This window comes from Rana temporaria, chromosome 9 (genome assembly GCF_905171775.1).
Source record: "Rana temporaria chromosome 9, aRanTem1.1, whole genome shotgun sequence".
Taxonomy (NCBI): domain Eukaryota; kingdom Metazoa; phylum Chordata; class Amphibia; order Anura; family Ranidae; genus Rana; species Rana temporaria.
Window position 1 is genome coordinate 122,416,892 of NC_053497.1, and position 72,089 is coordinate 122,488,980.

Genomic DNA, 72,089 nt, shown 5'->3' on the forward strand with positions numbered 1-72,089 from the left:
CTGGAGATACAGACAGCTCCAACACTTCATAGAATTCCTTCACTCGGCTAGTAGGTTAAATCCATGGGAAAGATTGGTTGACCAAGGGGGGGACAAACAAACAGGGGATCTCTAGAATATACAGGAATGTTAACAGTCCCCGATTTATATGGGAATTATGGGGAACGGAGGGTGTACTTAGGGGCTTGTCCCCTGATTAAAAAGACAGAGGCCTTATTTTTTTTACACCAAACATATTTTATTTAAAACTATATATATTATACATCCTTATATTCAAATGCAATTAAGATTTGTATGTTCCCTCACCCAACAGTTTCTCAAGCATCACTTTAATTTAACTGTTTTGTCCCCGACAAAGATTCTCACCTGAGAAGACAGTGCAGCAGGTAAAGGCTGATGGCATACAACATCTTTGAAAGATCCATATTCTAGCTGTTGAAGAACTGTGAATCTTAGTATGGGTAAACCAAGACTTTTCGTTTTAGACAGCTACAGGTACACAGGTTTCTGTTCCTGCTCTAAAGTTTCCACGATCAGTTGTAAAGAAAATTCTCCAATTCATTGAAAAAAATAAGTTGCTGGAGATTTAAAACAACATCAGGCACGTCTTCAGCTAGGCAATAAATATCTTCAAGACCGATGATGGTTTTTGTGTTCAAGATCTTAAAATCAGTTACAAGAGTAAAATTGATTCTTAAGTCAGATTACCACTTCTGTTTTGATACAGAATAAAAATTAATGGGGCTGTATCATTCTCAACTATTAAAAACATTTTTTTTTACCATATCAGGTTGCAGTTGCTCCTTTTTCTTCAATTGCTGGAAGGCACATGTGTCCCCTGATGTCATGCAAAGCGCCACGTTTAACCTCCCAACATAATTTGGAATGCGCAGTTTCCACACATACCACAGTATCACTAGAGACTAGGAGTTGTAATTTAAATGGCCAAAAACTTGCATTCACATGATGAGAGATTAAAAAAGCGCCTCAGTGTTATCACATCTTCGTGACAAACGGATAAAACAGCTCAGTTTTTTCCCTACATTCAGCTACAGAGGATCTCGTGCAAGGAATTGAATGAACTGGAAGACTGGGAAGAGGTCTTCAGGCTGACCGTGCCTGAGTAGGGGGAGGAGGCAAATCAACTTCATAACAGTGGTTTTAATTTGCAGGGGCATAGAAAGGACAGAGTTGAACATTCAACAGGGAGTGTAAAGTTGCATCAAGAAGAGAAACCACATGAGCCCAAATGTTGAACGTTGGAATACAGAGGCCAGATTCATAGACGACAATCCGGAAATAGAAAGGTGATAAACTGTGTACAGAGTGCTCTCCCGTCAGTGTGGAAGAAGGCGGAAAGTGTTAATCAGAAAGGGATTGAGGTCCTCAGAGTTCACAGCCCGATGCAGAGATGGTTCAGATGCGCTGCGCTCAATCTTGGGGAGCGCACGCTGGAGCAGCTCAATAGAGGAAAGGATCTGAAAAGCAAATAACAATACAAAAATCAGTCTATAATACAAAAAGGCATAGGCTGTTCCAATGCCGCCACCAGAAAATGTTTTAAATAACATTGTAAATATCTTATTCATAAAAGCTGAACTTCAATGCAGATTTTTCTTTAGCTTTGGATAGACTGGGAAAAGGCTAACACTTCTGTCAGGGTTTTGCTTCTGCCCATGACACTATTGGGGAGATTATTCCTCACTTTCTGAAGTAATAAAAAATTGTCAGCCATCCTAACTCTATAGCTTTCTACAAAAAATTTTCCCCCCCCCCCCCCCCCCCCAGACTTCCTGTCCTGAAAGGAAGTGGCAATTTCCCCCAAAACGGAACACAGGTGCTAGATTTTCCAAAATGCTACTTGGCTGGCTATTATGCTGACCCTTTGACCTCCGTACGCATAGTCACTTAACCAGAACAAGTCCATCAGAAGTTATAACTTGTTCTACGTCAACATGGCAGCTATAAACCCCACCAGCATTCTCAAAAGAAGAATTCAGCAAGGGCAGCTGTACGTTTCTCCCAATGACAGACTTCCTTTATACAGGTTGATGCAAGTGACCCAGAGTGAAGAAAAGAAGGCACAGGCTACCTTCAAAGAGTCAACCAGCAGAACCAGAGAGAAATCTCATGGAGGCGTGCTAATAAAAGTATGCTCCTGAACATGGAACGAGACGCAGACAAATTATGTAATGAAGGAAAAATGTAAAAAGGAATGATGTCAAGATTTGACCCAGACAGTACAAGGTCAGTGAAGACTGGTACAAGATGGATGTAGGATCAACCAAAAGGGTTGAGAAAATGGTTCAGAATTAGGCTCAGGAGCCTTGTAGAAAAATAAGAGGTTCACAATGTAAATAAGGGTCTAATAAAACACATTTAAATAAACAATATAATAATGTTACCTATATGGCTGAATAAAACCTGACAATAACTAGGGGAAAAAAATAAAGATTACAGATTATCCAATATGTCTTCAAAACCGCTTGTTTAGTTAGCATTCAGGCATGTCGTGTAGGATAAAAGGATATAATGGAGTGTGTACAACAGATCCAAGTAATGATCTAACAAGACACATACAGCCAAGACACGACATTTAAAAAAAAGGTACATAAAAAAAACTTTGTCCACGTTGCTGGTCCCATTCAGGGTCCAGGTTATGCCCGTCATAGTTGGCATACCCCGAAAGGTATCTTCAGGGCTCCATAGGAATGGCCCAACCCCAGGGCCACAGACCAACGCCATTCTGACGGAACACAGGCATGCCCGTGTGTCCTCTCTCGATCCCTCCGCCTGGAGGAGATGCAGATTGGAATGGAAAGCTCCCCCCGCTCCCTGCCCTGCTGACAGAATGACCTCGTCGGCTGGGTGGGAGAGCCAGGAGAGGCCACACGGACTAATCATAGCCCCTGCCCAAGGTAGGAGGCCTAAGCAGAGATTAGAATGGGGAGAAAAGAAAGGGGGGGGGGTAGACTGCAGAGGCACTGTGATGGAGGTTGTGATTGCTATGGCCACTGTAATATAAAGGGGACTGCACTGTAATCATTACAGTGCCCCTTCACAGTGCAGTCCCCTTTATATGATAGCCCCCCCTTACATTACCCCCCATTACAGAGTAGTCCCTTTTACATCACAGTGCCTCTTTTACAGAGCAGTCCTCAGTACATTAATGGGGCACTGTAGTGTAAATTGGACACAGCCAATCACATGGTAAAGAGCCTACATCAGAGGTTCTTTACCGAGATTGGTGATGCGCTATGTCAGAATGACACACCACATCAACGTTTGCCGCAATCATGGCTTATCCTGCTGGACGTCAGGGACATTGGCCCTTTAAACAGCTAGAGAAGGTGTGTGCTCCCGCTGCATGGCAGGGGGGCTGATGCACGTGGCAGGCGGTCGCGATGACCACAGGCACGAGAGACAGAACCCGGGATTTGTGCGTGTAAACACACAAATCCCGGTTCTGTCAGGAGAGGAGAGACAGATCGTCTATTCCTACTAGCTAGGAACAGCGATCTGGCTTCTCCTCTAGCAAGTCACATCGCCCACAGTAAGAAACACACCGAGGGAACATATTTAACCCCTTGACTAGTGTTAACCCCTTCCCTACCAGTGACATTTACATGTGCAGACTTCCGCGTATGGAAAACATATTGTACAGGCATGTTCAGGTAAATGCCAGTGTACAGAAGCATCCGTGTTCACTGCCATGCACTTGTATGGTAGGCTGTTTGTGGCACCCCAGGTATGGAAAAAAAGTCAAAAATTTTACACTGATCATATTTGCTACCTCTCACCATCTGTGTGCATAAGACCTCAGGCCTCATGCACACAGGATGCCTTGTTTAGCCCCTCTGAATGCCAGAACTCCTGACAAGAGAAAAGCTGCTTAAAACACACTTGCAGCCATAGATTGCACATGCGTATAGATGCATTTAGGTGTATCAAGCGTTTGAGCATTATTGGATTTCATTGGCCAGAATATTATTTTATTCTGGCCATTGGATTGCATTAACGCACAAACACACCTAAATGCATCTAGCGTTTAGGCACGTTCAGAGTTTCTTCAGTTCCTCTCCTGGGAGTTTTTTTTTTTTTTTACCCTGTAAAACATCCTTTTTTAATAAGCCTGTAAGTGTCAGTGTGTGCGCACGGACAGATAGGCTTATATATAGAGGTGCTTTTACAGGCTGAAAAAATGCCAAGTGCCTTTAAAAGCAGGATTTTCTTAAGACCAATGCCTAAGAATTCAGTGCAATCTTCTCCAAGCATTGTATCGTAAATCCATCTCAAATATGTTTTTACACAAATGGCTTCTGTGCTACAAGTGAACACTGCTGTCCACTACTGTGCTTGTCAGTCGAGGTGTTGAAGGAAAATAGCAGCTCACCTGTGGGAACAGAGGCCTCTCCTCTCTCTTGAATTTAATGCAATCTGATAGAAGTCGTCTCATGGCTTTGGGAAAGTTGTTGGGCACGTCGCTGAGGTCAGGACTGAGGTAACCACGACCGACCATGAAAATGATCTGCAAAAAAAAAAAAGAATGATGCAAGTTCACTTCATTATAATTTCACTCAAAAAGCCATTCCTACATCACCCCAGAGTTATGAACACCACTATCCACCCTTCATTTAAGGATGAACTTGGACAAGGATTGTGTATTAATTTCAGCTTCCACCTAAAAAGGTGATTTTGTACACAAATACAAATATAGGCATAACAAGGCTCCTAACCAGCAAATCAAAATAACAGCATTCAGGGAAGATTGACAGAGAAAAAAGCGAAACGTACGTTTTTATCGGCTGCTGTACTTAAAATTAGTTCTAGGTGGAAGGGGGACTTTTACACCATAAGTAAGGTTTTCTGTGAAGTTCAACTTCTTGTTGGGGGTGCCATATATCATGTGCCAGGCTTCCTGCAGTTTATTCTTGGGCTGTGTGGGGACTTCTGTTACAGACGGAGAGACAACTAAAAAGGGGTCCAGTGGTGTAGGGTGGAGTGTAATGTAAAAGGGTCCAGAGGTGTAGGGTGAAGTGTAATGTAAAGGGGTCCAGAGGCGCAAGGTGCGGTGCAGGGTGCTGTGTAATGTAAAGGGGTCCAGTGGTGTAGGGTGCAGTGTAATGTAAAGGGGTCCAGAGGTGTAGGGTGCAGTGTAATGTAAAGGGGTGTAGGGTGTAATGTAAAGGGGTCCAGAGGTGTAGGGTGTAATGTAAAGGGGTCCAGAGGTGTAGGGTGCAGTGTAATGTAAAGGGGTCCAGAGGTGTAGGGTGCAGTGTAATGTAAAGAAGTCCTTAGGTGCAAGGGGCTAGGTAATGTAAAGGGGTCCAGAGGTGCAGCTGTGGCGAAAGGTACACAGTAGTGACAAACAGATATTGAAGGATGCAGAGGTATGCAGAGGGCACAGTGAGGTGTTTTTACATTTTAAGGTGTGGGGGTGCCAGATATAGGATCCGCCCCGGGTACTAAATGCTCTAGGTATGCCCCTGGCACCCGCTGTCACAATTTAAAAACTGCGTGGCCTTGTGGTGCTTTGTCATTTATTCCCAGTTTCCTATGAAGGAACTACAAATACCATCAGCCATCGTGACTGAAAGCTTGTAGTTCTGAATGAACTGTGAGGGTACTGATAAGTAGTCCCGTAGTTCATTCACAAACCATGCAGCTTTCAATAGACAGTCCGTATGAAGGTATGGGCAGAAAGCTGCAGGGTTTGTTTGCAGAAGTCTGACATTGCATCCTGTTCCACTGATCACGGATCTTTGAAGGCTCCAGCAGAAAAAAAATGCACATTTTTTTTTCTGCCAAAAATATGTGCATTTATTATTTTTTCTGGAATGGTGCTCTTATTTAACATTTAAGGGAGTTACAGAACACCAAAGCTTTTTGCACATTAACATGGAAATGTCTGTTAAAAAAAATCTCTAGTCAGATGAAAATGAAGCTTTGTAATACATACAGGGAGCAAAGCTAACCTGCCCAGTATTTTTCATACAGGCACTGTTTTAGTGCATTTTTCCACCACAATATTTCTGATTGGTAATCTGGGAACCCCAGTTTGTGGTGCAGGGCAGCAGTTTCTAACACTGCAGACTCCTTGCATTCACTAAAATACAAGAAGTGTCAGTGTTAAAAAGCTCTTCTTCCAATCTACCAATCATACTGAAACCTGCTCAGAGGTTAGAGCGCAACTGGTAGTCAGGAATGAGCTTTGCATGTTTGGATCCTAGTTTAAACCCACGCAAGCAAGCCAGCCTGAAACAATCATCTGGGGCCGGGGCATTCTCCACCATGCAGTTGGATATACAAGGGCTGTGTATATGTGTCGCAGGGAATGCCTCGACTGCAGATGATTGGCAGCGTGCAGTTGACCGCTTCTGGGTAAATTGGCTTCAGTGGGTTCAGACTAGGTTTCAAACACCTAGTCTGATGGGGCGGTGGACACGTTTATGTTTCACCTGTGGTGCTTGTATTGGTCCAGCAGCACACCAACACCTTTGCAGCCATTGTGCTACATGCTGGGTGTTTGGTGTGCTCCTGCACCTTTAAGGAGGGGTAGCTCCCCTTCAGTCCACCTGCCCCTATCTATCCATTAGAATGCATGTGCCTCCATTGTGGGGACACTCATTATTTAGTGTTAGGACCACAGATTACAGGGTGCCTTGGCGCGGCTCTGTGGCTCACGCATGCGTTTGCAAATGCATGAGGACAAAACCCCTATTTTTAACGCATACTGTTAGACAGGTTAATTGGTTGTTCTGCGAGCTGGCCGGTAAGTAGGCTTGGTTTTTCCCTGGGCATTCCCCAGGTTTTGTTGTTATAGGTTTTAAACACACCTGAGCTCATCCCTCCTTGGTGATGCATCAGCAGACTTCAAGAAGCAGACCCACCAATTCCACTTTATTACACAGAACACCAACTATGGCAGACTAAACAGACTTGTTCCCTACACAGAATTAAAAGTGCTTCAACCTGACATGATTGGTTCAGTGGATTACTCTTAAAATAATAATACAAAAAAAACATTGGCTTGGGAGACAAGTCTAAATGCAATTTGTTTTTAAGAAAAAAAAAATGTTTCCTACGATAATGGTTGTTTATTAATTACATTTGTTACATGAAAGGATTACATAACGCATCGAGCTAACGTTTTGGAACTTTTAAATTTTCCCTAGCTTTGTGCCTACTACATCATATCAACTCTACAAGGTTGCAATGACAGAGATGAAAGCTAAGAGTTACAGGTCCCGTCTTACCTGATCTCTATTATTTATATTCGAGTACGGTAACAAACCAGCCATCAGTTCATACAGGACAACTCCATATGCATACACATCAGACTGAAAGGTGTACGGACTCGTCTCCTGCATCCTTATCACCTCCGGTGCCTGGTAAAAACACCATATACAAAATGTGAGCAAACGAATACTTCAGGAACAAAGCATGCAGGTAGAAAGGTCAGAAGTTGTAAAGACTTACCATCCATAGGATGGAACCACTGGGCTGCTCCACCGGTTGAGATCCGCTCCACCGAGTCTTCACTGTGGCCAGCCCAAAGTCACCAATCTTTACAGTAAGTCCCTCGTGGAGGAAGATGTCTTTTCCAGAGGGTTAAGGTAAAAATGATAGCTCTGGAAGGAACTTGCCAGTTATGATGCATGCTACATAGCAGTCTGCTCTTAAAGCAGAATCTTTCATACCGTCATCTTAACGTGGTATTAAAGGCAGGTTTATAAAAAAAAAAAATCATGTCATACTTACCTGCTCTGTGCAGTGGTTTTTGCCCTCCTGCCAAATGCCCCCAAAGCAAACAGCTTGCTGTGGGGGCACCCAAGAGCAGGCCCGCTCCGAAGCCGCTGCTCTGCGTATCCATTCAGACCGAGCCACGTCTCGGCCCTACCCCCCCCCCCCTCTTTTCGTTGGCTCACTGGCTGTGATTGACAGCAGTGGGAGCCAATGCCTCCCACTGCTGTTTCAGTCAATGAGGGAGGGAGAGTCCTAAGAGAGCAGAGGCTCTCATGCACATCGCTGGAGCTGCGCACAGAAGTTTTTTTTTTACCCTTATGCATAGAATACATGAAGATTAAAAAAAAAACTTGAGCCTTTTAAGTCACTTTAAAGTTTTCCAGCTTGACCATAGACTTTTCTCAATTACTACTACTTTCCTCTTCAAACCTCTCTAGCCGTCCCATTTACTCCTTCCCTCCAAAGATAAATATTTTTTTAGTTTAACCCAGCAGGAGTAGATCCTGTACTAATTTTTGAGAATAGAAAGGCCTATTTCCCATGAGAAAATTCTTTATTTGTTCACAGATGTACTGTATCTACCTCTAGTGGCAACACATAGAATTACAAATGTTACCCAAAGTATACTAAACATTGGTCATGCAGTCACTTCTTTATCAGATTACAGGATACTGTTGGATTTCAGGTCTCGATGAATGATGTTTTTAGCATGAAGATAACTAGGAAGAAAAGAAAATCATAATAAGAAAAGGAGGAGACCAGGTCATACTAATATCCAACACACACAACACTTTGGGGCCCAAAGAAACTACCTGCTCTGCTAGGATCACTTTTTTCATTATTTTACAAACATTTCCCCCTTCCCGATGCAAATGTCGTTTACAATATTGTGATTATGTGTAAATAATCTTATTTATGATGCTTGTATTTCCTACCAATGACACCGATGATGGGAAGACAACATTTTTGGAACAGACAAAGATCAGCAGGGACAACTTTCAGGTGAATTAGAAAAGTGTTTTAACATGGCAGATCTCACAGTTGGAGTATCCAAGAAAAAAGGCCCCTTTCACAGGGGCCGGATCGGTTTTTCTCAGCAGACACAGACAAAGTTCTCTTAACAACCGATTTGTTTACATCGGACTGCCCTCTGATACGATATAGCCAGATAGAGGGGAACAGATCCCCTTTCGTTTTTTGCTGGATTGGATCAGATAACAGGTAGGTGGGTGTAAAAACGCACACAAGCTTGTATATGTCCACCATTCCATAGGAGGAGAATTGAGGGTTCTATCGGACCGCTCGTGTGAAAGGGGAGTTAAAATCTAGAGATTGACCAACTACACCCAATATATAACCGTCTGGTGTGCGATTCTAATTTCCTCATCAGTCTGGTTGTAATAGTTTGATGAAAAACATCCAAAAACAAAAAATAATCTTGTTTCGCCCTGCACATACTGGAGGATGTATAGGTGAAACTTGAAAAATTTGAATATCGTGCAAAAGTTCATTTATTTCACTAATGCAACTTAAAAGGTGAAACTAATATATGAGATAGTTCAAGCCATGATTTGTCATAATTGTGATGATTATGGCTTATAGCTCATGAAAACCCCAAATCCACAATCTCAGAAAATTAGAATATTACATGCAATCAAAACAAGGATTGTACATAGAATATCGGACCTCTGAAAAGTATAAGCATGCATATGTACTCAGCACTTGGTTTTGGCCCCTTTTGCAGCAATTACTGCCTCAATGCGGCGTGGCATGGACGCTATCAGTCTGTGGCACTGCTGAGGTGATATGGAAGACCAGGATACTTCAATAGTGGCCTTCTGCATTGCTCGGTCTCATGTCTCATCTCTCTCTGGCAATGCCCCATAGATTTTTTATGGGGTTCAGATGAGGCGAGTTTGCTGGCCAATCAAGCACAGTAATCCCACAGTCACTGAAGCAGGTTTTGGTGCTTTTGGCAGTGTGGGGGAGGTTGCCAAGTCCTGCTGGAAAATGAAGTCAGAATCCCCATAGAGCACGTCTGCAGAAGGAAGTGCTGCAAAATCTCCTGGTAGACGGTTGCATTGACCCTGGACTTAATGAAGCACAGTAGACCAACACCAGCAGATGACATGGCTCCCCAAATCAACACAGACTGTGGAAACTTCACACTGGACTTCAAGCAACTTGCAGTGTGTGCCTCTCCATTCTTCCTCCATACTCTGGCTCCTTGGTTTCCAAATGAGATGCAAAATTTACTCTCATCAGAAAAGAGGACTTTGGACCACTGAGCACCAGACCAGGTCTGTTTTCCTTTAGCCCAGATAAGACGCTTCTGACGTTGTTTAGGAGTGGCTTGACAAGAAGAATACGACATTTGAAGCCCATGTCCAGGATCCGTCTGTGTGTGGTGGCTCTTGATGCACCGACTCCAGCCTCAGTCCACTCCTTGTGAAAGTCCCCAACACTTTTGAATGGCCTTTTCCTGACAATCCTCTCCAGGCTGCGGTCATCCCTGCTGCTTGTGCACCTTTTTCTTCCACACTTTTCCCTTCCACATAACTTTCTATTAATGTGCTTTGATACAGCACTTTGGGAAACATCCAACTTCTTTTGCAATTACCCTTTGAGTCTTTCCCTCCTTATGGAGGGTGTCAATGATGGTTTTCTGAACAACTGTAAGGTCAGCAGTCTTTCCCATGATTGCGATTCCTACTGAACCAGACTGAGAGACCATTTAAAGGTTCAGGAACCCTTTGCAGGTGTTATGGCTTAATTAGATAATTAGAGTGGGACACGGAGTCTAGAATATTGCACCTTTTCACAATATTCAAATTTTCTGAGATTGTAGATTTGGGGTTTTCATGAGCTGTAAGCCATAATTATCACAATTATGACAAATCATGGGGTGAACTATTTTGCTTTGCATGTAATGAGTCTAGCTCATATATTAATTTCACCTTTTAAGTTGCATTAGTGAAATAAATGAACTTTTGCACGATATTGTAATTTTTCGCGTTTCACCTGTATAGCACAAAAGCTATACAGGTGAAACGCGAAAAATTACAATATCGTGCAAAACTTATGAAAGATGAACCATGTACAGGACACAGACTAAACATTTTGTGCATATGAGAAACAAATTAGAAACCGGAACATATGAAGGGCAGAGAACACATTTCTGTTTTCCATGTGACGGACTATTAACTACACTTACTCCATCCCTTGTGCTGTTTGCCTAGCGATGTCGATAAGCTGAAATATGTCAAATCTAGTCTCAAGTACATGCAGATGGCGGTACAGACTGCTCCCGTCACACCACTGGGTGATTATTGCAAAGTTAGGCTTTGTCATAAAGCCCATGAAAAGCAGAATGTTGACATGACGGGTCTTCCTGTGCAGGAAAATAAGGGAAAGGAGGTTAGCCAAGGCGAAAAAAAAAAAAAGTTATCTTTAGTACAATTTTTTTTCTGATCCTTTCAAGTCACTGCCACCTCTGCTCACCCACCTCAGAACCTGCATCTCATTCTTAAAGGCCTGGATCTGCTCGGATGTTGGATTTGTTACTTTGAGAATCTTGATAGCCACGTCGCCATGCCACTTGCCACGAAAAACTGTGCCAAAGGAGCCTGCTCCAATGCGTTTCAGCGTCACCACCTCACTGGAGTTCACTTCCCAGTAGTAGCTGGAATCTCGGTATCCCAGGGATTTCTATAGAGGGCCAAAAACAAGGTTTGGTAACACTACTGATATCAATCACTCCTCATTCACCCATTGTATTACTAGAGCTCCAAGTCCCGATAGGCCAGATCACTCACCACTTTCTTCTTTTCATCTGATGCAGAAGTCTTTCTCTCTCTTGGAGTCTCAACAGGTGACTTTGCTGGAGGAGATTTACTCCCAAGAGGAACTCCAGTCTTCGGGGTCCCATCCCGAGCTACAACAATACAGGACACAAGGATATAAAAAGAGATGCCAACTATGTTTATTCTTCTTTTGTTGCGATCATGCAAAAGTGGCTGGAATATGTAGCAGCACTGAAATATGCTAAATATACACACATGAGTACATGATAAAAATGACATGCTACACAGAAGAGGAGATGGGGAGAATCAGCGATGGGTCAAAAAGCACACAAAGCTTGGAAACAGTATAAATGGGAGAGCATAAGGAAGATGCGTTGCAAGGTTTTCACTTGAATGAAGAACCGATTTGAAAATGTTCTGCACAGGAGGATTTCCAAAGAGCACAAAGAGACAGGTTTCAGGAGGGACTCAGAAATAGGGTGCGAAGGATCACGTTTGAAAAAAAAAAAGCATGCAGACATATAGAAGCTGCAGATGGATACATATACATGTTCAGGGGAAGTAGGCGCCAATGAATATGTGTTTTATTTATATTAGATACTCACGAGTGACTGCGACGCTCCTCAATGCCTCCTGAACAAATGCGACAGAAAACAAACATGTGTAAGGGAAATCAGCAAATATTTATCTCCTTCCTCTGTGTTACAAAAGGTCTTTGGTACTTGTTTAAAGCCCTACCTACACAGAGTGAATCTACAAGTGTACTGAACACAAACAATCTTGTCTTCTTATAGGTAAAACGAATGCTTGAACAGACAGAGGCTAGCATTTGTAATTAAATCCACACATCAGGCCTATTCTTTGAAACTATACCAGGTCTCAAAATCATCTGAATGGAATCTGCACTCTCATAACAAGAACACTCAAGCTGTACAATTTTACAGTTCCAGGTTTGGCAAGTTAGCGCAGCAGTGGAAGAAGAAGAGTCTGGCTGGTGACTTACAGCAAGGACTTCCCCTTTAAAAAAGTTTCAAAAAAATGAATAAAATACACCATAAGGGGCCCAAGTATGTTCAAAAGCGCTATTGTGTGCTTAGTCACACCTTCATAGCTGCATGAAGCCTGGGCGAGAAGCTCCTACCGGTAACTGTGCCCTGTACTCTTTCCAGTGGTTGTAAACCTCAGACATGAAATATGAACAAAGCATATCATATCCCTCTATAGCAGGGGTCTCAAACTCAAATTACCTGAGGGCCACAAGACAAGTTTTCATATGCCATGGGGGGCCGCATGCAAACTTTCAAACTACAAAAACAACAGTACTGGTGTCAGCGAACACATTATTACCACCAGCACTGGTGTAAGTCAGGGTTTGACAAATTTGCTTGGAATCTAGGAGCCAGCTAAAAAAGTTAGGAGCCAGAAAACGCACCCCGTCCCGACGAGCTTGCGCGCAGAAGCGAACACATACGTGAGCAGCGCCCGCATATGTAAACGGTGTTCAAACCACACATGTGAGGTATCGCCGCGATTGGTAGAGTGAGAGCAATAATTCTAGCTCCTCTGTAACTTAAAACATGCAACCTGTAGATTTTTTTAAACGTCGCCTATGAAGATTTTAAAGGGTAAAAAAGTTTGTCGGCATTCCACGAGCGGACACAATTTTGAAGCGTGACATGTTGGGTATGAATTTACTCGGCGTAACATTATCTTTCATAATATTAAAAAAAAAATGGGAATAACTTTACTGTTGTCTTATTTTTTAATAAAAAAAAAAAAAAAGTGTAATTTTTTCCCAAAAAAGTGCGCTTGTAAGACCGCTGCGCAAATACGGCGTGACAGAAAGTATTGCAACGATCGCCATTTTATTCTCTAGGGTGTTAGGATAAAAAAATATATATAATGTTTGGGGGTTCTAATTAGAGGGAAGAATATGGCAGTGAAAATAGTGTAAAATGACATTAGAATTGCTGTTTAACTTGTAATGCTTAACTTGTAATACCAACGGCCACCACCAGATGGCGCCAGCTTACACATCTGGTGGTAATAACTTGTAATACCAACGGCTCACCACCAGATGGCGCCAGCTCACAAAAAAAAAATGTTTTATTTTTTTTTGCTCCCCCCACTTCCACCCTGCCTGCGGGCCATTTATAACTGGTCCGCGGGCCGCAAATGGCCCGCGGGCCGGTACTTTGAGACCACTGCTCTATAGTGTGTACTTGTCTCACTCCAGAGCACGAAGTGTTGTTTCAATCTGCTGCCTTCTTCCTCTGCTATCATTATAAATTACTTCTGACAAGTTCTCCCGACACCAAAGAGAAAAATGGTGATGGGGTGGGACCTCCAGCCGATTGTTCCTGTGCTCCATGTGGAGGGTGTGTTTCTTCCGTCCAATCAGCTCTCAAAGTTCTCCTCACTGAGCTCGGAAGTGTGTAATTTTAGCTCTCCGCCTCATTTTTCTGACAGCTCAGGCACGCTTTATAAATTCAGCACTATGAACGGATGTAGAAAATGTTGCAGATAAACAGATACAACTTATGTAGAAGGATTTGTTTCATCTTTATGTATCACCCGAGGTCAGTCACTTCACTGTGTATATGTAAGGGTTTACAACGGGACACTTTATCCCAGCATCACAGGAGAGAGCGTTTTCTTTTTGTTTTAACTCTCTCTTGCACGCTTTCCATCTCTGACAGCACTGTTGCCGTGAGAGAGAATGTGAACACACTGCGCATGCACAGGGGTTTAAACAAGGAGAATGCTTTCTCCTGTGCTGGTGGGTAGGAGTATCCATTTAGAGCATTCTAATTAAAAAAAAAAGACAGCAGAGGGCACAGCTACCTAACAGTTTTTCGGACAGATTTTGGTGGGTGCAAATGGCCTACAATATTTCAAAGCTTCATATGAGTTTTCTTTAACCACTTGACCACTGGGCACGAAAACCCCCTTAATCACCAGACCAATTTTCAGCTTTCGGTGCTCTCACAATTTGAATGACAATTACTCAGTCATACAACATTGTACCCATCTGAAATTTTTGTCCTTTTTTTCCCACAAATAGAGCTTTCTTTTGGTGGTATTTGATCACCTCTGCGGTTTTTATTTTTTGCGCTATAAAAGAAAAAAGACTGAAAATTCTGTAAAAAAAAAAAAAAAAATCTAGTTTCTGTCATATTAGCAGGTTATTTCTCACACACAGCATATGCATACTACAAATTACACCCCAAAACACATTCTGCTATTCCTCCCGAGTATAGCGATACCACATGTGTGCGACTTTTACACAGCGTGGCCACATAGAGAGGCCCAACATGCAGGGAGCACCATCAGGCGTTCTGGAGCACCCAGGCCAATTCTGACATTCCTCTCCTACATGTAAAAATCATCATTTATTTGCTAAAAAAATTACATAGAAACCCAAAACATTATATATGCTTTTTTTTCAAAGACCCTAGAGAATACAATGGCGGTTGTTGCAACTTTTTATCTTGCACGGTATTTTCGCAGCAATTTTTTGAACGCGCGTTTTTAAAAAAAAAACAGTTTTGTGCTTAAAAAAAAAAAAAAACAGTAAAGTTAGCCCAATGTTTTTGCATAATATGAAAGATGAAGTTACGCCGAGTAAATAGATACCCAACATGTCACCCTTCAAAATTGCACACGCTCGTGAAATTGCGCCAAACGTTGCTACTTAAAAATCCCCATAGGCGACGTATTGCAAGGTATTGGAGTATTGAGGGTATTGCGGAGTATTGGGGGGGTATTGCAGAGTATGGGGGGGTATTGCAGAGTATGGGGGGGGGTATTGCAGAGTATGGGGGGGGGTATTGCAGAGTATGGGGGGGGGTATTGCAGAGTATGGGGGGGGTATTGCAGAGTATGGGGGGGTATTGCAGAGTATGGGGGGGGTATTGCAGAGTATGGGGGGGGGGTATTGCAGAGTATGGGGGGGGGTATTGCAGAGTATGGGGGGGGTATTGCAGAGTATGGGGGGGGTATTGCAGAGTATGGGGGGGGTATTGCAGAGTATGGGGGGGGGTATTGCAGAGTATGGGTGGGTATTGCAGAGTATGGGGGGGTGGGTATTGCAGAGTATGGGGGGGTGGGTATTGCAGAGTAAAATAAAAAAAATGATGAGTGCAATACTCTGCAATACCCCACCCCATACTCTGCAATACCCCACCCCATACTCTGCAATACCCCACCCCATACTCTGCAATACCCACCCCCCCCAGGGTGGGTATTGCAGAGTATGGGGTGGGGTATTGCAGAGTATGGGGTGGGGTATTGCAGAGTATTGCACTCATCATTATTTTTATTTTGCAGAGTATTGCGCAGGGATGGCTGGATCTGTGACTGCAATTGTCACAGATCCAGCCCACAGTGCGGCGGCTGCTGCTGCCGCCCGATCCCCCCCCCCCTCCCTCTCCTCTCACACTGTACCGAACGGTACAGAGAGGAGAGGGAGGAACCGGCGTCATTACATGACGCCGGTTTGTTTACAAGTGATCGCGCCGTCATTGGACGGCGCGATCACGTGGTAAGGAGCCGCTTCCATTGGCTCCTTACCGCGAGTGCTGTTGCTGCGGGTCCCGTAGACCCGGCGAGCACCGGCGATCGCGTGTGCGCGCCCGCTCGGGCGCGCACAACGCAGTCTCTGGGAGGACGTACATTGACGCCCTCCTAGAGTACAGGAACCGCTCTGTAGCCGTATTTTGGCTATAGGGCGGTTACCAACTGGTTAAGACTGATCTGGCTAGCTAACCATTTAAGAATCTTAGATAATCTGCCTGTTTAGGTGATGCTGCCAAGCCACTGGGATTGACGGAACTGGATCTGGACTCCAGTTGTTGAAAAAGTAGACTGTAAACATATAGTGTCCTTTATGTACAAAACAACACTTCAATATCCAGACTATACCTGTTGTGCTTTATGCACAGAAACCGAAAAAGCCTGCAAGCTTTCAGAAAATACAATGAAGCATGATAAAGGAACGAACAATGGGAGTTTGAAGATGGCAGAACGTATCTGTTATATTTTACAACAGAAATGTAACCTACGTCTGAGCAATGCTCATCAACCAAACTAAAAAGCTTTATGCTACGCTCTCAATGGACTTGGCTAATACTCCATATTATCAAACTGGCAGTAACAATTCTTGTCAGTGTCACACCAGCCTCACTGAGCACAGTCTTCCCCCTTCTAGTGTCACACCAGCCTCACTGAGCACAGTCTTCCCCCTTCTAGTGTCACACCAGCCTCACTAAGCTCAGTCTCCCCCTTCTAGTGTCACACCAGCCTCACTAAGCACAATCTCCCCCTTCTAGTGTCACACCAGCCTCACTAAGCTCAGTCTCCCCCTTCTAGTGTCACACCAGCCTCACTAAGCACAATCTCCCCCTTCTAGTGTCACACCAGCCTCACTAAGCACAATCTCCCCCTTCTAGTGTCACACCAGCCTCACTAAGCACAATCTCCCCCTTCTAGTGTCACACCAGCCTCACTAAGCTCAGTCTCCCCCTTCTAGTGTCACACCAGTTTCACTAATGTCAGTCCTCCTGATGTCACACGAGCCTCACTAACCACAGTCTCCCCCTTCTAGTGTCACACCAGCCTCACTAAGCACAATCTCCCCCTTCTAGTGTCACACCAGCCTCACTAAGCTCAGTCTCCCCCTTCTAGTGTCACACCAGCCTCACTAAGCACAATCTCCCCCTTCTAGTGTCACACCAGCCTCACTAAGCACAATCTCCCCCTTCTAGTGTCACACCAGCCTCACTAAGCTCAGTCTCCCCCTTCTAGTGTCACACCAGTTTCACCAATGTCAGTCCTCCTGATGTCACACGAGCCTCACTAACCACAGTCTCCCCCTTCTAGTGTCACACCAGCCTCACTAAGCACAATCTCCCCCTTCTAGTGTCACACCAGCCTCACTAAGCTCAGTCTCCCCCTTCTAGTGTCACACCAGCCTCACTAAGCACAATCTCCCCCTTCTAGTGTCACACCAGCCTCACTAAGCACAATCTCCCCCTTCTAGTGTCACACCAGCCTCACTAAGCACAATCTCCCCCTTCTAGTGTCACACCAGCCTCACTAAGCACAATCTCCCCCTTCTAGTGTCACACCAGCCTCACTAAGCTCAGTCTCCCCCTTCTAGTGTCACACCAGTTTCACTAATGTCAGTCCTCCTGATCTCACACGAGCCTCACTAACCACAGTCTCCCCCTTCTAGTGTCACACCAGCCTCACCAAGTACAGTCCTCCCTTCATTAGTCTTGTCATGCCAATGGCCACCACAAGTTGGCGCCAGATCACAGAAGGAAGCATAGCCGCGGCCTCAATTACCGGCCAGCGTGGACGCACGGAGACACAGGATTGGTTATCCTGTGTCTCTGTGCTCCCCCACCTCGCCATCGATTCGGACCGCGCCGACCGTTAATTGAGGCTGCGACTTTCCGGCCTTCTGCAGGCTTATGCTTATCCTTCCCCAGGTGCCAGGTTGCTAATTCTGGTCGCAATTGCGACCTGGCGCCCGAATTTCGTCGAGCCCTGCTTTAAGCTAGTGCATTGTTGGTTCACTTACTTTTTCTTTCGATTTCTATTCTAAATGTTTGTTTTCTTTGTCTGAATTTGTCACTTCCTGTTCCTCCTCAGTAAGCTGTTCAGTTAGCTGTTCTGGCTGACTAAACACCGCTTGGATGATGGTGTGAAGTTTACTGAGGAGAAACAGGAAGTGAGAAATTCAGACAAAGAAAATAAACATTTAGAAGGGAAATCGAAGGAAAAGGTAAGTGAACCAACAGTGCACTAGCGCAAAGGAACCTATTTAGAAAATAAAATATTAACGTTTACAACCCCTTTAAATGTTTAGACTTCTGGGACAGTAACTCAAAATAATAATAGTACCTGTGGTAATTTGAAGATAGTAGTGGGCACTAGTGACTTTGCACTTACAATGTTTCGGCTTTGATCCTCACTTGTCTATCCAACTAGTCACTGACCTGAACCTAGTATGCATGATATGAGTTCAGACTTTACTGGCCAAATGCTTGTTCTAAGGTAGTGACTCACTAGGAAATATGGAAAAAGAAGGGCGACAACCTCGAAGCAAGCACCACTGAGGAAGACTTGCCATTTGCACAACTTAAAAATCATTCTTCAAATCCTCCCAGGACTAAGCGCATAAAGCATCTTGGTCCCTTTCTGATCTAAAGCCTCCTTGTGCATAACAAACACATTTTTATTTCTGTTTGTGGTGCAGCTCCACCCTAGGCTGAAGCACAATTTATTGGTGTTGCTAAGGGGGGGGTACAGCACAGCATATGTCCCCTGAAAACATATTGTGCATTGGGGGGTGGGAAATACATCCCTGTATGCGAGAACCAAACAATGTACAGCTGCTGTACATCATTGATTTTGCCATGCAACTGGCAGTGGACTTTACACTGCACCTGTGCCTCAGGGTGCCCGAAAGCTTTGGTTTTGTACACTGTGTGGGCCAAACCACCTGTCTGCAAAAGGCAATACACTACAACAAGAGATAGATCACTGGCACTGACTATCTCCAGCATGCACCTGCTGCCAGAGACCAGCACTGTTAATCAGCCCTTACTAAGTAATTATCTCCTTACTAGGAGCACGGTCAGAGAGTGGGGAAGGTGAGGCCAGCCGACTATGTTGCTGTGCAACCACAGGACAGATCTGAACCAAGTGCTAACTGCACTTGGTCCACAATGCCGGGTCTGCCTCCTTTGACCCCACATGGGATGCCTTTAAGGCGTCAGGTGCGGGGTTCGTACATTTCCAACATTGCCCAGCATCGAAAGTCCTCTCAGGCTGCACTTCTGGTCTTGGAGTCCTCCCTGGAGAATGCCTGGGCCCAATATTCTGCGCTTCCCACCCCGGACTCCCATGGGGTCCTGGTGGGGACGCATAGGGCTCTGGACCTCCATAGGGTGGAAGTGACGTGAAAACAGCAATTGTATTTAATCGGCCAGCTTACATGAACACAGTGGCAAGAATGGTAAGATATTGGCCTCTCTCTCTCGCCCGGACTCTCGATGTGGATAGGACTATACCACATATTCGGTTTCTGGACGGCTCTGTCACATCTGACCCCCTGCTTATAAACCAGATGCTCAAGTTCTTTTATGAGAACCTTTACACCACCCTGTTTCCCCCGGCCGAGCTTGAGATGCTGGGATTCTTTGAATCTCTCCAATCCCCTGTCCTGAAGCCATTTGCTCATTCCTCCTAATAAAGCCCCTGGTTTGGATGGTTTGCCCACTGAATAGTAAAAAAACTATGTTGAGGAACTGTCACAGAAACTACACTTTGTTTGGGCGAGCACTGCAGGAGGGTGAGCTCCCCTCCTCCATGTGTGAAGCCCTGATAGTGGTGCTCCCTAAACCCGACAAATAAAAACTGTTGTGTGGGTCTTACCGTCCAATCTCACTACTGAATAGTGATGTTAAGGTGCTTGCAAAAATTCTAGCCTTAAGATTACAAAAAGTAATTCTCCATCTTATTCACAGGGACCAGGCGGGGGTTTATGCCTGGAAGGAGTGCGTATGAAAACATCCACCGCCTTTCTCTGCACATTCATAGGGCTGCCACTGCCAAAAAAAAGTGGCCTGGTACTATCTTTGGATGTGCTCAAGGCCTTCGATACTGTTAATTGGTCCTTCCTTTGGGAAACCATGCATCGTGTATGGGCTTAAGCTCTCAATTCATTCAGTAGGACCGTTTACTCTATATCAACCCTAGGGCTAGGGTAAGCACTAATAAGCATGTATCTGATGTTTTTACTTTGCAGAGGGTAACCAGACAGGGCTGTCCGCTCTCACCGATTCTGTTCGCTCTGGCCATTGAGGCTCTGGCGGTGCGGCAGACGGCGACAGTGGGTGGCATCTGTTATGGTTCCCTCTCTGAAAAGATTTCTCTTTATGCAGATGATGCCCCAATTTACCTGGATGGTTCTGAGCAGTATTTTGTCTCCCTAATGGGTGTGGTGGAAGAGTTTGGGAAGGTCTCTGGGTTACGGGTAGGTTGGGACAAATCCGTGGCATTCCCTATAGACTCTACACTTGACTATACCTATCTCTCTACATCTAAATTGTCCGTCCAACATACATTTAAGTACTTGGGGATACACATTAATGCGGACCCGTCTTCCTTTGAATCTCTCAAGGTTACCCCAATTATAATACATATGGAGACCAGGCTGCGTACTTGGGCCTCTTCACCACTTAATTTTTTTTTTACCATATAAATCCAAGTTTATTAAGATGTAGATAAAGGCATACAAACATATATAACAAATGTAACAAACAGTTACATTTATCCATAGCGACTACATTCCCTTCAGTAGGTGCACACCCAGGCACAAGTAAATAGGCACATCCCCGACCATGGACAACATAAAAAAATATATATATATTAGTCGACAGCTCTACTTATAAGGAACCAAGTGACTCTCGCCCGTCCAATCCCCCTCTAACTCACACCGAGCCTCAGTGCAGCTAGACTCAGACTGTGCACGTTTCACCATCTCCCAGCCATCTGTCCCATACACTGGAACATTTTTGTGGTCTCCCTCTATGTGTATAGATCATTTTCCTGTATGGGAGAATAGCATTTACCTCCCTCTTCCAATCCCTCAGTGTCGGGGCCTCAGGCTGCATCCATACTTTTGCCACCGCCTTCCTAGCCAGGAATAACATTTCATACATAAAGATTGCTTGATACTTTTCTGTATCTACATCAGGTAGCAGTCCCAAAAGACACAGCTTTGGGTCCATGCCCACCGGGGTTCCCATGTTATCATGAAGAAATTGTGTCACCTGCAGCCAGTATGCCTGCACATCCGAGCAATGCCATAACATGTGATAAAACAAGCCCTCCTCTGCTGCACACATCGGACACAAAGGGCTCCTTGTGGTTTAAAACTTCGCCAACCTCTGAGGTGTAATATATGCTTGGTGTAAAATGTACAATTGGGTCAACCTGTCTGACAGCTTAGGGGACGCAGCTTTAACCCCCTCCAGTATCTCATCCCACTCTGTGTCCTCTATGGGGCCCAAATCTCTCTCCCATTTTAGCTTCACCACTTAATTTGATTGGTCGTGTGAATATTTTTAAGATGATATACTTACCCAAATTTTTATATGTTTTTCGGGCATCCCCTATTTTTTTATTTAAAAAAAATTAACAAAATTAACTCGCTCCTCTCCACCTTTCTCTGGCAGGGGTCGAACCCACAAATTACTAGGGCCTCTCTTCAGGCTGCTAAACTGGACAGAGGGCCTGCCTGTCCTAATCTGAGACATTATTTTATAGCATCTCAGCTTGCGCATGTCTATGACTGGTTCCTGGAGGCCTCCTCGTCCTGTTCCACCGCTATCTTGACTGCTCTGTTAGGCTCTAGGGTATCACTGGTTGATGACCTACACAGGTCTGTACCCAGCCAGGCGTTGCTCCCGTAGCTCCCCGATAGAAATCAGTTGGTTAGCCTGGCATGAAGACAACGGTGTGCTCACTAATTCAGACGGGATATCTCCCAGAACCCCCCTATGGCAAAACCCCAACTTCTCTGAGCTCCTGGGTCACCTGGATTCTCTGTGGTGGACCCGATTGGTGGTCACACACGTTTCCCACATCTTTGTCAACGATACGTTTATTTTGATCCACAGTGATTACCATGTCTCACTTCTTGTTATGGATTTCCTCCGTTGAGGAACCAGGGTAATTATTCTCAAGATAAAGTTAAGATACTATTGAATCTGCACTACTCTATGCACGAGATGTAACCGTTTATGTGCCTCTTTGATAGTTGTATCTGCCGTAAACAAAGTTTTAAAAAAAATGCACTTGGTCCCCTAGGGGTTTAATAAAGATTTTAAAACAGGTCAGTGATAGAACCTCCAACATTTTTATGCTGATGGATTCCCTTTAAAAATGGAAAGGGACTAACATTTTTAGTATTGGCCTTTATCATTATAATATCATAATAGGCATCCTTTAAAGAGAGTTAGCTAAAATAATCGTTAGCCCCATTTGCATACTATACATTATCTCAAAAATCATTTAAACACACATCCTGTGTTTAAAGGGGTTTTCCTCACAGCTGTAGCAGAAGGCAGATTGGCAAAAACTATTCCATGACAATTTTATCAGAACTCTTTCTATGGACTCTCAAAAGCTGAAAAGTAACTAGCAGTTCCTACATAAACAGTGAGCAAGGAGAGTTGTGTTAACCACTTAAGGACCCCTTCACGCCGATATACGTCGGCAGAATGGCACGGCTGGGCACATCCACTTACCTGTACGTGGCCCTTTAAGCCCAGCCGTGGGGTCGCGCTATAGATTTTGCGCAAACCAATCGATAAACGCTTATTGCGATTTTTTTTACCAAAAATAGGTAGAAGAATACGTATCGGCCTAAACTGAGGAAAAAAAAAAAGAAGTTTTTTTATATATTTTTGGGGGATATTTATTATAGCTCTATTTTTGTTTATAGTGCAAAAAATAAAAACCACAGAGATGATCAAATACCACCAAAAGAAAACTCTATTTGTGGGAAAAAAAGGACGTAAATTTTGTTTGGGAGCCACGTTGCACGACTGCGCAATTGTCAGTTAAAGCGACGCAGTGCAAAATCGCAAAAACTGGCCGGGTCCTTTACCTGCATTTTGGTCCGGGTCTTAAGTGGTTAAAACAATCATTGGGGGCATTTACCACCTGTTTTCAAGAGATCAGTTGAAGCTAGAGGATGAAAAGACTTACATTTTACAGGAAAAAAAGATATACTAGTATTTCCCTTTCACTATAATAGTTAGAAGAATCCAGTCTCTCCCTGGCAGGGTACCTCAATAATGCTGTTATCCACAGGGCCAGTGGTGCTGTCAATATGAACGTTGGGGGTGGAGGTGGAGCGATGCCGTTGCAGGGGTTGACCCTCGCTGGGGAATGAAAAGGAAGCAGCTCCAGGGTGCTGTGTCCGGGGGCTGCGGGAAGGGAGAGATGGAATGGGATGGGCACTAGGGCCATCAAACAGAAATGGCACAGAAATGAAGAGGAGAAAAAGTTGTGGCAGGATAGAAGAGAAAGTGGTAGGTATTGTTACCTGGTGGATGGCTGCGGGGTGTAGAGTTCATGGATAATGCCAGGGGATTGATCAGTGTACAACTGGAAATCCGTATAACTGCCTGCTGGCCTGGAACGGTACACACAATGAATGTTATGAACTTGTAGCCTATCATCTCTCAGATGTCCAAATATGTTTAGTAACAGTTATAGGAAATTGGAGGATAAGCCTGATCCCTGCTTACTTGGGCAGTTTGGCCATGTCCACGCAGGCAGTGGGCACTTTACTGCTGCAGTGCTGGTGAAATTTGTAGCCACATGTCTGACAGCGGAAACCGTTGAAAAGGAATTTCAGGCAGAAGTCACAGAATGCCAGGTTGAAATGTGTTTTCCTCACCTGGGAAACAGGGAACAAGCATAGGTCATCAGAACAACAGGGTTAAGCATATAGAGATAAAGACAGTTAAAAGCACATAATGACCACTCACAAAATTGTGCATAGATAGAGGGACATCGGCGAGAACCTCCACCATCAACTCCTCTCCTACCAGTGGGGTGATATCCGTCTCCCAGTCTGTTAAAGTTTTTCGCCTGCATTATAAAAAATTAGAAGCCATTTAATAAAAAACGCACTAGTAGTAGGGTTCAAATGTCTTCTATTTGTGGTCATACAAAATGGCAAAGTTGGAACATGGTTGACTGAAAGTTTTGTAATGCAGAAATGTACCCAATAAAATCAAAGTAATTGTCACACATTAGAAACCCAGGTCAGGAGTAAACAAAGGTCAGAATAGGACTTGTTTCCTGATGTCACATGTGGCCTGTATGCTTTCACATCGTCATTGTCAAATGTGGCTCAGGGTACGACACATGCTAACAACAGTATCATCCTGTTTTAATAAATGGGGGGGGGGGGATTTGCTGCCCAGAAATCAATGCACTGGTGGCAAATAGAGAAAAAAATGTTAACCGATGACTAAACGGGATGTGGGTGACGGTTGTCCTTGAGAACGGTTCATAATAGATGCCTGAAAGATCCTGGATCTAGGGGAAAATATCTTGGTACTGTACTTCTTGTTCTCTAGTTCTACTAGCAAACTTAATCAGGCTGCTTGGGAAGCAGACCTGAGGGAGGAGGAGTGGGTGCGATGGTCGACCATGGTGCACAGCACCACATTGGTTGAAGCAAAATATAACATTTATCCCCTTGGTTTTTAGTCCCAGCGAGGTTAGCAAAAACTCATCCTCATTGTTTACGAGGGAGGAGGGAAGCATGTCGTTTACGTCTGGTGATCCTGTCCGAAGGTTCAGAGACTTTGGATCAGGATATTCAACCTTCATTACTCGGTAACCAAAAATAATACATCCAGAAATGCCAGGGCGGCACCGTTTACAGATCTTTCAGATCCCAGACATCTTTGAACACTCGCTTATTTCATTTTGTTGGCTGCTAAAATCACCATAGCGCAGGCATGGAAACCCCAGTTGTTTCCTTCCTGTTGGTCAAACATAAAATATCTTGGATCATGCTTCATGAGCAGCTGGTGAGTATTTTCAGGGATAAACCAGTTTTGTAGGGGTTTGAAATCCCTGCATAAGGCACCTTCAATCCTCGGTTTGAATTATATACAGTGTATCCTGCAAGTATTCACAGCGCTTCACTTTTTCCAAATTTTTGTTACGTTACAACCTTATTCCTAAATCGATTAAATTGTATTATTTTACTTCTATAAACAGTGCCTCATAATGACAACATGAAAGAAGTTTGTTTGAAAACTTTTTCAAAATTATACAAAAAATAAAAATAAAATCACATGTAACTAAATTATTCACAGCCTTTGCCACAACACTAAAACTTGAGCATAGGTACATCCTCTTTCCACTGATCATCCTTGAGAGGTTTCTACAACTTGGAGTCCATCTGTGGTAAATTAAGTTGATTGAGCACGATTTGGAAAGGCACACACTTGTCTATATAAAAGGTCCCACAGTTAACAGTGCATGTCAGAGCACAAACCAAGCCATGAAGTCCAAAGAAATGTCTGTAGACCTCTGAGACAGGATTGTATCGAGGCACAGATCTGGGGAAGGGTACAAAAAAAATGTCTGCAGCATTGAAGGTCCCAATGAGCACAGTGGCATCCATCATCTGAAAATGGAAGTTTGGAATCACCAGGAATCTTCCCAGAGCAGGCCGCCCAACAAATAGAGGTTGGGGGAGAAGGGCCTTAGTCAGGGAGGTGACCAAGAACCCAATGGTCACTCTGACAGAGCTCCAGCGTTTCTATGTAGAGAGAGGAGAACCTTCCAGAAGAAAACCATCTCTGCAGCACTCCACCAATCAGGCCTGTATGGTAGAGTGTCCAGACGGAAGCCACTCCTTAGTAAAAGGCACAGGACAGTCCACCTGGACTTTGCCAAAAAGGCACCTGAAGGGTTTAGACCAGAAGAAACAACATTTTCTGGTCTGATGAAACAAAGATTGAAATCTTTGGCCTGAATGGCAAGAGTCATGTCTGGAGGACACCAGGCACCGCTCATCACCTGGCCAATACCATCCCTACAGTGAAGCATGGTGGTGGCAGCATCATGCTGTGGGGATGTTTTTCAGCGACAGGAACTGGGAGACTAGTCAGGAATTAGGGAAATATGAATGTAGCAATGTACAGAGACATCCTTGATGAAAACCTGCTCCAGAGTGCTCTGGACATCAGACTGGGGCAAAGGTTAATTTTCCAACAGGACAATGATCCTAAGCACAGAGCCAAGATAACAAGGGAGTGGCTAGGGGACAACTCTGAATGTCCTTGAGTGGCCCAGCCAGAGCCCAGATGTGAACCCGATTGAACATCTCTGGAGAGATCTAAAAATGGCTGTGCACCGAAGCTCCCCATCCAACCTGATGGAGCTTGAGAGTTCCTGCAAAAAAGAATAGGAGAAACTACCTAAAAATAGGTGTGCCAAGCTTGTAACATCATACGCAAAAAGACTTGAGGCTGTAATTGGTGCCATAGGTGCTTTAACAAAGTATTGAGCAAAGGCTGTAAATACTTATGTACATGGGATCTTTTTGTTTTTTATTTTGAATAAATTTGCAAAGATTTCCAACAAACTTCTTTCACGTTGTCATTATGGGGTATTGTTTGTAGAATTTTCAGAAAAATGAAGCGATGTGAATACTTTCCGGATGCATTGTGTCTGGGTGTTGGGATGGCAGGGTTGGGGAGATCCACCTTTTTTTTTTCTTTTCACGCTTACTTGCATTTCACCTAGCTTTGAATTGGGCGTTTTCAAGCCTTTTTATATTTGGGCTGCTTTGCACCATATACGTAGTTTTGGTACCCTATTTTGAAGGCAACTAAAACCATGTTCTAAAATCTAAACTAATTTGTTTCAACCTTCCCCTCCCTTTGGCATGGAAGACCCATTGCGGATATATCGTTTGATATCATGACTATATGACAATGCTCCCATGTCATACACTTGGGAAATTTTAGCCCTGTCTTTTAAATTCCGAATATAAAAGTTGTATTTTTCTTTAGTTTGGCCTTGTTGTGTTGCAATTCTATCACACATATTGTCGATTGCTTTGTTTGATTTGGATGCACCATGTTACTGGAACTGTCCATGACTGTATCGCTGCAGTATTAAATCAGGCATATACAGTATGTTTGTACTTAACTAAAACAGAAAAAAAAAAAAAATGTTGCAGTGATCGACATGGCTAAACCATGACAGGATACGATGTCAGAGAAAAATTTCAAAGCTGAGGCTTGTCTGAGATTCACAGCCATGAAAGGGTTAATTTAGTAAGCGCAAGTTACTACAAAACACAGTAACTGTACAGTACAGTAACTTTGGCTATCAATCGAATAATGTTTCAGCAGCAGAGAGAAAAAGAGCCAAAGTAGCTCATTTGTGATTGGTTTCTTGGCACAGGAGGGTGTCAATTGCATGTAAACAGCATTACATACTATAAATTATACAAAACAAGGAGACATTTTATTTGCTGATGGAACAGTATGTTTATCAGTTCACAAAATGGTAGCTGCTGCTGTAATAGGTAGCAGGTGCTCTTTAACATCATTTAGAGTTCCTTCAGACCTCAGTGGAAAATAAAAAGCAAAATCTGTTTCAGCCTGGCGTTGCATAACCAGCTCCTAACTATATCCATTTCTAAGTGATGTATAATGGGGTTGTAAAGCCAAGCTTTGCAATATTAAGGGAAACAGGATTTCAGCTGACATATGCCCAAGCTCTGTGCTATACTCACATGCAAAAAAAAAATAAAAAATTTGAAAGATTGTTTATAAGCCAAATGATAAATAAATGTGAGAGCAAAGGAGACTGTACCAGCTGCCCATAGCAACCAGACTCATCCTTCCAAATCATGTGAGAAAATAAAAGCCAACATCTCATTCCCTGATAAAAGGTGCAGTTCTATGCAGTCTTTGCTCCAGAAAATAGCATGTTTGTACTCCAATGCCGCGTACACACGACCGTTGTTAATGCCATGGAAAAAAAATGACGTTTTTCGGCGTGATTCTTGTCAAGCCTGCCTTGCACACACACAATCGTGAAAAAAAAAATGCTTGAGCAAAGCGTGGTGACGTACAACGGCACTATAAAGGGGAAGTTCCATTCGCATGGCGCCACCCTTTTGGCTGATTAAGCTAAATTCCCCATTTCATAACTTGCTTCTGAGCATGCGCGTTTTTTTCCCCGTCAATAAAGCGTACACGCGACCGTTTTTCACCTCGAGAACAACAAGAAAAAAATAGAGCAGGTTCTAAATTTTTAATGGCCATTTTTCCTCGAAGAGAAAAATGCTCTGGAGCCTACACACGACCGTTTTTAACTACCAATTAAAAAAAAATTGAATTTTTCTTGTCATGAAAAAACGGTCATGTGTACGTGGCTTTAGTCTTTTGAAAGGTCCCTGGAAATCTTAAAGCGGTGGTTCACCCTCGATAACAACATTTTATCATAAAATTAGGCATAGTAGCGCGAGCTACAGTATGCCTGTATTTATTTTTTAGCCCGGTACTCACTGTGCAATCGTATATTGAAGATTCCGACTCCCCGCGGGGAATGGGCGTTCCTATCAAGAGGGAGGATGATTGACGGCCGGCTCTGGCACGTCACGCTCCCCGAAGACAGCCGGAGTAGGTCTCGGCTCTTCACGGCGCTATACGGCGCCTGCGCAGTGAAGAGCCAAGTCCTATTTCGGCTATTTCCGGAGAAGCGTGACGTGCCGTCAATCACCTTCCCTCTGGATAGGAACGCCCATTCCCCGCGGGGAGTCGGAATCTTCAATATACGATTGCTCAGTGAGTACCGGGCTAAAAAATAAATACAGGCATACTGTAGCTCGCGCTACTATGCCTAATTTTATGCTAGAGGAAAACATTTTTTTTTTTTTTTTTTTTATAGGGTGAACCCCCGCTTTAAAGTGGTTGTAAACCTCAGACATGAAATATGAACAAAGCACATCCACCATTCTCCTGCAATCACCTCTCTGATCTCTGCAGTGTGTAGTTTCAGGTCTCCCTTCACTTTACTGTTTACAACCACTTCAAACCTTTGGTTTACATTGGCACCTACAGGAAAAATGAACAAAAAAAAACTACTGTAGGCCAACCCAGGATAACCCCCTTCTACTACAAGCAGGTCTATACTACCATAATGCATAAACATAGATCGTTATGACATTCATCCCCCAAGGAAAGAATTTTAAGGGGGGTATAAGAATTTCACTTTTTCATCCATAGAGGGAAGTAGTTAGTACTAAATCTTCAGGACGTTCAAAAACAGTGTGAGAGGTGGGCAACACAGCAAACAACCAACAGGCTCAAGAAAACAGGACTGGAAAATGCCTGCAGCTCAGAAAGGGAGTAGCTTATCCTCAAAACTGGCATTGAATAAGACAAGAACGTCCATCTGGTGGAACTTAGAGAATGTGTGACCAGGTGGCAGCATTTTTCTTTGCATTATTTGGAGATATTTACCTTATATTTCCCTCCACAGGTTTTTATATCATCCATTGTGGGACTTCATCTATGTACTGTGTATCATACTTATCCTGTTGTACACCATTGGTGCGTCATATATTTAGTTGTGCGTAAATTTTAGTGTAAACGCACACACAATATATATATATATATATATATATATATATATATATATATATATATATATATATATATATATATATATATATATATATATATATATATATATATATTAGTTATTTAGTGTATATTTAGTGTAAACACACACACACACACACACTATATAAATCGTATCCGTTTATTTTTTATTGTTTTTTATTTTTTGTTTTAACACTATGGATAGGGTTCATCGCCTTCAGGCCATTTTTAGCACTATTGGAAATAACACCCATTCTATATCCTCAGAGCCCAGCAAAATAAATAGTTTGAATTCTCTGCCACATACAGAGGCTTTTGAGATTCTAATGCAGAAAGCTTTTTTTCAGCTGCAAGACCCTAAAGAATATGAACAGACCCAATGGTGGGACTTGGCATTTCTGAAAAAATATCTAGAGTTGGGTATTACCCCACGAGGCCTCCGCATCAAAAAGCAATGTAGTTTTTTTAGACGAGGATCTTTCCAAAGAGTGGAGATCGGTGGCAGAGTTTTGCACGATCAAATTGATTAAAATCCTGGTTGTCCAAAGGGAAAAAAAAAAAAATAGGTATAGCACAGCAGCAGGCCCTAGAGAAAGAAACTCTAGTTAAGGAGTTTAGTACACCTCGTTTCAAAGGGGGCTAGAAGTCTTTAACATAAATGTAAAAAAAGATGAGGACAGTCTAATTCAGAAAGAAAAAAAAACGGTAAACTGGAACGAGACTTGTTTGATTATGGCAATGGGCAGGTGTTTGATTGGAAACGACCGGTGCATTCCAACACTGGCCCTGTGTCATTGATATCACCCACCCATCTGGCGAACAAGTCCAAAAATAAAAATATTAAGTCTAGGAGAAATAAATCTAAACAACCTAACCTACCACCGCATAGGGTCACCGGTTTGCGAGGATCTACATCAGTTCCCTTCCCAGACAGTTTCCTCACAGGCGGCCGCCCACCATGAGGAAACCATTATACAGTGAGGAAAATAAGTATTTGAACACCCTGCTATTTTGCAAGTTCTCCCACTTTGAAATCATGGAGGGGTCTGAAATTGTCATCGTAGGTGCATGTCCACTGTGAGAGACATAATCAAAAAAAAAAAAAATTCCAGAAATCACAATTTATGATTTTTAACTATTTATTTGTATGATACAGCTGCAAATAAGTATTTGAACACCTGTCTATCAGCTAGAATTCTGACCCTCAAAGACCTGTTAGTCTGCCTTTAAAATGTCCACCTCCATTCCATTTATTATCCTAAATTAGATGCACCTGTTTGAGGTCATTAGCTGCATAAAGACACCTGTCCACCCCATACAATCAGTAAGAATCCAACTACTAACATGGCCAAGACCAAAGAGCTGTCCAAAGACACTAGAGACAAAATTGTACACCTCCACAAGGCTGGAAAGGGCTACGGGGAAATTGCCAAGCAGCTTGGTGAAAAAAGGTCCACTGTTGGAGCAATCATTAGAAAATGGAAGAAGCTAAACATGACTGTCAATCTCCCTCGGACTGGGGCTCCATGCAAAATCTCACCTCGTGGGGTCTCAATGATCCTAAGAAAGGTGAGAAATCAGCCCAGGACTACACGGGAGGAGCTGGTCAATGACCTGAAAAGAGCTGGGACCACCGTTTCCAAGGTTACTGTTGGTAATACACTAAGACGTCATGGTTTGAAATCATGCATCGCACGGAAGGTTCCCCTGCTTAAACCAGCACATGTCAAGACCCGTCTTAAGTTTGCCAATGACCATTTGGATGATCCAGAGGAGTCATGGGAGAAAGTCATGTGGTCAGATGAGACCAAAATATAACTTTTTGGTCATAATTCCACTAACCGTGTTTGGAGGAAGAAGAATGATGAGTACCATCCCAAGAACACCATCCCTACTGTGAAGCATGGGGGTGGTAGCATCATGCTTTGGGGGTGTTTTTCTGCACATGGGACAGGGCGACTGCACTGTATTAAGGAGAGGATGACCGGGGCCATGTATTGCGAGATTTTGGGCAACAACCTCCTTCCCTCAGTTAGAGCTTTGAAGATGGGTCGAGGCTGGGTCTTCCAACATGACAATGACCCGAAGCACACAGCCAGGATAACCAAGGAGTGGCTCTGTAAGAAGCATATCAAGGTTCTGGCGTGGCCTAGCCAGTCTCCAGACCTAAACCCAATAGAGAATCTTTGGAGGGAGCTCAAACTCCGTGTTTCTCAGCGACAGCCCAGAAACCTGACTGATCTAGAGAAGATCTGTGTGGAGGAGTGGGCCAAAATCCCTCCTCCAGTGTGTGCAAGCCTGGTGAAAAACTACAAGAAACGTTTGACCTCTGTAATTGCAAACAAAGGCTACTGTACCAAATATTAACATTGATTTTCTCAGGTGTTCAAATACTTATTTGCAGCTGTATCATACAAATAAATAGTTAAAAAAAATCATACATTGTGATTTCGGGATTTTTTTTTTTTTTGATTATGTCTCTCACAGTGGACATGCACCTACGATAACAATTTCAGACCCCTCCATGATTTCCAAGTGGGAGAACTTGCAAAATAGCAGGGTGTTCAAATACTTATTTTCCTCACTGTAGATTCTACTCCATCATTACTTTCCTCCCCCATTGGAACCACTCATCCCCATCATTTCCATGAGTGTGACAGATTCCATACCTTCTCTGCTTACTTCCATTTCACTCCCTACATTTAATATTCCCATCCATAATAGTTTCAGTCCGTTAGCTCGTGACTTAGACAGTTATATTCAATTAGGAGCTAGACCCAAAATGTTAGAGAATCAGGATGGTCCATCTTTACCGCTAGCTTCTGATAGTTCAGGCACACCTTCCGATAGTCAGGTTTTTCAGATATTACCTCCAAAGGGAGCACATGTTACAAAAAGAAAAGACGAGGACGAAGAGGAGGAACTTCTAGGAAGGAATCACAAAAAAAAAAAAGGGACTGAGCGCTAGTGGAACAGCTAGCACAATAAAAATGTATAATCTGTCCTCTCAGACCCTTACACCTGCAGATATTTTACTGCTTCAGAAAGGCCCGAGTTCTCCCCTTCGGTAGGACCAAATAAGTTTGGTTTGTTTGAGGATCTCCATCGGTTTATCCGATCTTTAACTCTTAAACGCCACCATGCTCTGAATCCCCTTACCCATTTCCTGAATCATATTGGAAATAACACCCCACCAATGCCAACTGCAGATCCTCCATCCCCCACAGCACCTGATGAGGAAGCATTACAAATACTGGAAGAGCTGTGGCTAGAGGGAAATGCAGAAGGGTATGTCCCTATGTCTCAGCTAGAGCCACCGGTCTCACACACTCCCTTTAGGCCCAAGTCAATATTTTTTCAGACAAATTCAAAAGGGCCGTATATAGAAACCTCTTATCAGGCAGTTTATAAAGATCTTATTACACTTCGTGATAAATCTCAGAGATATAAACATCATAACTTGACCAAAGCAGAGAATTAGTCCCTAAAGAGTTTATGGCCAACACTAACATCATCATTAGACAAGCAGATAAGGGGGGTAGTATAGTAGTGCAAAATAAGGTAGAGTATATGAAGGAGGCAGGTCGACTGTAAGCCGATACAGATAGATATCCGAAATTACGTACTGACCCCCTTCCTATATACCACCAGGAACTAAAGTCATTAGTTGATGAGGCTTGGGAAAATGAGGTCCTTGCTAAAAAAGAACGGCAATTTATGTTACCACCACTGTGCAGTACCCCACATTTCTACCATCTTCCCAAAGTTCACAAGTCTTTAACTGATCCAACGGGAAGACCCATTGTGGCTAATACCAACAGTTTCACCATTGGGTTGTCGATGTATATCGAGTTTTGTCTCCAACCCCTTGTGAATCGGTTACCCTCCTATATTAGGGACTCCAGTGAATTAATGTTTTGCAACAATATACGTGGGAGGAGAGCTATATGTGGGCATCTCTAGATGTTGCTTTCCTCTACACGTCCATACCCCACAATATGTGCCTTAAAGGGTCACTAAAGGAAAAAAAATTTTTTGCTGAAATGACTGTTTACAGGGTAGAGACATAAAAGTTAACTGATTCCTTTGAAAAATGATTACAAATAGATAAAAAATCAATCATATAATGTGCCTGTAGGTTAGTTTCACTTTTAAACTGTTTTCATGTTCCTGTGAACTAGAGAGACACACAGAACAAAAACAAACAAATCCAGGGCAGTGTTTTGTTTTTAAAATGAATCTGATTGGTTCTGTTAAGTTTTAGACACACAGTAATGACAGCTTAGACCTACAGTGAAAAGCTCCCAGTATGATGGTTATAAGGAAAAAGACAACCAGGAAGTGTGGAGATCACAGCAGAATTACAGCAACATCAAAGCAAAAACGAACAATGAGGACATGAAACCAGTACTGCAGTAAGGTAAAGGAAGCTATTTAGCTGAAAAAAAAAATTCCTTTAGTGATCCTTTAAAGCCATTCAGCACTTTTTAACTAAAAGTGGCGATTTTCACTCATTCCAATCACAGTTTCTTGAGCAATCTGTTGAATTTTGTTTGAAGCACAATTATTTTACTTTCTGTGAACAGTTTTATTTACAGTGTAGAGGTAGGGTGATGGGGGCCAACTTTGCCCCTGTGTATGCCAATCTCACTATGGGACACTGGGAGGAGGATAATATCTGGGCCAACAACCCATTTGCCGAGCGCAAACAACCCTAGTTTAATGCCGTTTATTGACTGATAGATAAAAACCAACATCCAATGCACTCACATTTAGCACGATGGTACAGGCACATATGCATAATCCATGAATCCTCCTTGAAGTGGTCCTCCTGTTGAGTGCCCCCACAGCAAGCAGCTTGCTATGGGGGCACCTGAGCCAAGCGACAGCTCCCTGTGTCCACTCAGACACAAAGCCGTGGCCTGGCCTTGCCCCCTCTCTCCTTATTGGTTCACTGAATTTGATTGACAGCAGCGGGAGCCAATGAGGAAAGAGAAAGAGTTACCGCTCCAGGTGGACTGTGTTAGGATGATCAGTATGGTCTCAGAAAATCGAGGGTGCTGGCAATGCACAAGGCAACAAGCGGAAAGAGGAAATATAGACAGCCGCACTCCAGGAAACCTTGATGGTTGTCTTTATTTAAAAAGAGGAAAAATGCACTACAAATCACAGCACACGAGACAGGGGTAAAACAGCAGACGCAATTAGCACTATTAACGAGTGCTTATGATTAAGCACTAGTTAATAGTGCGAAACCCGTCGGCTGTTTTACCTGTGTGCTGTGATTTGTAGTGCATTTTTCCTCTTTTTAAATAAAGACAACCATCAAGGTTTCCTGGAGTGTGGGAGCCAATGAGGAGAGAGAGTCTCGGGCAGCTGAGACTCGATAAGCTCAGGTAAGTATTGAAGTATTGGTATTGGCGGGGGGGGGGGGGGGGGGGGGTGCAGCAGAAGGCATTAAGATAAAAAAAAACTTCTAACTTTACAACCACTTTAATACATTTCAATGGGCAGAATAAATCTGTTTTGGCCAATTAAATTAACACCCAAGAGCTTGACGCCTGTAAAAACTCCTAAAAGCTTGTGAAAGCTTTGGACACTTACAAGCGTCAGGCATTGTTTCAGCAAAAACGCTGCTGGCTTTTAGGAGAGATAACCACTTAAGGACCGCCGTACAACGATATACGTCAACAGAATGGCATGGCTGGACCATAAGGGCGTACAGGTACGTCCCCTTTAAGATGCGAGTCGGCGGCGCGCTTGCGACCCGGAGCTCCGTGAACGCGCCCGTGGGACCCGATCGCCGCTGGTGTCTCGCGATCGGGTCACAGAGCTGAAGAACAAGGAGAGGCAAGTGTAAACAAACATCTCCCTGTTCTTCCTAGTGACACTGTCAATGATCGTCTGTTCCCTATCATCGGGAACAGCGATCAGTGACATGTCACGCCAAGCCACACCCCCTAACAGTTAAAAGCACTCCCTAGGTCACACTTAACCCCTTCACTGCCAGTGTCAATTTTACCGTAATCAGTGCACTGTAAAAATGACAATGGTCATAAAATGGTGTCAAAAATATCTAATGTGTCCACCATAATGTCGCAGTCACTACAGCAGCGGTTCTCAACCTGTGTGTTGCGAGGGGAGGGGTCGAATGCCGATTTACCAGGGGTCGCCAAATCCCAGGCTGTTCCTGGAGACAGTACCACCCAGCTGGGCTGTCCCTGCAGCTTGTGGAAGCTCGGCTGTGCTGTTCCAGGAGCCTGCGGCTGCCCATTCAGTTCGCAGCATGGCTAGGGGGTGGAGACAAGAGGTCAGTTGACTGGTGAGGAACGTGAAGTGGGAGGGGATGGAAGAGACCCTATCTCCTGATTTAGGCTTAGGTGTCACTGCTGCGAGACACCACAGAGTCGGAGACACAGTGAGCAACACTGCCTGTGATTATAGTTACCATTAAAAGTCCCCAGCAGATGACCTTGATCAAGAGTATTTAAGTTAGCTGATCAGAACTCCCCCCACAGCACTGCAACTCATCCCATTCCCACCAGCATGGCCACTCCTCCCATTCTCAAAAAAGAGAATACATGGAAGAGAGAGGAAAAGAGGGGGAGGAACAAAGGAAAAGGAGAGAAAAAAAATTTGAGCAAGACAGACAGACAGAGGAAAACAAAAAAACAAAAACAAGGATAAAGAGTCCAAAAATTTACCATAGGGCAGTGGTCATCAACCCTGTCCTACAGGGCCCACTAACAGGCCAGGTTTGCAAGATAACTGAAATACATCACAGGTGATATCATTTGCTGCTCAGTGATTGCAGTATTCTAGACTGCATCTCCCCATGGTAATACATAAAACCTGGCCTGTTAGTGGGCCCTGTAGGGCAGGGTTGATGACCACTGCCATAGGGGGTTTTAATACTGTATGAGTGGAAGGGACCCGGGGAGCACTATATGTTCACAGGTTAGGGGCACAAATGACTTGTCTTGCCTGACAACAGACGCTACGAAAATAATTGTACTGTAAGACCCCTTTCACACTGAGGGGCTTTGCAGGCACTATAGCTCTAAAAATAGCGCCTGCAAAGCGCCCTGAAAGAATGGCTCCATTCACTCCAGTGTGAAAGCCCGAAAACGTTCACACTGAAGCGGTGCGCTGGCAGGGCATTAGAAAAAGTCCTGCCAGCAGCTTCTTTGCATCGCAAAAGGAGCGGTGAAGTCACTGCTCCTAAAGTGCCCCTGCCCATTGAAATCAATGGGCAGCGCAGCCGAACTGCTGTAGCGTCGCTTTGCGGGCACATTTAACCCTTTTTTGGCCGCTAGCAGGCGAAAAGCGCAGCAAAAACGACGGTAAAGCGCTGCCAAATACAGTAGCTGCTGACCTTTAATATAAGGACACTTACCTGTCCAGGGATCCAGCGAGGTCCTCACCCAGGCTAGTTATTCACTAGCCTTTGGGTTCCCGGCGCCAGCATACTACCTGTGGACAGCCGACTATGGGCATTCAGGTTCATAGCTTCTTAATTGTATATTTTACGTATTTTTACAAGTAAATGTATGCAAACAAATCCTCTATAAAGTCTGTGGCTTCCATTTTCAGCCCTCTCCTCCATTCCAAAAAAATAAAAAACACAACCACGCACGTACCCATGTAAAAGGCGGTAGACAGCACAGCACTGCTGGTTCAAACCGCGCACTTTCAGAGCCTTATCCAGGGAATCGTAGACAGTCATTCCAGGCCTGACGTTAACCTAAAAGAAGACAAGACAAAATCAAAGACAGGAAAATAACAGAAGGAATATATAGTGGTGCTAGAGGTATGTAGCATAAAAGGACATGCAGTACTGGTCATCAAAGCAACACAGCATAAACAAAGTCCACTGAGCGGCACTAGTGGCAGCACCCTTGGAGTGAAGCAGGCAACTCTGTAGGTACACAAGACACCTGGATCACTCAGGAGAGCCAAGACTGACCAGAATTAATTAATAAATATATATATATATATAACATACACACATACACCATATATAATTTTGATCTACTAAGATGCGAGTCGCCCTTTGCCTCACTTTTAGTAAGTTGGAATATATTAATGCTGCACTTAATCTGGTGCCCCTTTTTGCTTTTCTTGTGAACCCAATTTCTGCTATAAAACATACCCAATAATTATTTTTAAATCTAATTAATTTAGGTCAATGTTTTCCGCTACATATTTTTTGGGGGGGGGATCCCAATAAGTGTATATTAATTGGTTTCCGCAAAAGTTTTAGCATCGACAAACTGTTTTTTTTTTGCTTTACTAGTAATGGCGGCAATCAGCGACTTATAGCGTAACTGCGATATTGCGGTGGACAAATCGGACACACAAGTGATCTGTGCTAAAAAATTTGCAGTCCGATACTGTACTGACACTGGCAAGGAAGGGGTTAACATCAGGGGTGATCAGAGGGTTAACTGTGTGCCTAGGTTGTGCTTACTCATTGTGGGGGAGGTGCTTCGACTAGGGGAAGGCAAAGATCAGTGTTCCTGCTTAGCAGAAACACAGGATCACTGCATTTCCTTCTGACAGAATGACAATTTGCCTTGTTTACAGATGCAGATAGTCATTCTGTCTGTGCCCTGTGCTATCGGTGGGCTCTGTTCCTGTGTGCTGTCCCTTCACTCCAATCAGCTTTCAGAGCTCTTCTCACTGATGCAACTTCAGCTCTCTGTCCCCATGCTTTTCAGAGCTAAGAGATCCTGTGTAAATTCTGTACTTTGAATGGAAGTAGGGTGAAAGATTGCTGTAGATAAACAGGTGCAACTTCTGCAAGAGGATTTATTTTAGCTCTGTGTATTATCTAAGGCCAGTCACTTCACTGGGTATATGTAAGCGTTTACAACCACTTTAAACCTTTGGATTACATTGGCACCTACAGGATGATTAGACACTAAACTCCTCCTACTACGAGCAGGTCTATACTACCACAATGGTACCACTGAGTATATGTAAGGGTTTACACCCTCTTTAAGACCAGAAAACACCAAGATTTTTCTCCTGGCAACATACAGATGTGATTCGTACACACACACACACACACACACACACACACACACACACACACACACACACGTATTCCCTTTTGTTTGGAGAAAAAAAAAGGATTGACGACTTCTCAGTCATTATCTCTGTTTAAAAAGAAAATCTCAACCATACATGGATGAAGCATCTCTTACATGTTTTTTTTTTTTTTTTTAGGTCTCAACAAAACCAGATCTTTACTGAACCGATGCCTAGCAACCTATATATAATAAATCTTACTGCCAAGAGAACGACTTGGGAGGGTGCTATACAATGGCAAAGACTGAAATGGTTCATTTTAAAGTCGGTTGCTTATCACAGACCCCATCTGATAACTAATCAGCAAGGCTGCCTGCCTTCCAGATGGCACTGTTGCCACCCAAGGCAAAGATTTCCATATAAGTGAACCATGGTAATAAAGCTGAGGCTGAATTAATGCAAATTGGGCTTCTTTTGCAGAGACCTCCTATGTCATTCAAGGGTCAAACCATCTTGCTGGTTGGTCAACGTGCAGCAGAATTCCTATCGGACTTCATAGTAACCATGGGTGAACTTGCCCCCTAGACATCAAGATTAAGTTATAGTCTGTTGGAGCAAAATTAACATTTATTTACAGATTTTCATTCCCATATTATAATAATTTAGTGGTAGATGTACTAATCAAGTAGAGCACTTTAACGAGCCAACTAACATATAATGCCATTTACAACAGAGAGGGCTTTGAAATGTTAGGCTGCAGCTGTAATTATGAAGGCCTGGTGGTATTCATCAAGCCCTGCAAAAATGAATAATGTCTAAATAAAGAATTTCCTAAAATAGACAAATGTTAACAAAGAAACCCAATAAAATAGACTCACCACTGTCCTTTGCTGGTTTGGAAGATAGACTTTGACGGTGCCGCCAGTTTTGCTCTCCGACACTGGGGCTTCACTCTGAGATCCAAACCTGTGGCCATCCTGCTGCCTGTGCCCCCGCACCCCAGGGCCGGGTAGCTCCAGGACCGCTGCCGACAACATCACCGCGCTACCTTTGCCAAGCTCCTGGGACAGAAAGCGCAGGGCACCATTTGTCAGGTTCGCTGGGGGTGTATGAGACCGCTTCATTGGAACGCTGCAAACAAGTGAGTGAGAATTAGAAATACAATGACAAGATGGTTTTGCGTTTTCCTTTGAAAAAACACCTTCCTTCGGTTTTCTTCTCTCTGCTCTCCTGCTGTCTTTTTCTTGCAATCAAGCTGCATGTTCCAGAGAAAGAAAGCCCGAGCAAGTGTTACTGTGCCATTTGGTGGAACAATACTGCAGCAGATGGGGAAGAGAGAGACCCACAGAACAGGAAAAGTGGGAGGGAACAAAATCAGGGAAAAACATAGCAACAAGATCAAAGAAGAGAATAAGCTTAAAGGGAACGCGTCATAGGGGGAAATTAAACATATAAAGCAAGGTGTCTACATTTAAATGTAATCAGTTCATCCTCTGTGTAACCCTAACTTGGAGATCTGGCATGTCAACCTTCCAAAATCCCTTGGAAAAACAGAGAGCCACTGAACCAGCAGAATCTACAGTGCAACTGGGCATCTCATGGAAGCTTTACACAGGCTACCCGTTGTGGTCAGTGGGCGTGCCAGAGCTTCAGGGTGTCATCGGAGTAAATGCATTAGACAATTGGCTGATGTCACCATAGGGCCTCGTCCCTGTATGTTAATGGCCAAGAGCAGCCACTTACCAAAGGGGACAGCAAACTTCCTTTTGCAGGAGTGCAGAAACAAAGTCACATTCACAGCAGCCCTGAAAAATGGCAGATAGAAGCGTGAATCTGACTGGCTGAGGGACACTACAGACCATTACTGTTATAGATGCCATGACACAGCATCTTGCTCTAGCTGCCATGACGCAGCATCTTGCTCTAGCTGCCATGACGCAGCATCTTGATCTAGCTGCCATGACGCAGCATCTTGCTCTAGCTGCCATGACGCAGCATCTTGCTCTAGCTGCCATGACGCAGCATCTTGCTCTAGCTGCCATGACGCAGCAGCTTGCTCTAGCTGCCATGACGCAGCAGCTTGATCTAGCTGCCATGACGCAGCAGCTTGATCTAGCTGCCATGACGCAGCAGCTTGATCTAGCTGCCATGACGCAGCATCTTGATCTAGCTGCCATGACGCAGCATCTTGATCTAGCTGCCATGACGCAGCATCTTGATCTAGCTGCCATGACGCAGCATCTTGCTCTAGCTGCCATGACGCAGCATCTTGCTCTAGCTGCCATGACGCAGCATCTTGCTCTAGCTGCCATGACGCAGCATCTTGCTCTAGCTGCCATGACGCAGCATCTTGCTCTAGCTGCCATGACGCAGCATCTTGCTCTAGCTGCCATGACGCAGCATCTTGATCTAGCTGCCATGACGCAGCATCTTGCTCTAGCTGCCATGACGCAGCATCTTGCTCTAGCTGCCATGACGCAGCATCTAGCTCTAGCTGCCATGACGCAGCATCTAGCTCTAGCTGCCATGACGCAGCATCTAGCTCTAGCTGCCATGACGCAGCATCTAGCTCTAGCTGCCATGACGCAGCATCTAGCTCTAGCTGCCATGACGCAGCATCTTGCTCTAGCTGCCATGACGCAGCATCTTGCTCTAGCTGCCATGACGCAGCATCTTGCTCTAGCTGCCATGACGCAGCAGCTTGCTCTAGCTGCCATGACGCAGCAGCTTGCTCTAGCTGCCATGACGCAGCAGCTTGCTCTAGCTGCCATGACGCAGCAGCTTGATCTAGCTGCCATGACGCAGCAGCTTGATCTAGCTGCCATGACGCAGCAGCTTGATCTAGCTGCCATGACGCAGCAGCTTGATCTAGCTGCCATGACGCAGCAGCTTGATCTAGCTGCCATGACGCAGCATCTTGATCTAGCTGCCATGACGCAGCATCTTGATCTAGCTGCCATGACGCAGCATCTTGATCTAGCTGCCATGACGCAGCATCTTGATCTAGCTGCCATGACGCAGCATCTTGCTCTAGCTGCCATGACGCAGCATCTTGCTCTAGCTGCCATGACGCAGCATCTTGCTCTAGCTGCCATGACGCAGCATCTTGCTCTAGCTGCCATGACGCAGCATCTTGCTCTAGCTGCCATGACGCAGCATCTTGCTCTAGCTGCCATGACGCAGCATCTTGCTCTAGCTGCCATGACGCAGCATCTTGCTCTAGCTGCCATGACGCAGCATCTTGCTCTAGCTGCCATGACGCAGCATCTTGCTCTAGCTGCCATGACGCAGCATCTTGCTCTAGCTGCCATGACGCAGCATCTTGCTCTAGCTGCCATGACGCAGCATCTTGCTCTAGCTGCCATGACGCAGCATCTTGCTCTAGCTGCCATGACGCAGCATCTTGCTCTAGCTGCCATGACGCAGCATCTTGCTCTAGCTGCCATGACGCAGCATCTTGCTCTAGCTGCCATGACGCAGCATCTTGCTCTAGCTGCCATGACGCAGCATCTTGCTCTAGCTGCCATGACGCAGCATCTTGCTCTAGCTGCCATGACGCAGCATCTTGCTCTAGCTGCCATGACGCAGCATCTTGCTCTAGCTGCCATGACGCAGCATCTTGCTCTAGCTGCCATGACGCAGCATCTTGCTCTAGCTGCCATGACGCAGCATCTTGCTCTAGCTGCCATGACGCAGCATCTTGCTCTAGCTGCCATGACGCAGCATCTTGCTCTAGCTGCCATGACGCAGCAGCTTGATCTAGCTGCCATGACGCAGCATCTTGATCTAGCTGCCATGACGCAGCATCTTGATCTAGCTGCCATGACGCAGCATCTTGATCTAGCTGCCATGACGCGCATCTTGATCTAGCTGCCATGACGCAGCATCTTGATCTAGCTGCCATGACGCAGCATCTTGCTCTAGCTGCCATGACGCAGCATCTTGCTCTAGCTGCCATGACGCAGCATCTTGCTCTAGCTGCCATGACGCAGCATCTTGCTCTAGCTGCCATGACGCAGCATCTTGCTCTAGCTGCCATGACGCAGCATCTTGCTCTAGCTGCCATGACGCAGCATCTTGATCTAGCTGCCATGACGCAGCATCTTGATCTAGCTGCCATGACGCAGCATCTTGCTCTAGCTGTCATGACGCAGCATCTTGCTCTAGCTGCCATGACGCAGCATCTTGCTCTAGCTGCCATGACGCAGCATCTTGCTCTAGCTGCCATGACGCAGCATCTTGCTCTAGCTGCCATGACGCAGCATCTTGCTCTAGCTGCCATGACGCAGCATCTTGCTCTAGCTGCCAATAGCAAACACCAAGAGTTGGTGACCACTAGAGTTAGAATACGAGAGCACCTCACTTTTTATTTTTAGGAGTCCAGGGCACCTTGCAAGGAAATGGATATGCAGCCATGTGAATCTGATTGTCCCTCAATATAAGATTTGAATGAATTCAAAATAGTCACCAGTTCACTTGAAAGGCATAGTCCACCAAAAACTTCCTATGCAGAAAGGGATGTCTCTAGAAAAAACAAGCTGAACATTTGGCCAAAGTTGAATCATGCCCTTGCTATAGGTGTAGGCTATTTAAATACCTCATGAAGCCTGACTGGGAAATTTCTAGGACACTGCTTAGCTAGACCTAATGTTACTGCTCACCTTCACCACAGAAGTGAGCTCTTTCTCCGATTTAAACGCTATCAATCTATCTAATCAGGACTCGGCTGCAGCTGGTGTCCTCATCCCCATCCCTGAAAAACCGGGTTCAGGCAAGTAAAAGGGGGGCTTCTAGGGGGCTGCTGCAGCACAGGAGGTTTTTTACTTTAATGCATAGAATGCAGAAACCATTTAAGACCCGGACCATTATGCATGTAAGGACCTTGCCGCTTTTTGCGATTCGGCACTGCGTCGCTTTAACCGACAATTGCGCGGTTGTGTGATGTGCCTCCCAAACAAAATTGGCGTCTTTTTTTTCACAAATAGAGCTTTCTTTTGGTGGTATTTGATCACCTCTGCGGTTTTTATTTTTTTGCGCTATAAACAAAAATAGAGCGTAAATTTTGAAAAAAAAATGCAATATTTTTTACTTTTTGCTATAATAAATATCCCCAAAAAATATATATTAAAAAAAAACATTTTTTCCCTCAGTTTAGGCCTACATATTTTTGGTAAAAAAAAAAAAAAAAAAAAATATTATATATATATATATATATATATATATATATATATATATATATATATATATATATAAGCGTTTATTGATTGGTTTGCGCAAAAGTTATAGGGCCAGATTCAGGTACAATTACGTTGCACCCCCGCGGCGTAACATATCTGATTTACGTTACACCGCCGCAGGTTTACAGCGCAAGTGCCTGATTCACAAAGCTCTTACCTGTAAACTTGCGGCGGTGTAACGTAAATCCGCTCGGCGCAAGCCCGCTTAATTCAAATGGGACAGGCACCATTTAAATTAGGCGCGTTCCCGCGCCGAACGTTCTGTGCATGCTCCGTGTTCAAATTTCCCGACGTGCTTTGCGCAAAATTACCCCGACGTTTTTTTTTAACTGCGACGTGCGTTACGGCGTTTCGTATTCCTGGACGTCTTACGCAAAAAAAATAAAAAAATCGAAATTCGACGCGGGAACGACGGCCATACTTTAACATGGCTGATCTAAAGATAAGCCATGTTAAAGCAGGTGCAACTTTGCGACGGGTAAAAACGACTAGCGACGACGTACGAGATTGCGACAAACGCGTGGATCTTCGTGGATCGCCGTAACTAGTCATTTGCATATTCTACGCCGACCGCAATGGAATCGCCACCTAGCGGCCGGCCTAGAATTGCATCCTAAGATCCGACGGTGTAATTCAATTACACCTGTCGGATCTTCGGGCTAGCTATGCGTAACTGATTCTATGAATCAGTCGCATAGTTAGGACGGCCGGATCACAGAGATACGACGGCGTATAAGGAGATACGCCGTCGTATCTCTTCTGTGAATCTGGCCCATAGCGTTTACAAAATCGGGGATAGTTTTATGGCATTTTTATTAATATTTATTTTTTTACTAGTAATGGCGGCGATCAGCGATTTTTTTCGTGACTGCGACATTATGGTGGACACATCGGACACTTGACACCATTGTCATTTTCACAGCGAAAATCGCTATAAAAATTCACTGATTACTGTGAAAATGACACTGGCAGTGGAGGGGTTAACCACTAGGGGGCGCTACGGGGTTAAGTGTCCCCCAAGGGATTGATTCTTGCTGTAGGTGTGACATCACTGATAGTTGTTCCCTATAACAGGGAACAGACGATCAGTGACACTGCCACACAGAAGAACAGGGAAGGTGTGTTTACACTCACCTATCCCCGTTCTTCAGCTCCTGTGACCAATCGCGGGACACCGGCGGCGATCAGGTCCGCGGGTCCCGCGGTCACGGAGTTTCTGACCGGGTCACGTGCGAGACCCGTGGCTGGACACTTAAAGGGCAACGTACCTGTACGTGCCTGTGCCCAGCCGTGCCATTCTGCCGACGTATAACGGCGTTAGGCGGTCTTTAAGTGGTTAAGGTGAAAAATTACAAGGGTTTACAACACCTTTAATTCTCTTATAGAAGTTAAGCTTAAACACATTCAAGTGACAGCAGTTTCTGAAGTTGATGGTGAGTACAGGTCTATTTTAAGTAAATATTTGGAATGCTACAATTCCGATTGCCCTCTTAAAGATTTCAAACAAGCAGGTGCAGCATGGCTTCTGGTAGAACCTAAAAAAACGTAAACATTAAAAATGTATATGACCAGAATCTTTGCATAAATGATTTTCAGGAGGCCAAAATGACGATTCTAGTAGGGCCAAACCAACTAATCGATTAATCGACAACTAATCGATTATGAAAATAGTTGACAACTATTTTCATAATCTATTAATAGGCCAGTAAATTAGTTTGCCTGCATACAGAATGCATTATTTGTTTACATATCAGGAAATACAGTGCAGCACACATACAGCTCAGTACACCGTCCATACATATCAGTAAGTGTCTGAGAACATGTGAATGCGTGAGGAGCAATGTCTCATGGGACATGTAGTCCTGGGCAGGGAGTGGTTCTAAAGTCAGAATTTTTTTTACTTTGCTATAGGGAACGCCATACTATAACTTTGCAGCTTGCTATGGGGGCACTTTGAATGCAGGGGGAGCCAGAAGAGGAAAATCAGTGCTGCCCGATGCAAAATTATTACACAGAGCTGGTAAGAATAACATGTTTGTTGTTTAAAAAAAGATATAAAAATGACTTTAAAGCGGTAGTTCACCCACAATCCCATGATTTTACCATCGAGACAGGCATTGTAGCGCGAGCTACAGTATGCCTGTCCCGATTTTTTTAACCCCGTACTCACCTTGTAGTCGTCCATCGTAGATTCCGGCTCCCGCGGGGAATGGGCGTGCCTATGGAGAGGGAGGATGATTGACGGCCGGCCCTGGCACGTCACTCTCCCCGAAGACAGCCGGAGTAGGTCTCGGCTCTTCACGGCGCCTGCGCACAGGCTATGCGCACGCGTCGTGAAGACCAAGCCTATTTTGGCTATTTCCGGAGAAGCGTGAAGCGCCAGAGCCGGTAGTCAATCATCCTCCGTCTCCAGAGGCACGCCCATTCCCCGGTATCTTCGATGGACGACTACAAGGTGAGTATGGGGCTAAAAAATTCGGGACAGGCATACTGTAGCTCGCGCTACAATGCCTGATTTTAAGGTAAAATAATTTTTTTTTTTTTTTTCCCGTCGATAGGGTGAACCCCCGCTTTAAAGACTGCAGGGAAGAGATATACGGCATTACAATTACATTTAAAGTAAAACGTTTACCAGTATTGTGCATTATATGTAAAATGATCATATCCATAAAAAAAAAAAAAAAATCAGCTTTTAATACCAATTTAAAAAGATTCCTATCTCCCTTCTACCCTTCATATAGATCCATGTCGGACGCCTAGTTATAATGCCCATATATCCTACTTCTGGGTGTATTTATCATTATATATATGATAAAAGTAATATATATTACTTTCACTGTTTCACAGTATAAATGAACCCCTTATAGTACCGATTACCTGCTCTTTTAGAACTAAAAAGGGCAAAAATATTATATATATATATATATATATATATATATATATATATATATATATATATATATATATATATATATATATATATATATATATATATATATATATATATATATATATATATATATATATATATATATATATATATATATATATATATATATATATATATATATATATATATATATATATATATATATATATATATATATATATATATATATATATAACCCCATGATACAAAACAGGTAATAAAAAAGGGAACATGCTGCTTTGTATTAGGCCTGGTTCACACCTACGCGTTTTTTGGCGCTTTTTGCAGAAATACACTACAGTTCATTTAACATGGTTTTCTATGGGACACGTTCACATCTTTGCTTCTTTCAGCCGCTGCATATTTGGAATGGGTCAATTACTTTTTTTCAACGCAAAACAGTGCTTATTTGTTTTGGTTTAATAGACTTCAATGGAGAAGCTGGAGATAAGGATGTAGAGCGTTTTTGCAGCAATTTGCGTTTTTTTATCTGCCAACAACAAATTGGCCAAAAAAAAAATGCAAATCGCAGCATACTCACGTGTGCAAAAATCTAAACCGCACAGCAAGAAGCAGTGTTGAAACGGATCAAAAGCAAACTACACAGGTGCGAACCGAGCCTTATGCTGGCCATACACTTATCGATTTTCAGACTAGAATAATCATACGAAAAATCTTTGTACATTCGCTGAACGAAATAACGTCATTTGAAAATTTCACTTGCTTTTAACATTCAGTTTTAAAATGAATGTAATTTCTGAACAAAAACCACATACACTGTCTGAAAATTCATTTGACCAAGAAGTTTTCCATTTTGTTCCTTCGATTTTTCCATCAATGTGGTCAAAAACGAACGTCGATTTGCCCCACTGACGATTAAAAAAATCAAACGAACATTCTTAAAAAAAAAATTTTTTGTATGGCCAGCATATAATATATCTAAAAATCGGCAAAACAGTCTTTCATTTTTTTTTAATAAAAAAAAATTTGATCAGAGTCTGAAATTTACCAGATTCAACCTCTAATAATATATACAGTATATCTCTTCTGTCTGTTATTCTCAGAGTGGATTAGAGATTTTGCTCCCTAACCATATAGTTGGTTATTTATATTTACCATTGCATAGCGATATTTAAGAATAAATTGTCTTTTTTTTATACTTTACATATCAACTAAATTATACACCACACTTTTAAAGAGGTGTTCCAGCCTTTTTTTAAAGGAACACTAAAGGTTTGTTTTATATTAGATCAATTGATTGCTGTAGGCTAGAGAATTTAAATATCACCTACCTCGTTTTTACTTTTGACCTCCAAAATACAGTAATCCAGGTTTGAGAATGCCATTTCCTGTCTCTCCTCTTCTTGCTTTCCACCAGCATCTGAGCCGTTTTGCATGGTGGAAAGCAGAATGTGCTCACCCCCTCCCTATGACTACAGCCCTGCGTGATGATGCTCTCTTATCCCTCACAGGCATGGAGGCTAAGCCTAATGGGAACTGTAGTTCCCATTAGGCCGTGATGTAGCAAGAATGAATGCGCACCGCAAACCAGGAAGTCAGTGAGTATAACGATTCAGGAGTGACGGAGGTGAATAAAACAGCTCGATTTCAACAGGTATCAAACTAGTTATAATGCAAAACATTACTTTTTACTTTATCAGCTACTGTTAGACTTTAATTTAAGAGGAAAATATTTTTGTCTTTACAACCCCTTTAAGTTTATTAAAAGTCAGCAGCTACAAAAAGTGTAGCTACTGGCTTTTAATAAACAGCCACTTACCTGCTCCACGGTTCCAGCGTCTTCATTCCTAGTGTGGGCACCCGGCAGTGACAGCTTTCGGCTTCACGACCGGGCACCCACTGCGCATGCGCAAATGGCACTACGCATGCGGGAGCGGCGCAGCGCCGTCTGATTGGACAGGCGCTCGCCTACAGGGAGGGGCTGCAATAAGGCGATTAAGCTATTCGCCTTACCAGGCCCTCGGCGGAAGGAGGAAGTGGGACAGGATGTCCCACTTCTCCTGAAGCCCCCACTCCCCCCCCCAAAAAAATGACATGCCAAATGTGGCATGTAAGGGGGCAAGGAGTGGGTTAAGCGGAAGTTACATTTTTAGGTGGAACTCCGCTTTAAGGTTATTATCCGATTAATCGAAACAATGATTGGCTGGCTAGCTAACTGATTATAAAAATAATCGTTAGTTGCAGCGCTAGATTCCATAAAATAGACCTTAATGCTAAGGCATTTTTAACTACAGAAACATGGATGACATGAGTTCTTACCTTGGCACCCTGGCTATTCGGACACCTATCCTCAGGTCCCACGCTCTTGGCTATCTAGAGAAAAAACACAAACATCACGTTAAGTTGGGCAGGTCACACAAATAGTCAGTAGACTTTGTACGCATTCTGCAAAGGCAAATTATAATATCTATTAATAACAGGTAAATGTTGTACCTGTCGCCTACACAAAGTACATGAAGAAATTTAGCAGCGATCCAAAAATCTGAAAACAGCTTGTCAGCTGGCTGAGAATAAGTGATGTGACTGAGACACTACTTATCACAAGTTTAAACTAGGTAAAGATAAATTAAAAAGTGTATGTTTAACCACTTCAGCCCCAAAGGGATTTACCCCCTTCCTGACCAGAGCATTTTTTAAGATTCTGTACTGCGTTGCTTTAATTGACAATAGTGCAGTCGTGCAACGTTGTACCCAAACAAAAAAATTTTTTTTTTACTTTTTGCTATAATAAATATCCCCCCCCCCCCCAAAAAAAAAATATATAAAAAATGTTCTCCTCAGTTTAGACCACTATGTATTCTTCTACATACGTTTGGACATGTCAAATTGCAGTCTACAAACGGCAACAGCACTGTCCCAAATCGGTGCGACACCGCCATTTGTGGTGCCACACCGATTTCCAAAAGAAGTTCTTGCGCTACTTTTGACAACTTCAGGGGGGATTTGAAAGATATCTGTGCATGAATATGAATTTGCACGATTTCAAATCCACGTTTAGTGTGAACGAGGGCTAAAACACGTTTTTTCAATGAAACCCAGCTTCAAAGTCTTTGCTGTGATCTTTGAAAATCTCTGAGACTTAGAAGGATAAGTTCCTGCAGACGGTCAGTGTAAGCGGCCTGCCTGTATATCGACAGGAAAAAACTACAAGCTGACAGCCGCGAAGGAGGTCTGTACTTGTAGTTCATTCATTCACAGAACACTATGAATGAATAAGGTTTTGATCCGTTGCACCCCTAGTCTTAAGGCCTTGTGTACACTGCTGCTGCTAAAGGAGCAGTTGGGCATTTTCTTCAACTGCTCCTGAACTCTCCTCTATGTTATCTTATCAGTACATGTACACAGGGTCGTTTATAGTCGTTTCTATTCAGTTGAGTTTAGAGGCTTTTTTTGGAACGCAAAAAAATGGGTTCAGAGGCTGAGAACCAAATGCTTCTAAACGTGGCTAAACGCGGTAACTCGCGTTTAGCCGCATTTTGTTTACAGGCGTTTTCTACTAGCTATTTATTTTTGAACGTGGCATGTAACCCGGCATAACGGACGTTTTAAACGTGGGTTACTATCTGTCAAGTTAAATCGTTCAGGAGAGGTTGTAAAAAACGTCCTGTGTACATGAAGCCTAAAGGATAAGTTCGCCTTTCGGGGTGTAACACATAACATGTTATACATGTACTGGCCCCTGCACCTCCTCCTTCCCCCCGCTGTGCCAGCTAGCGGGGGATCTTCTCCACTCCCCCTTTATTTTTTTTAAATTACTGTGCGGGGCTCCGCCCACCTGCCTGCGTCACGCATTCACTGCGCTCTGTGAACGGAAAACTACAAGGTCCCACACCATTTGCGGCTGTCGGCTTGCAATTTTTAATGAACTAACATGATGCTGTAAGCGCTGTGTTAGTTAATTCATTCTTCCTGTCAGCATGTACCGGCTTCCTCATACGAGCTACAAGCAAGCCGATACACTGATAGATCTGCAGGAGACCTGCATTGCACCAGTGATCTGCTGATCGCTGGTGCAACGCTTTACAGGCTCCTGCAACAAAAAAATTCTCAATGCACATTTTATTTTTTACCTGCAAAAGGATGTGCATTTATTTTTATTAATAACAAACATAATACTTACCTCCACTGTGCAGCTCGTTTTGCACAGATTGGCCCCGAACCCTGTCTTCTGGGGTCCCTCGGCGGCTGTCTCGGCTCCCCCTCGCAAGAACTCATCACCTTCATGTGAGCGAGCTCGCATGGTGATGAGTTCTTGCGGACACGCCCCTGTGATACAGCCGGCGGCCATAGCCGCTCACTGTATCACTCAGCCCCGCCCGCCAGCGCGCCGCGTCATTGGATGTGATTGACGGCAGCGCCTGCTAATCAGCAGATGTTTTTTCACCTTAATACATTAAGGTGGAAAAACTTTTACCTTTACAACCCCTTTAAGGTGTGCTTTTGAAAAACTGCACCAAAGATGCAGGACTTTTCAATATGCAGCGCACTGGTGGAGCAGTGATACGTTTCATAGGATTTAAAGTGGAAGCATTTTCATGCATTTTAGCGAGGCAAAAGCACACCCATGTGAAAGGGTGTCTAAAATCCAGCTTTCTGCATCTTTGGCGCTCTGTTAAAAAAAAAACGCACCTTCCATTGATTATAATGGAAAGGCAGCAGAAAACACACGGTTTCTTTTTTAGTAAGGTTTTTGAAACACGTCAATTTTTCCCCAAGCCACCAGGGATTAACTCATGTAAAACGCAATCGCATTGCGCTAAATTTTAACATAATACGCTTACACCAGCGTGCACGGGCCCTAAAGGCGGCTTCAGTGGACTGTCAGTCGCTGTACATACGCGTTCACATCGGCCTGAGTGTGTGTACTTTACAGCGCGCTCCCTGATCATCGACGGCGTTGGATTGGAAGCCCTTGGCTCCTGATCATGTGACCACTGATAGCCAATCACAGCGATCGAATTACAGAAAAGCCATGCTGCCTCCAGGACATTAAAAGGTTAGTCTGTAATGACACCAGCCATTCCATTTCAGGTTGATATATATATATATATATATATATATATATTTATATTACTATAATGTCCTCTATGTGGAGACCCCAGCAGGGGACATTAAAGTCTATGGGCATTCCTTTCCGTCTTTTCTTTTAGTATGTTCCCCCCCAGCAGTTCTGTATACCTTACACCCCCTGAGGGCAATGTACACAGTCCCCTCCCCCAGTGTTATGAGAAGTTAGTGGAGCAGTAACAGCTAAATGCACCACTGACAGAACACATACATACACCCGGTACACCGTGCCTCTCCCCCACCTCAGCCCCGGGGAATAACAGTGACGTCACTCAGGGCCCGAGCTCTCACTCACCCGGTACTATCAGCAGCCGCCGCCATGTCACAAGCAGAAGGTCCCCGCCCCCTCCTGCGCCCAGCTCCCCGGGACAGGCGGCTCCTTTGCCACGCCATTGGCCGCCAGAGGCATCAATCAGCGCTCGAGGAGCCCCGCCCTTTTCTCCGTGGAGAAGGGAGAGGGCGGCAATGACGTAAGGCGAGGGTGGAGCGAGGCGGGCGATGACGTCAGCCGAGAGAACCTGAAGGAGCTGGAATGTCCCCGCCCAGCAGTGCCAGGGGGGAGGAGTTCCTTCTTCCGCCCTGTTGTGTAGTGCAATGTGCGCACAGAGATAGGCTGGCACGGGGAAGGTCGTGGTGTGCTGTGTTATGTGTGAGAGGAAGTGTAACCCGGAAATAAAGGGAACTATGGAGGCAGAATGTGTTCATGTGTAGCAAACCTTCCTTCTGGGTGTAGTCTGTACTGATGTGTGTACATGGAGCTGGCCTTTTACATCTGAACACTGTGAGCCTCCTACCAACCAGTCCACCACACACAGGCTGTTAGGCTCGATGTACATCTATCCATGTTGCTTTTGAGTGTTTTTGCTGTGCTTTCTTCATTTTTTTTTTTTTTTTTTTTCCAAAAGCTTTTATTTGAAACTTAACAGATACATACATGTCAAATAAATCCAGTATGTAGCAATACAAATGGACGCAGCCGTAAAGAGATGTACATATCCATAACATGTAACAAAGGTATAGGGAATACAATATAAACCATCAACCATCGCCACTGAAATTTGCGGACGCAGCCGCTATAGAGAACAGAACATTGAACATATAGTTTGCCTCGTCCGAGGAAAGCATCAGTGACTGACAGGGTTGTGGGTTAAGCAAGTCACATAGCTGTAAATAAAAGTAAACAGCAGAATGACTAAGAAACGTGAGAAAACAGCAGCAACCTAAATGTCGAACTCTGCTTGGGTTGACATCCTTAGATGCCTACAACATCTTTAGGGAGGAACATATATAACCACCAATGTGTTTCGTGCACACGTAACTTCGAAAGAACGAAAAAGAGGTAAAAAAAGAAAAGGGGAGGGAAGATTCTGGGTATGGTAGGGGATCCCATCACAGCTCTAGTAAGTCCGACCACTGGGAGGTTTTACACAGTATCATTAGACCAAAAGGGATTTGTATTCGTCAGTCGTAGTGAAATATATCCAGCAGGCCCAAGTCTCAAAGAATTTAGAGGGTGTGTCCCTCGCCTGGTGAATCAGTTCCTCCATCTCCATCGTTTTATGGATACGTTGGAACCAATCTAGAACAGACAGAGGATTGGGAGAAAGCCATTTGAGTGGTATACACATTCGAGCCGCATTCACCATGTGCATTGCTAGAGACCGGTTATAACCCTGCGGGATCGACTGTGCATAATGAAGGAGAAACTGAGCGGGCGTGAAATCCAATGTGATTGTAGTGACTCGGGATATAAAGTTGTAAACTTCCTTCCAGTATGATTGAAGCTTGGGACATGTCCACCACATGTGGAGAAAAGAACCCGTTTCTCTTTTACATCTCCAGCAAGTACTCGAAAGTACGGGGTTAATGCGGTGCAGCTTGAGAGGGGTTTTGTACCACCTGGAGATAACCTTGTACGCATTCTCCTGTGTCTGTACATTGACCGAGCCTTTGTGTGCCAATCTGTAAATATTCTCCCAATCCTTTTCCGTGAGATCAAGTTCGAGATCTTGTTCCCACTGTCGGTTGGCCCAGTTGTCTTTACATGTGTGCGAGGAAAATAAATGTGTGTAAATTGTCGAAATGAGGTGCCTTTGTGGCCGTCCGCTAGAACATAAGATTTCAAACGGAGTTGTAGCCCTGGACCAATTCGATCCCGAAGCCTTTTTAGCAAGGAAATGGCGGATTTGACAATATGTCCAGAATGGGAAGACGGTTTTGGAAAGGCCGGGTGCATTCCGGGGATAAAGTCGGGGTTCATCCTGAGAGGAGTCATAGGGCCTAGCAAATCGGAGATACCATGTTTAGTACATGCCTCGCGAAAGGCCAATAAGGAGGGATGGAGGGATGAATCAAGGGGTGGCTTGTGCAGTCAGCCGGGATATTACGTTGTGCGATCCACGGGAGTTGGGGTAGAGGAAGAGTGGAAAATACCTGTTCAAGTTGTACCCAATGTTTACGATCATGATGTACATTCCAGTCCACTATTCTGGCCAGGCCACAGGTCACGTAATATTTGTGTATGTCAGGCAATCCTATACCTCCCGTCAATTTGGGTGCAGTGAGCCGGGCGTAGTTCAAACGCGGGCGTTTTGCGTTCCAAATAAAGTCAGTGCAAGCTTTTTTATAGGAAGAGAAGAAAGCTGGGGGAAGCTTAATAGGGACCGTCTGTAACGTATAGAGGATGCGCGGTAGAACATTCATCTTAATGACCGCAACTCTGCCGAACCACGATAAAAGCTTCTGGGTCCATGTACGTAGGTCATGCAGTATGTCATTTAGCAATGGGGCATAGTTCAGGGTGTATAAGTCAGATAAGGACCTAGGGATTTGTATTCCCAGGTAAGTGATGGCATGGTCCCTCCATATAAATGGGAAGTTCAGTTTGCAAAGGTTGCATGTCGCATTGGGTAAGGTAATGTTTAAGGCCGACGACTTCGCAAAATTTATTTTAAAGTTGGATAAAAATCGAAAGTCCTCAAAGTCCTTTAGCAGGTTAGGAATAGTCGTAAGTGGGTCGGACAGGAAAAGTAGAATATCGTCCGCAAACGCGGCAATTTTGTATGTGTGGTTATTTATGTCAATGCCTCTAATTGTCTGGTTAGATCGAAGTCTTCTCAAAAATGGTTCCAAGGTTAAAATAAAAATCAGGGGGGACAAGGGGCAGCCCTGACGTGTACCGTTTGAAATGGAGAAGGCGTCCGACAGGGAGCCGTTCACACAGACTCTTGCTGTTGGATTTGTATAAAGCGTAGAAATGTAATTCAACATATTCAGGGGTAGACCTATGGCCTTCAGAGTCGCCTGCATAAAATCCCACGCCACCCTGTCAAACGCCTTCTCCGCGTCAAGTGATAGGAAAAATCCCGGGGACCTGCTGGAGGAGAGCCAATGGTGTACATTAAGGGCTTTAAGGGTATTATCCCTCGCTTCTCTACCTGGGACGAAACCCACTTGATCCCGACTTACAAGATTCGGTATATAGGGGAGGAGTCTGTTTGCAATCACTTTGGCAAACCACTTTAAGTCCGTGTTGAGTAAAGAAATGGGCCTATAATTGGACACTACGGAGGGGTCTTTGTCAGGTTTTGGTATTACTACTATGTGTGCAGTCAACAGGTCTCGTGGAGGAACCGTGCGATCGGCAAAGGAGTTGAAAGCAGAGAGAAAGAATGGCGTAAGAGTTTTCGCGAACGACTTGTAATACCCTGTCGTAAGACCATCCGGTCCCGGGCTTTTGCCCGGTTTCATTTGTTTCAGGGCTAGTTCCACCTCCCTTTCGTTAAGGGGTCTATCTAGCTCAAGTATAGCCTCCTCCGACAATCGGGTGGGGCCAAAGTCCCTCAAAAACTCCTCCATCTTTCCTCGTCTCTCGACTTGTGTAGCAGGCGAGTCAGGTAGGGGTAAGTTATATAGGTTAGTGTAGTAATTAACAAACTGCTTAGCTATGTCGGGAGAAGAAAGCAGTTTCTGACCTCGTTCGTTAGTCAGGGAATGGACGGTCGTTGTGGCTTTTTTAGATTGTAAGGTCCGCGCGAGCATTCTGCTAGCCTTGTTCCCAAATTCATAAAACGTTCTTTTAGCCAGGATGAATTTTCGTCTAATCTGTTTTCCTACAATCTCCAGGAGTTCAGTTTGCGCCTGGATTAGATCCTGTAACGTCTTTAGGGCAAGCGTGTGCTTATGGGCTCTCTCCAGTCTCTGGATCCTCTCCAGGAGTTCTGCCTGCTGTTTCCGCCTTTCCTTATTACGATTAGCGGCCGCAGCAATTAAAATACCCCTAACCACACATTTGTGGGCCTCCCAATTAACAATTGGAGCCGTGTCATCTGTTTTGTTTTCCTGAAAGAAAAGCTTAATGCGAGACTCCACGTCTGCGGTTACGGAAGGGACAGTGAGTAAGGATGGGTCTAATCTCCAAACGTTCGATCTCGGGCGGAACTCCGTGAAGGACAACGTGATCGAGACCGGATTATGATCCGATAGGACCATAGGGTCAATGGAGGCACTTTTTAGCATGGGGAGATCTTCTTGTGTAATAAATAGGTAGTCTAACCTGGAATATCTGTTATGAGGTGAAGAATAAAAGGTGTAATCTCTACCTGTAGGATTTAGGGTGCGCCATGTGTCGTGTAGGAGGAGATCTTGAAGGTGTGTTTTAATGCGCCTTAGGACTGTATACGGTAGGGACGAAGTACCCGTAGACGTGTCCTGAGTGGGGTTGAGCGGTGTATTGAGGTCCCCTCCCAATACCAAAATGCCGTTCTTAAAAGAGGCCAACAATCCCGAAACTTTATTAAAAAACGCCACCTGTCGAGAATTAGGGACGTAGACGTTAGCAAGAGTAATGGGTCGATTGAGATAATTGCCTTTGAGAAACAGATAACGTCCCTCTGGGTCCGCCATGACCTCAGAAAGTTGGAAAGGGCAGCGTTTAGCTATCAGCACAGAGACCCCCTTGGATTTGCTACTCGGGTTAGGTGCATGGTGAACCGTGGGGAAATAGTGATTAGATAGCTTAGGCGTAGCGTCTGTTCTAAAATGAGTCTCTTGCACGAAGACAATATCAGCCTTAGCCCGGTGCATATCTAACAGGAGGTGGGAACGCTTTTCAGGAGTGTTGAGGCCCTGCGCGTTCAAAGATACAATCTTAAGCATATGGCCCTCCGTGGGCAGCACAGTATCAGTCATTATGATCAGTGATTGGTTCGATCACCGTAGAGCAGGAAGGACGAAACCAATAGAGCTGTGATAGGGTGGAGTTTAGATCGTACAAAGGGTCCTTAAGGATCCGTAACAGGGGATGGGTCTAGGGGAAAGGGTTCCAGTCACGGACACAAACCCACTCCTGGCGACAGGAGATAGGCCCGTGGGGAAGAAAAAAAAAAAAAAACAGAGGGACCGGAATCAATCGGTGGTCAAAAACGCAACAAGACCACCGTGTGGGGGTTGGTGTGTCTTTCAGGAAGACTTTAAAACAGAGGGAGTGAATACAACAAAATCCTCCATCTCTACCAAAGTCCAAACTGAAGCAAAATGCAAGCAGGTGGGGCGCATCCGTTTGCAAGAGGCGTAACAGAGGTCTTCCCAGAACGCCAATGCGGATGGATGGGCGTCGTGTATGTGGAATAAAGATTTGGATTATTCAATTTCTATTTAAACATCAACTCATAACTTAGGCAAAAGCCATCTCACGGGATCCCCAACTTAGGATGTGACCCGAGTGATGCATAAAAAAAGGGATTTTTAATACAGCTTACCTGTAAAATCCTTTTCTTGGAGTACATCACGGGACACAGAGCGGCATATTCATTACTATGTGGGTTATATGGAGTACCTTCAGGTGATGGACACTGGCAATCTCAAACAGGAAGTGCCCCTCCCTATATAACCCCCTCCCATAGGAGGAGTACCTCAGTTTTGTAGCAAGCAGTATGCCTCCCAAAATGGTCCCCATAAGAGGGGTGGGAGCTCTGTGTCCCGTGATGTACTCCAAGAAAAGGATTTTACAGGTAAGCTGTATTAAAAATCCCTTTTTCTTTCTCGTACATCACGGGACACAGAGCGGCATATTCATTACTATGTGGGATGTCCCAAAGCAATGCTTACAATGAGGGGAGGGAGAACATCTTCCCAAGACAAAAGGATTTAATTTAGAGATACTTAAATCATAATAAATCCAACTTAGTTGAGAAAAAAATAATTTTTTAAATTTTACTCAAAAGGGAGCCCCCCGGAATCCGAGGGTCTCAAACTGCAGCCCGCAGCACTGCCTGCCCAAAGGCTGCATCAGTATTCCTTCTTACGTCCAACTGGTAGAACTTTGTAAACGTGTGGACCGAAGACCAGGTTGCCGCCTTGCAAACTTGAGCCATAGAGATCTGGTGGTGTGCTGCCCAGGAGGCGCCCATGGCCCTAGTAGAATGAGCCTTCAATGATAACGGAGGAGGCAACCCTTTCAAGCCGTAGGCCTGAGTGATTAACTGTTTAATCCACCTCGAGATGGTGGATTGTGCAGCTGCCTGCCCCTTCTTGGGCCCATCCGGTAAAATGAACAACACGTCTGTTTTCCGGATCTTCTCTGTAGCTTTAATATAGGCCTTCATGGCCCTGACAATATCCAAGGTATGCAGCAACCCTTCCTTTCTGGAAGTAGGTTTAGGAAAGAAGGATGGTAATACCAAATCCTGGTTTAGATGAAAACTGGATATAACCTTTGGTAGGAAGGAAGGATGAGGGCGGAGAACGACCTTGTCCTTATGAAAAATAAGATATGGTTCCTTACAGGATAAGGCTGCCAGTTCCGATACTCTTCTGGCGGAAACTATGGCGACCAAAAATACTAACTTCCTTGTCAGTAAAACCAAAGGAATTTCAGCCAACGGCTCAAAAGGTTGTTTCTGTAAACTTGACAGAACAAGATTTAAATCCCACGGACAAAGCGGGGATTTAACTGGAGGATTAATACGTAAGACCCCTTGAATGAAGGTCTTAACCAGCGAGTGGGTGGCCAGCGGACGCTGAAACCACACTGACAAAGCTGAAATCTGTCCCTTGATTGTGCTTAATGCCAGTCCCTTATCCACTCCTAGCTGGAGAAAACGTAATACTCTATCGATGGTAAATTTGCGAGAAAGCCATCGCTTGGACTCACACCAGCCTACATAGGCCTTCCAGACCCTGTAATAAATCACCCTAGAGACCGGTTTCCTTGCTCTGATTAGGGTAGAGATTACTTTCTGAGACAGACCTCTACCCCTGAGAATCAGGGATTCAGCTTCCAGGCCGTCAAATTTAGATGCCGTAAGGCAGGGTGGAGGATCGGACCTTGCGATAGCAGGTCTGGCCCTAGAGGAAGAGTCCAAGGGTCTCCCACTACCATCTTCAGGATTAGTGAATACCATGCCCTTCTGGGCCATGCTGGAGCTACCAGGATAACTGGTATGTGCTCCACCCTGATCCTGCGCAGCAGGCGGGGTAGTAACTGGAGCGGGGGAAATGCATAAAGAAGTTTGAACTGATGCCAAGGGCAAACTAACGCATCGGTGCCGCAGGACCTGGGATCCCTTGTGCGGGACATGAACCTGTCTAGCTTCTTGTTCAGTCTCGATGCCATGATATCCACGTCCAGCACTCCCCATTTCTGGCAGAGTGTCTGAAAAACTTGTGGATGCAGAGACCACTCCCCCGGCAACAGAGTCTGGCGACTCAAGAAGTCCGCCTGTAGGTTGTCCACTCCGGGAATGAATATAGCCGATATGCAGGGCACATGGGCTTCTGCCCACAAGAGAATTAAGCTCACTTCTCTCTGAGCGGCTAGACTCTTGGTTCCCCCTTGGTGATTTATATACGCCACCGCCGTGGCATTGTCCGATTGTATTCTCACCGGGAACCCCTGTAGTTTGGACGTCCAAGCCCTGAGGGCCAGTCGAGCAGCTCTGAGCTCCAAGATATTGATGGGCAACTGCTTCTCTGCCGCTGCCCAAGTGCCCTGGCGAGTGCAACCATCCAAAATTGCTCCCCAGCCCATCAGGCTGGCGTCTGTGGTTACTATCTTCCAGGTCACAGGACTGAAAGTCTTTCCCTTCAGGAGATTCTTTTTTTTTTTTTTTTTTTTTTTTTTTTATTCACTTCAGACTCTACCTCATAGAGTGCGTATTTTATGCTCATGTTCTGCGTACCAGCCCATTGCATCTCTATTTTGGTTTAGCATCATTAGTGTCGCTTTTCTTTATATGAATTTCTCTTTTTTTTTTTTTTTTAAACATATGCTATTGTAACATGCGCATTTACAAATAAACCAATATGAACCCATATGTTACTCCATTTGCAAAAGAGCAAATGAACTTACCAAAAATTAACCATTTCAAATTTTTACCCCCCCTTACCCCTACCCCTCCCCCCCCCCCTGTCTCACCTTAGACATTCTCTTCAGACCTATAGGTCTTTCTATTTTTCTTCTAAGGGAGCGTTTAAATTTCTTCCCTTAGCTTTTCTGCGTAACTCCATGTTTTCTTAAAAATCCTCCAGTTTTCCCATTTTGTGCTTAATAAGATATTATTACCTTCTAACCCCTCTTTCAGTTCTTCCATTTTATATGTTTCTTCGACCGCGTCGATCCATTCCCACATCAAAGGGGGGTCTGGATCTTGCCACCTTTTAGGGATTAGTCTCTTAGCGGCATTCAGGAGGTGTGGTATCAGAGAGTCCCTGTACCTTTTAATACCTTCTTCTCCCCCATGAAATAAAACAACCCATGGGTCCATCTTTATCTTTTTCTTTGTGATCTCTTCCACGCAACCCAGTATATTTTCCCAATACTCTTTTATCTTGGGACAACCCCACCAAAGGTGTGCCATATTTCCCAGTGATCTACAACCCCTCCAGCAGTCCCCTGTCTGCCCCTCTTTAAATTTTTTTAATTTATCCGGTGTCATATACCAACCGGCAATGCATTTAAAGCTCATTTCTGCCGTGCGGCTGTCAACCGCGGAGGAGTGAGTCAGAGCCAACATTCTCTCTATTGTGGTCCTATCCCGCTGTGTGCCCAATTCCCTTTCCCATTTTTCAATGAATGGGGGTATGTCCGGCTCCCCTATCTTCAGTAGGATCCTATATAATTTTGAAACAATACCTTTGGATCTTTCTGTGGTACAGATTTTCTCCAGATCTGACAACTGGTCTCCTGACCTCAAAGGGTGTGGAAGACCTTGAATAAAATGGTTTAGCTGCCGATACCTCCACTCATTGATTTCCATTAAATTTTTATTAAGTTTTAACTCCTGCAGTGTTCTAATGTGACCCTCACTCATTATATCTCTTATTTGTGCCTTCAGGAGATTCTGAGGGTTTAACCACCAAGATAGACTTTGTCGCACCCTTGGTGAGAGTGGCAAAGGAATATCTAAGGCCTGAGGCCTCTTGCTCCATACTGACAGGATGGCTGCCTGCAGGATGCGAGTGTGGCTTTGAGCGTATGGAACCGCCTCGAATGTGGCCACCATCTTGCCTAGTAGCCGCATACATAGGCGAACAGTTGGCCTTCTCTTGCTTAGAACTATTTGTATTAGCTCCTTGATGGCCTTGACCTTTAATAAGGGCAGAAACACCTTCTGTTGTTCTGTATCCAATCTCATACCGAGGTATTCCAGCTGCCTTGTGGGCAGGAATGCTGACTTGTCTCGATTTAGGACCCAGCCGAACCTTTCGAGGTACTGAACTGTGAGGGCCACTGCTCGCTCCAGGCCAGGAGACGAGTGGTCTACGACCAAGAGGTCGTCCAGGTAAGCCAGGACCGTGACCCCTTGGGTCCTTAGATTGGCTAGGATTGGAGCTAGGACCTTCGTGAATACCCGGGGGGCCGTAGCCAGCCCGAAGGGGAGCGCCATAAATTGGAAATGACGTTGAGCCACCGAGAAGCGTAGAAATACTTGATGTGGCTGAAAAATTGGCACATGAAGGTAAGCATCCTTTATGTCTATGGACGCCATAAAGTCGTCCTTCTGGAGCACGGCGACAGCTGACCGAATAGTTTCCATCCGGAATGAGCGGACCTTTAGGTACGCATTTACTCCCTTTAAGTCCAAAATTGGCCTGACATCGCCGTTGGGCTTTGGGATGATAAACAGGTTGGAGTAGAACCCCAATCCCTGTTCCCGGACTGGTACTTCTACTATCACCTTCTGGCATAGCAGATGATTCAATGCCGCTATCAATGCGGCTTTTTTCACAGGGTCGCCTGGTACTCTTGACTCCTGGTAATGAGGAGGAGGGATTTTTAGAAACTCTAGTCTGTAACCTGCGGCCACAGTAGACCGGACCCATTCGTCGGGGATGTTGGCTTCCCAAACCTCTGCAAAGAGGTGAAGCCTTCCCCCCACCCTCATGGGTGGGGGCTCCCCTTCATAAGGCAGACTTAGGGGCTGACTTAGCTGGTTTGCGATACCAAGGCTTCTTGCCGCCAGAGGCCTGTCCCTGCGATTTGCTGTTAAAGTTTGATCGTACAGGAGGCCGTCGGTACTGCCTGGAATTTGAGGGCCCCGGAGCCGGAGAAAGTTGCCTTTTAAACGTAGGCCCCCGAAACTTCTTTTTGACTGGTAAAAGCGTACTCTTACCACTCGAAATAGTCTGAATGTATTTATCCAGATCTTCTCCGAAGAGTCGTCCTCCATGGAAGGGAAAACCTGCCAGAAGCCTTTTGCATGGGGGCTCGGCCGCCCAGTTCTTTAACCATAAGAGTCTTCTCATATGCACTAAAAATAGTGATAAACGAGACGCCTGCTGAATAGAGTCTTTTATAGCATCCACCGCAAAGCATAGAGCTCTGGGTATATCAGATAGCTCCTCTGCCTGCTGGGCAGGGATGTCCTTAAGCATCTGTTTAGTCTGGTCTTTTAAAGCTTGACAGACTCCAATAGCAGCAACTGCTGGCTGTACCACTGCCCCTGCCGTAGCAAAGGAAGCTTTTAAAAGAGTTTCCAAACGTTTATCAACCGGGTCTTTAAACATTTGTATGTTTTCTACCGGGCAAGTTAGTGATTTATTCACACAAGAGATGGCAGCATCCACAGCTGGGAGCGCCCATTTTTTGGCAAACTTCTCTTCCAACGGGTAGATAACAGAAAATTTTTTAGGCGGCAGAAAAATTCTGTCTGGTCGTACCCAATCTTGGAAAATTAATTCCTCCAATAGAGGATGGACCGGAAAAACTGCGTTGTTCAAGGGCGCCTTTAAGGAGCCCAAAGAGGAAACTGCCGGACCCCGGAGCTCCGGTAAAGGCAACTTAAATGCTGAGTGAACCATGTCTGTCAAAGACTGGACCCACAGACTCTCCGCTTGGGAGGCTGAGAATGGTTCCTCAACAGTAGATTCCTCAATTTCTGAACCCTCTGGGTTCCCGTCCAATAGGTCCTCCTGAAAATCTAATTCCTCCGGCGAGAGAATTTCAGCATCTGAGGATACACATTTAGGCGAAGGGGATCTAGTCCGTTTCTTGCCTGGTAAAGACTTAGCGAACATAGCCGCCAATCTTTTCTCTAGCCCTCCTAAAGAGGCAGCTAGCATTTCCTCTGTGACAAACACAGGGTTGGGTAGATCTGGGCCAGCCGCCGCACCAGACCCCCCTACTGGCTCAACCAAGGCGGCCACAACTTGGTTAATAGGTGGGGAGAGTACTGGCATAGCCTGGCTCGTATCCTCAGAATCCGAGGGGGAGCCCTTTTGTTTTTTTGGCATTTTTTGTCCCCCTTGATCCTGAGCCTTTGGGAGCCATGGTACAATACCGAGGTACCCCTGCATGCAACAACTGACTGTTTGCAGCTAGGAAATAGTTAAGAGGTTTAGGGAACAGCAGGATTACTAGTGTCCAAAAACCCCTGGTGAGGCCGGGTATGTTTATCAAAATAAAGGAAAAAAATAAAAATCCCTTTTTTTTTTTTTTTTTTTTCAATATGATATCCCTTTATTTTTATTTTTTTTTACAACATACGGCCCCACCAAATCTCTTTGCCAGCCTCCAACCTGCTGCAAAAGGGAATTTGTTGGCTTAATAGAACAAAATAGGCCAAGCCTAGGATGTACTACCCCTTTCTGGTCACCGGAGTGCCGCTCTGCGTCCTCTCTCCTCCAGGTCAGCTCAGACTGAGCCAGAACGTAGCATGTCTGTTCTTTAACAGAGGCGAAGGCACGCCTCTTCCTGCGCGCTCCCCGCCCCCCCCTCCCGGACGGCGCGAAAACTTTCTATTTTGGCGTGCCCGCGCGCGCGCCTGTCAGGGGAGAGAGACACATGAGAAGCATGGAGAGAGGATCGTGCCGACGGCTGCAGGGCGGCAAATTTGAACCCCCGGACAGGTAGGACACAACAGAGACTCTCAGGACTCAGTTTTTTAGTCCAGAATAGGTCTGCAAAAACGACCCTATCTGACCAGCAGGGCAGCAGGTAGCCAGCAAAAGATTCACTTGGACAGGGGAACCAGAGATGGGGGGGGGAAATCAGATCATCCTGTCTACACACAGACATAGTGACCCAGGTGCCCATGCAGAGCATACTCAGGCTACCCCCCTTTTTTGATCACCCCTGGGGAGCCCGCTGTCGAACCAAGTTCCGCAGGCTCCCCACTTACCTGCTCCATGCCGCAGGACGTTTGCAAGCAAACACAGTCCAATCTTCTCCCATCTCCGTGGGTAGTGTAGTAGACCATCAGGCACTGGGGTCCTGGAAGGAACCGCTGTCCTGGACCTATATAGCACCCCGGCAAACAGGGTACTTTTGGCTTTGGAAAAAAAGCTCCAAGTCCTGGGCCCAGGGTCCAGCCCTCTAGAGAGGGAATTATAGGCGAAACCCCACAGATTGTGTGGCCCGGGTACTGTCCACTTCGGCACTAAGGCACTCTGGACAGATCCGGTTAGCCTGCCAAAATCCTAAGGATATGGAGGCAAGCTATTCCGTGACCAACACCTAAGACACTGGCGAAAAAACTGAGGTACTCCTCCTATGGGAGGGGGTTATATAGGGAGGGGCACTTCCTGTTTGAGATTGCCAGTGTCCATCACCTGAAGGTACTCCATATAACCCACATAGTAATGAATATGCCGCTCTGTGTCCCGTGATGTACGAGAAAGAAATAGCGATAGAAAGCTGTGACATACTTCAAGCCTGCACAACGTGGAGTCATTCAGCCTTGAGGTGGAAAAAAGGGGGAGGTTACAGGGGAGGCTCCACGATTGAAGTTCACTCGGGGAGACAATATCTGTTAATGCCTGGAATCTTCCTGAGACATCTTGGGGGCCACTAAATGATAGGGTGGTTCTGACCTGTAGGCGGGGCTTATAGCTGAAGGCCGAACCATTATTACTTTCCCAAGAAGGTGGCCTGTCCGTGTATAATCTATTATGTGGCAGGGATCGGGGTGTAGCCAGATCACCCCATGTATATCGTATTCAACGTGTAAATGACACCGTTACCCAACCCAAACTATAACCGTATATGCATAGATTATACAACCCCAAGTATCAAGAATAAAAATTACATTAATCTGTACATTACAGGACTCTCCGGCAAAAGACAAGTACATGAAGCCTGATGTGTTCTGGTTAAAGCAACGTGACGGGGAAAAACACAATCTGATACCGTTTCTCAGTTCCGGGGAGCAGGTGTGCGCCGTTCGTTGCACAAGTCATTTACCAGGGACCCATGGATATTCCAGTAACCAGCGGAACAGACATCAGTCAGAAGATGTTCCCCTAGCAGAAGAAGACTGAGGGGTTTCAGCCACAAGGACCCAGTCTCTAAACCCACTACTACAGAACAGCCTAGCAACCAGTCCAGATGCCCAACTACAGCTCACAATAGAAATTTTAGACAGCCTTGCAACAGCCGACCCTTTACTTCCAGAGAGCGAGAGCATTGCCCAAGCTCTCCGTAGACTTCCCCAAGAGGGATCAAAGAGTGAAATCCACAGCCCTGCCTGCATCTCTTCACAGAGAAAGAGCTCCTAGAAACCGGTAACCTTCAAGGTAAGCTGAAGACTGATGTGAATGAAGGAGCCAACCACGTTTTCCAGCATGACAGGGCAGGGCAAGCAACACTGTCGACACTGAATTACATGGAAGGCTCGCCCACCCCACTCACACCCCCAGGGGCTCAATCCATGCTAGACACTTCCAACCGAACCATAATATCTCGCTCCTAGACCCCAGAACCTGGTCACCACCAAATCTGGTGGTTAAACCCAAGCCCATGAGAGTCATGATAAAATCTCAAAACTCTGGTGAAACCTATCATCTTAAATTAAATTGTGGGTCCACACAATGTGTGGCCAAGCCAAGAGTTAGAATAAAAGCTCATAACTCTGGTGAAACCTATCATCTTAAATTAATTTGTGGGTCCACACAATGTGTGGCCAAGCCAAGAGTTAGAATAAAAGCTCATAACTCTGGTGAAACCTATCATCTTAAATTAATTTGTGGGTCCACACAATGTGTGGCCAAGCCAAGAGTTAAAATAAAAGCTCATAACTCTGGTGAAACCTATCATCTTAAATTAATTTGTGGGTCCACACAATGTGTGGCCAACCCAAGCCAAGAGTTAGAATAAAAGCTCATAACTCTGGGGAAACATATCTACCCAAGCTGGACTATCATCTTAAATTAATTTGTGGGTCCACACAATGTATGGCCAACCCAAGCCAAGAGTTAGAATAAAAGCTTATAACTCGGGTGAAACCTATCATCTTAAATTAATTTGTGGGTCCACACAATGTGTGGCTAACCCAAGCCAAGAGTTAGAATAAAAGCTCATAACTCTGGTGAAACCTATCCACTCAAGCTGGACTATCATCTTAAATTAATTTGTGGGTCCACACAATGTGTGGCTAACCCAAGCCAAGAGTTAGAATAAAAGCTCATAACTCTGGTGAAACCTATCATTTTAAATTAATTTGTGAGTCCACACAATGTGTGGCCAACCCAAGCCAAGAGTTAGAATACAAGCTCATAACTCTGGTGAAACCTATCCACCCAAGCTGGACTATCATCTTAAATTAATTTGTGGGTCCACACAATATGTGGCTATCCCAAGCCGAGAGTTAGAATAGAAGCTCATAACTCTGGTGAAACCTAGCAAACCAAACTGGACTATCATCCTAATATGTTTTCATGGTACCCACCATCCACTAATGCTGCCGGACAAGAGAAGGGATTCCATCATGCTTGGAGTGTTCTGCCTTCAACTTGCTTGAAGTGGTCAAGGCTTCCAATAATGGAAAAGATAACATTTTCAATTGCAACTTGTCTACAAGAGATAAAATTTGAGGTGGAGGTTAAAAATGCAAAGTTTAAACATATCATGAAAAATATTTACTGCCGACCCAAAATGATTGACCTGCTGTTATGCTCAACACCTGACTTCAAGTGTTCCAGATCAAAAAAGTCTAGAAGTCTTTCTGCATACTTGTCCTGGTTAAGAGTATAGGTATGACAGCCAAGTAACTGAAACTTCCAGGAGAAACCCATAATAAAAGCCTGTATGGCAGGGATATGCAATTAGTGGACAGCCAACTGTTGCAGAACTACAAGTCCCATGAGGCATAGCAAGACTCACAGCCACAAGCATGACACCCAGAGGCAGAGGCATGATGGGACTTGTAGTTTTGCAACAGCTGGAGTTCTGCTAATTGCATTTCCCTGCACTATGGTTTCCTATGCTTAATATAAAATAAAAACCACCCTAGATAATGCCATACTGGGAGCATATTGATGTTTTTTGCTTCACTTCCACTTTGCAATGGCATATTGAACAGTAAAGGAACTAATGGACTTGTTGCCTGGCTAATTTGGCTTTAAAAAGTTAGTCTGAAAACAAGCATTCTATGATTGTTGGAATTTTATATTTCTCAGGACACTCAAAGTGTTGAGGCAAAAGCACCAGATGGCTAGAACATACCTTCTCAAAATCAGACTTCAGCAATGGCGGCCTCTGTACTTTCCTTATGATTAAGGGCTCGACAAACCCCAGACGTCAGGTCGCCAAGGCCAACAAAACACACCCCCACACACTGCTTGAGCTGCCACAAAATGCTCCACACCCCGTACACCTACCCAGCTCGGCTTGCTGATCTGCAGGTTTGAGACCGGCATAGGTGCACATCTGCTATCCCCCCCCCCTCCCTCTGCTGCTGACCCAGAAATGACATGAGACATCACTTCCGGGCCCCTGTTGACAGTTTCCCATTTTCCAAATGTGGCATGTCAAGGGGCTCACAGTCACTTAAAGCAGAAGTTCCATTTTTGGGTGGACCTCCACTTAAAAGCTTGGTACACAAAAAAGTTTCACTTAAAATGTCCCACAGATTACAGCATTTATAGACTGAATTTGATACATACCTCTCCGTTTACTCTCAAACAGCACAGTGTTGCCATACTTCAGCCTTGATGGTCATCTCGCCAGCTACAATATAAAGATAAGCTTTGGAATCACATGAAAACATAAGCGGCAAAACTGAGGAATTTGGCATTGTCGTAACGAACATATATTGACAAGTGAAACCGTATGAAGTTAGCTAATGCGTTGAAGTATAGCCATTTTGTGGGAGCGGCAAGTATCAAGACCCTTTTCCCCCCTAAGGAGAGAAGGATTCTGACCCAATACCTAAAGTCTGACCCAAGAATAGAGAGTATTGATTTTGGCCTGGCCAAAGAGTTTGTTGACTGTAATATGGTGCCCTCATACGCCAACCAAGAACAACTGAAAACCATTCCAAAAGCAAGTCTGTATTCCCAGGAAGAAAGAATGAACAGTTATAAGAAAATCTATCATTCCCACTGTAAACCATAATTAAGCTTCTAGACCAACTGCCAGGAAGAACCGGAGCAGTGAGCAAGGAGACTAAATCAGGTCTAGCCCCGGCCTTCTCGGAGGAGTGGGCACTTCTCCCCCAGTCCAGCAAGGACTGAGATTGACCCAGTCTCTAAACCCACTACTACAGAACAGCCTAGCAACCAGTCCAGATGCCCAACTACAGCTCACAATAGAAATTTTAGACAGCCTTGCAACAGCCGACCCTTTACTTCCAGAGAGCGAGAGCATTGCCCAAGCTCTCCGTAGACTTCCCCAAGAGGGATCAAAGAGTGAAATCCACAGCCCTGCCTGCATCTCTTCACAGAGAAAGAGCTCCTAGAAACCGGTAACCTTCAAGGTAAGCTGAAGACTGATGTGAATGAAGGAGCCAACCACGTTTTCCAGCATGACAGGGCAGGGCAAGCAACACTGTCGACACTGAATTACATGGAAGGCTCGCCCACCCCACTCACACCCCCAGGGGCTCAATCCATGCTAGACACTTCCAACCGAACCATAACATCTCGCTCCTAGACCCCAGAACCTGGTCACCACCAAATCTGGTGGTTAAACCCAAGCCCATGAGAGTCATGATAAAATCTCAAAACTCTGGTGAAACCTATCATCTTAAATTAATTTGTGGGTCCACACAATGTGTGGCCAAGCCAAGAGTTAGAATAAAAGCTCATAACTCTGGTGAAACCTATCATCTTAAATTAATTTGTGGGTCCACACAATGTGTGGCCAAGCCAAGAGTTAGAATAAAAGCTCATAACTCTGGTGAAACCTATCATCTTAAATTAATTTGTGGGTCCACACAATGTGTGGCCAACCCAAGCCAAGAGTTAGAATAAAAGCTCATAACTCTGGGGAAACCTATCTACCCAAGCTGGACTATCATCTTAAATTAATTTGTGGGTCCACACAATGTATGGCCAACCCAAGCCAAGAGTTAGAATAAAAGCTTATAACTCGGGTGAAACCTATCATCTTAAATTAATTTGTGGGTCCACACAATGTGTGGCTAACCCAAGCCAAGAGTTAGAATAAAAGCTCATAACTCTGGTGAAACCTATCCACTCAAGCTGGACTATCATCTTAAATTAATTTGTGGGTCCACACAATGTGTGGCTAACCCAAGCCAAGAGTTAGAATAAAAGCTCATAACTCTGGTGAAACCTATCATTTTAAATTAATTTGTGAGTCCACACAATGTGTGGCCAACCCAAGCCAAGAGTTAGAATACAAGCTCATAACTCTGGTGAAACCTATCCACCCAAGCTGGACTATCATCTTAAATTAATTTGTGGGTCCACACAATATGTGGCTATCCCAAGCCGAGAGTTAGAATAGAAGCTCATAACTCTGGTGAAACCTAGCAAACCAAACTGGACTATCATCCTAATATGTTTTCATGGTACCCACCATCCACTAATGCTGCCGGACAAGAGAAGGGATTCCATCATGCTTGGAGTGTTCTGCCTTCAACTTGCTTGAAGTGGTCAAGGCTTCCAATAATGGAAAAGATAACATTTTCAATTGCAACTTGTCTACAAGAGATAAAATTTGAGGTGGAGGTTAAAAATGCAAAGTTTAACCACTTGCCCACCAGGTAAATTCTGGCACTTCTCTCCTTCATGTGAAAATCACAATTGTTTTGCTAGAAAATTAATCAGAACCCCCAAACATTATATATTTTTTTTTAGCAGACATCCTAGGGAATAAAATGGCAGTCATTGCAATACTTTTTGTCACACCGTATTTGCGCAGCGGTCTTACAAGCGCACTTTTTTTGGATAAAAATCACTTTTTTTAATTAAAAAATAAGACAACAATACATTTTGCCCAATTTTTTTATATATTGTGAAAGATAATGTTACGCCGAGTAAAATGATACCCAACATGTCACGCTTAAAAATTGCGCCCGCTCGTGGCATGGCGTCAAACTTTTACCCTTAAAAATCTCGATAGGCGACGTTTAAAAAATTCTACAGGTTGCATTTTTTGAGTTGCAGAGTAGGTCTAGGGCTAGAATTATTGCTCTCACTCTAACGATCGCGGCGATACCTCACTTGTGTGGTTTGAATACCGTTTTCATATGCGGGCGCTACTCGCGTATGCGTTTGCTTCTGCGCGCGAGCTCGTCGGGACGGGGCGCTTTAAAAAAAATTTTTTTGGTTTTCTTATTTATTTTTATTTAGTTTTTTAATTTTTTACACTGAAAAAAAAAAAAAAAAAAAAATTGATCACTTTTATTCCTATTACAAGGAATGTAAACATCCCTTGTAATAGAAAAAAGCATGACAGGTCCTCTTAAATATGAGATCTGGGGTCAAAAAGACCTCAGATCTCATAATTAGACTTAAATGCAAAAAAAAAAAATGTCATTTTTTCAAATGACAAAAAAAAAAATGTTTCTTTAAGAGGCTGGGCGGGACTGACGTTTTGACGTCACTTCCGCCCAGCAGAGCTAGGAGGACGGGTGAAGGAGATTTCTCCTTCAGTCCCGTCCCCGCTCAGCTGCCGGACACATCCGATCCCCTCCGCCGCTACCGACGGCTCCGGTAAGCGGCGGAGGGCGCGGGAGAGCGGCGGGAGGGGGGGGGGGCCCTCTCCCGCCACCGATAACGGCGATCTCGCGGCGAATCCGCCGCGGAGACCGCCGTTATCGTGTACACCACCGCCCCCTGAAAAGATGAATATCTCGGTTGTGGCAGCAGCTGCTGCCGTTACCGAGATATCCAACTTTAAAAACAGGACGTCTTTTTGACATGGGGCGGTGGTCAAGAGGTTAAACATATCATGAAAAATATTTACTGCCGACCCAAAATGATTGACCTGCTGTTATGCTCAACACCTGACTTCAAGTGTTCCAGATCAAAAAAGTCTAGAAGTCTTTCTGCATACTTGTCCTGGTTAAGAGTATAGGTATGACAGCCAAGTAACTGAAACTTCCAGGAGAAACCCATAATAAAAGCCTCTATGGCAGGGATATGCAATTAGTGGACAGCCAACTGTTGCAGAACTACAAGTCCCATGAGGCATAGCAAGACTCACAGCCACAAGCATGACACCCAGAGGCAGAGGCATGATGGGACTTGTAGTTTTGCAACAGCTGGAGTTCTGCTAATTGCATTTCCCTGCACTATGGTTTCCTATGCTTAATATAAAATAAAAACCACC

General features: G+C 44.5%; 1 protein-coding gene and 1 long non-coding RNA gene across 4 annotated transcripts in view; both read right to left on the bottom strand.

The window, feature by feature from the left end:
- Window positions 1-216: 216 nt before the first annotated feature.
- Window positions 217-52,433, bottom strand: ARAF (A-Raf proto-oncogene, serine/threonine kinase). Of its 2 annotated transcripts, XM_040324374.1 has the most exons (17): window positions 52,368-52,433; window positions 49,265-49,318; window positions 39,697-39,949; window positions 37,426-37,529; window positions 24,125-24,227; window positions 23,882-24,033; window positions 23,677-23,766; window positions 23,419-23,557; window positions 12,155-12,182; window positions 11,562-11,680; window positions 11,252-11,454; window positions 10,961-11,137; window positions 8,419-8,465; window positions 7,480-7,598; window positions 7,257-7,388; window positions 4,394-4,528; window positions 217-1,478 (listed from the first exon to the last, which is right to left on the bottom strand). In XM_040324374.1, exons 3-17 carry the CDS (start codon window positions 39,940-39,942, stop codon window positions 1,338-1,340), a joined length of 1,935 nt encoding a protein of 644 aa, XP_040180308.1. In that variant the 5' UTR covers window positions 39,943-39,949; window positions 49,265-49,318; window positions 52,368-52,433; the 3' UTR covers window positions 217-1,337. The 2 variants fall into 2 exon arrangements, with proteins under 2 accessions (XP_040180308.1, XP_040180309.1); XM_040324375.1 differs by lacking the exons at window positions 49,265-49,318; window positions 52,368-52,433 and adding an exon at window positions 47,526-47,604.
- A 14,626-nt stretch (window positions 52,434-67,059) lies between these two features.
- The window catches only part of LOC120913988, a 30,801-nt gene continuing 25,771 nt past the window's right edge, over window positions 67,060-72,089 (bottom strand). The window contains exons 16-18 of one of the 2 annotated variants that reach the window (XR_005743605.1): window positions 70,332-70,456; window positions 68,453-68,516; window positions 67,061-67,361 (exon numbers count right to left, since the gene is read on the bottom strand). This is a non-coding gene — a long non-coding RNA (uncharacterized LOC120913988). Of the gene's footprint in view, window positions 67,362-68,452; window positions 68,517-70,331; window positions 70,457-72,089 lie in introns of both variants that reach the window. The other variant, XR_005743606.1, reaches the window with a different exon arrangement.

Bases quoted from the DNA above. Each gene is read 5' to 3' on its own strand.
- ARAF (XM_040324374.1), bottom strand. From the start codon at position 39,942: ATGAAGCGGTCTCATACACCCCCAGCGAACCTGACAAATGGTGCCCTG. The intron at 37,530-39,696 runs GTGAGTCTATTT...GTCTTCTTTTAG, and splicing joins CAAACCAGCAAAGGACAGTG to GTTAACGTCAGGCCTGGAAT. The intron at 7,389-7,479 runs GTAAGTCTTTAC...TGTTTTTACCAG, and splicing joins GTGGTTCCATCCTATGGATG to GCACCGGAGGTGATAAGGAT.